The 72,089-nt window shown below is 42.6% G+C and overlaps 3 protein-coding genes and 1 pseudogene across 3 annotated transcripts; 2 read left to right on the forward strand and 2 right to left on the reverse strand.

Annotated features, from left to right (window-relative positions):
- The first annotated feature begins 10,568 nt into the window (after nt 1–10,568).
- LOC141117707 (olfactory receptor 5V1-like) lies at nt 10,569–11,584 on the forward strand. The gene has a single exon (XM_073610707.1). It carries the CDS (start codon nt 10,575–10,577, stop codon nt 11,496–11,498), a length of 924 nt encoding a protein of 307 aa, XP_073466808.1. The 5' UTR covers nt 10,569–10,574; the 3' UTR covers nt 11,499–11,584.
- A 9,903-nt stretch (nt 11,585–21,487) lies between these two features.
- LOC141117635 (olfactory receptor 5V1-like) lies at nt 21,488–22,417 on the forward strand. The gene has a single exon (XM_073610584.1). It carries the CDS (start codon nt 21,494–21,496, stop codon nt 22,415–22,417), a length of 924 nt encoding a protein of 307 aa, XP_073466685.1. The 5' UTR covers nt 21,488–21,493.
- A 15,383-nt stretch (nt 22,418–37,800) lies between these two features.
- On the reverse strand, nt 37,801–39,106 carry LOC141116621 (olfactory receptor 5V1-like; annotated as a pseudogene).
- Nucleotides 39,107–46,766: 7,660 nt separating this feature from the next.
- Nucleotides 46,767–47,699, reverse strand: LOC141116622 (olfactory receptor 5V1-like). The gene has a single exon (XM_073609014.1). It carries the CDS (start codon nt 47,697–47,699, stop codon nt 46,767–46,769), a length of 933 nt encoding a protein of 310 aa, XP_073465115.1.
- Nucleotides 47,700–72,089: the final 24,390 nt, after the last annotated feature.

Consider the following 72,089-nt stretch of genomic DNA (forward strand, 5'->3'; position numbering starts at 1 on the left):
ACTACCCAGCTTTTGGAATAAGGTGCAGGAATATTTTTGCAAAACTTAAAAACGTTCATCTGGGACATGACCCAGCAGTCTTCCTCTTCCATCTCACACCCTTATCAGCAAATTATCACTCCTGATCATATTAAAGCAACTAAAGACTGTATATCATTATATTGGAAATAGATGACTCCCCCCACCAATAAGCATCTGGCTCAGCAAAGCGAATAAAATCAAAGCTATCGAAGATGGCTACGAAGAAAGCACCAGGATGACGGCAGATTAGTGATGAAACGCGTGGGAAGAAGCGATGTGCTGACGTCACCGCACTGTTTTTACGTCCCGCTTGTACGGGCGTGTTGTACTAGTGTTTCCCAGATGGCTTTCTTATGGACTTTTTAAACATGTGCACTCTATACTTGTAAGCACAATTTTTTAAATTTAATAAAATACCTCCCGGTTTTACTGATGGCGATTCCTCTTTATCCTCTCTTTGGATTGGTATGAACCCTTACACCGAGCTGATTCCAGTGGCTGGCTGCTGATCATTGGACACATCCATAGTCTCCAGGAATACTTGGCTCATCGACTATCTGAGGTACTGGGAGGATTAAAGGCCCTGGCTGAGTATTAGCCACAAACTCAAACAGCTTGTGCAGCTGGCAAGCTTGCACTCTATGTGGTGGTGGATTCATGTTGTCTTACAAAAGGCACGGAAGATTTCATTACACTGTGTTTCTACAATCACTTTTCCACTTACTATTGGAGGATTTAAGGACTGTTGATATATTTTACAGATTTATATTCTCTTTTTATTTTTTATTTTTATTGTTGGATTCACTCCTATCGGTTTATTCATCATAAACACGAGACATTCACCATTAATACATTTTTTCCATATATGCATTTACCAATTGCTTTTTTTCCTCTTTTTGCATTTTTATTTTTGCTTTTGATGTAATATATTTTCTTTTGGATCCACTTATCAGACTGATCCATGCACTTGCACATTATTCATTTACTTATCAATTTTACGAGCGCAGCTCCTTATGTTTTGTATTTGTATTTGTGTGTATTTCACTTTGAGTTGCAGCCTGTGTGGTGTGTTTAAACAGCGCAGTTTTTTTCTTTACAAGTTAAACGGGGGGGGGGGGGGTGCTGGGGGGCCACCATGTCACTGACATGTGTTTTTTCACTTTCATGCGTAGGATGCATTAACCACATCCCGCCCGGCCTATAGCAGAATGACGACGGCGGTGGTTCAGTTATCCTGACTGGGCATCATATGACATCCAGCAGGATAACAGCCGCCACGCGCCCGTGGAGGGCACACAGCACGGTGATCGATGGTGCGGTGTGTTACCGCTAAACCGATCTCTGACAGAGGCTCTTTACCATGTGATCAGCCATGTCCAATCACGGCTGATCACGATGTAAACAGGAAGAGCCGTTGATTGGCTTTTACTCACTTACGTCTGACAGATGCGAGTAGAGGAGAGCCGATTGGCTGCTCTCCTGACAGGCGGACTCTGCGCTGATTGTTTATCAGCACAGCCTCCCCTCGGATGCCCGCCCAGGACCACCAGGATGCCGCCAGGACCACCAGGCATGGCCACCACACTGGACCACCAGGTATGCCACCCTAGACCAGGTAAATGCCAATCAGTGCCCAGGCATCTGCCAAACAGTGGCAATTAAAAATGCCTGCCAGTGCCAGTGCCACCAGTGTGCCTATCAATGCAGTCTATCAGTGCCAGCCATCAGTGCCCATCAGTGCCACCTTTCAATGCCCATAATTGCCCATCAGTGCCATCTATCAGTACCCATCAGTGCCGTCTATCAGTGCCACCCATAAGTACCCATCAGTGCAGCCTTTCAGTGCCCATCAATGCCCACCAGTGCCACCTATGAGTGCCCATCAGTGCCGCCTATCAATGCCCATCAGTGCTGCATATCAGTGTCACCCACCAGTGCCGCCTATCAGTACCCATCGTCAGTGCTTATTAGTGCCAATTCATCAGTGCCATCTCATTGGTACCACCTCATCGATGCCGCATTATCAGTTCCCATCAGTGCAGCTTATCAGTGCCCATCAGTGAAGGAGGAAACTTACTTAATTTCAAAATTTTATAACAGAAACAAAGTAAACCTTTTTTTAAAGAAAAATTTGGTCTTTTTTTTATTTGTTCAGCAAAAAATAAAAACCACAGAGGTGATCAAATACCACCAAAAAAAAGCTCTATCTGTGGGAACAAAATGATTAAAATTTAGTTTGGGTACAGTGTAGCATGACCGCGCAATTGTCATTTAAAAACTGACAGCACTGAAAGCTGAAAATTGGCCTGCGCAAGAAGGGGGTGTAAGTGCCCGGTACTGAAGTGGTTAAGGTGAAAAAAACACGAGGGTTTTCAACCCCTTTAATATTTCCCTTAATTTTGGACAAAAAGTTGGTGGAATTTTGAAAATCAACATTTTTTTATCATTTCCAAATTAATAAATGTACTTTCCTAAAGTTTTTTGTTATTACTGGGATTTTTGCCACCCACCATATTTGATGTTAAATGGGAAATATGTCAACTATAAGAGTTTATAAAGATGTAAAATAAAATTTAAACTTTTGTTCTATTTGCAAAAGTTAGCAAGTGAAAACAAAATATGCCTATTCACAGAGGAGCAGAGACCAATCAGCTGGGAAACGAAGGAAATATTCCCAAGCTGAGGGACCACAGTGTGTTCCTTATATAAGGAAGCACCTTCCATGTTTTTCGGTGCTCTGTGTCGGACGAATGCTGTCTCTTCTCCCATTCTTCCCCTCCCCACAATGATCTTCAAAGAGATGGGCGACTGCTATAGCATATGGAAGAAGACAGGAGGATAAAGATATTTAAGAGAAGCAAAATAATCAAAGTTGCTTATTAGATTTTTTTTCTTAAACTGAAACACTTCACTAAAATTGTATCCCCTGTGCAAGGTGAGGAAAAAGTAAACGTATATATTATATTGAGTTGAAATAATGTTTTCATTATTTATAATACCAATTTTTTTTTATCAGAGAGGAAGTAAGCAGTATTTTCTTCCAAGAATGACTTAATTTTAAAGATGCTTTCACCCCCCACAGCTGTTACCTTTTGTTCCACTTGACCCTCCCTTCTAGATTGTAAGCTCTAATGAGCAGGGCCCTCTGTACCCCCCTTTATTGAATTGTATTGCAACTGTGCTCTTTCCCCCCATGTTGTAAAGCACAAACTGTTGGCACTATATAAACCCTGTATAATAATAATAATAATAATAATAATAATAAAGGATAATAAAGGAGAAGGATTTGAAAAAAAAAATTCTTCCACTTTTTACTAATGAAAGTTTTTAAATAATTTGGACCATTACATCTTAGTACACATGGTGAAGTTATTTGCAAGTGAAAAATGCTTTTTTGTATATTTTTTCACATAGATGGCCTTGAAAAAGTATTCATACCCCTTGAAATTTTCCGCATTTTGTCATGTTACAACCAAAAATGTAAATGTATTTTATTGGGATTTTATGTGACAGACCAACACAAAGTGACACATAATTGTGAAGTGAAAGGAAAATGATAAATGGTTTTCAAAATGTTTTACAAATAAATATGTGAAAAGTGTGGGGGGCATTTGTATTCAGCCTCCTGAGTCAATACTTTGTAGAACCACCTTTCACTCTAATTACAGTTGCAAGTCTTTTTGGGGATGTCTCTACTATCTTTGCACACCTAGAGAGGGACATTTTTTTCCATTCTTCTTTGCAAAATAGCTCAAGCTCTGTCAGATTGGATGGAGAGCGTCTGTGGACCACAATTTTCAAGTCTCGCCACAGATTCTCAATTAGATTTAGGTCTGGGCTTTTACTGGGTCATTCTAACACATGAATATGCTTTGATCTAAACCATTCCATTGTAGCTCTGGCTGTATGTTTAGAGTCGTTGTCCTGCTAGAGGGTGAACCTTCACCCCAGTCACAAGTCTTTTGCAGAATTCTAACAGGTTTTCTTCTAAGATTTCCCTGTATTTGGCTCCATCTATCTTCCCATCAACTCTGACCAGGTCCACTGTCCCTGCTGAAGAAAAGCATCCCCACAACATGATGCTGCCACTACCATGTTTTACGGTGGGGATGGTGTGTTCAGGGTGATGTGCAGTGTTTGTTTTCCGCCACACATAGCGTTTTGCTTTTAGGCCAAAAAGTTTAATTTTTGTCTCATCTGACCAGAGCACCTTCTTCCACATGTTTGCTGTGTCCCCCACATGCGTTCTCGCAAACTGCAAATGGGATTTCTTATGTCTTTCTTTCAACAATGACTTTCTTCTTGCCACTCTTCCATAAAGGCCAGATTTGTGGAGTACATGACTAATAGTTGTCCTGTGGACAGATTCCTCTTTGTGGGCTGTGGATGTTTGCAGCTCCTCCAGAGTTACCATGGGCCTTCTGGCTGCTTCTCCGATTAATGCTCACCTTGCCCGGCCGGTCGGTTTAGGTGGACGGCCATGTCTTGGTAGGTTTGCAGTTGTGCCATACTCTTTCCATTTTCAGATGATGGATTGAACATGGCTCTGTGAGATGTTAAAAGCTTGGGATATTTTTTTATAACCTAACCCTGCTTTAAACTTCTCCACAACTTTATCCCTGACCTGTCTGGTGTGTTCCTTGGCCTTCACGATGCTGTTTGTTCTCTAAGGTTCTTTAACAAACCTCTGAGGGCTTCACAGGACAGCTGTATTTATACTGAGATTAAATTACACACAGGTGAACTCTATTTACTAATTAGGTGACTTGTGAAGGCAATTGGTTCCACTAGATTTTAGCTAGGGGTATCAGAGTAAAGGGGGCTGAGTACAATGCACACCACACTTTTTAGATATTTATTTGTAAAAACAAAATAGAAAATCATTTAGCATTTTCCTTCCACTTCACAATTATATGCCACTTTGTGTTGGTCTATCAGATAAAATACATTTACGTTTTTGGTTGCAACATAACAAAATGTGGAAAATTTCAAGGGGTATGAATACTTTTTCAAGGCACCATAGTACTAATGACCAAATTTGTTAAATAAATGATAACAGATTTCTTTTTAAAACTTGACTTTTAAATAAATTGTTATTATTAATATACAGGATTTATATAGTGCCACCAGTTTGCACAGCACTTTACAATGTTAGGGCAGACTGTACAGTTAAAATGCAATTCAATACAGGAGGAATCAGAGGGCCTTGCTTGGTAGAGCTTACAATCCAAGTTTTTAGCCAATCTGATTTTTGTCCAATTTTATATAAATGGTTTACAGTTTATACTATATCAATTAATATTTCGTGGCATTTTTTTTATTATTTATTCTTATTATTTATTTATATAAGAATATAATACGAAGAAAGCCCAGCACGAACTCTGCCCCCATTGGCTGCTCCTGCAAGCTAAAGATTATTATTAATATTTAGGATTTATATAGCACCAACAGTTTGCACAGCACTTTACAACATATAAGAAGACAGTACAGTTACAATACACGAGGGTTATGGGGGACCTGCTTTTAATGACTAACAATCTAATAGATCTTAGGAAAAGAAGAGGAGTGGGTGCATCCCTCATCTATGTCACTGAGCTGACTGCCTTAGGAGTTTTTTGTGTACCCCACAAATCTGTTACTCCCACTTAACTGAATTGATGGTGTTCCAGGCTCACACTCACTAGCTGCAATACAAAAAATAGTACATATTTGTATGTAAACATAAAGAAAATGTTCCCTTAAGTGAAGGTTAAGTTTAAGTTCAGGTGTTTGTATCAATCTAGGGACTCGACCTTTAATTTTGGGTGCCCATTTTCATTTCAGGCTCTACAGACTATGAATTTCTATGAAAGAAAGTTTTCTCTGGGAACAAAAATTCCTGGGTGCACCCTAGACAATTGATTGCTCTTAGAGGTTAGACATTGATAGTCAAGGGGGGACCTCTTACGCCACCCCTGTGGCTCCTACCTCCAGGCTCTCTCTCCGCCGCAGGCGCTGACACCGCTGCTGCTTCAGCTGTTATTGAAGCCGGTCTCCTCGTTTGGCCGCTGGCCAGTTGGCAGGGTCTCTCACACCCCCCTTCTGCCCCGTCCTCCGAGCCTGCACCGGGATCAGGTATGCTCCGTGGCTCAGCGGTTTAGCCGGATACCGCTGCTTGCTCCTAACGCCGGCTGATCGGCAGTCTTCTCGGCCTGCAGCTTAGCTGGTCAGAGCGGAGGGAGAGGAGATCTCTCACACCCTCTCACTCCCGCATCCAGTCGAGAGGTTAGACATTAAACATGTGCATTATTACTGTATAACAGTTCTTGCCTTGTCAATGCTTATTTGGTGAACAAGAGCAGCATTTTGACTTGACATTTTAAAGTTGACTTGAGTGCAATTCCACAGCTACTCACACTGTGTTGTTGCTGGAGAATTAAACCACCTGATCAATTTTATATCTCTTTAAAATGATATTGGTAATATACCATATCTACACTTGAGTTCTATGGTCTGTACACCGACTATTGGTAATTACATATTATGAAAAAATGCATTGAAAGTGTTGGAATATAGCACAGTGGCTACGTGGTTAGCTCTTCTACCTTGCAGCTCTAGGGTCATTGGCTCAAATCCCAACCAAGGCACTGCCTGCATGGAATTTGTAGGTTCTGCCTGTGTGGGTTTCCCCCAGGTGCTCCAGTTTCCTCCCACACCCCAAAAACATGCTTGTAGGTTAATAGCAGAAAAGGCTAATTTTCCAAAAGTGGGGGAGGGGGGGTTTTCCCCAGGGACGTTTAAGGTGCTATTTAAATAAACAGTATGATCACAGTTCAATAAATCTATACAATCATAATATATAAAATCAATATTTTTATTAAATCATGAATTAAAATATCTGTGCCCCAATGAAATGAGACAACATCATAAAAAAGCTTGAACATAAGTGTAAATCCACCAAAACATTCACATTGAAAGGTGTAACAGGATGAAACTACTTAAATGATTCCATGACAATCTGCCGCTCGACATGTTTCGCTCTAATACGAGCTTCTTCAGGAGTTTAAAGGCAATGATTGTAGTGGACTCTAAACAATAGGAAAATAACAGCGATCAATACATATATCATCATAAAGAGTTTTTTATCATGCTGATTATCGAGGCACAATATGCATCTAATGATGTTTGATTCAAATAGTGAAATAAAGATTGTACAGAAAAATGATAACATAAAAATAAATATATGCCAAAAAACAAATAAAAAGATTTTTTGCTTTACAAATCTTACCAGGCTATAATACACCAATCCCGCATAAGTGATTGAATTAGCTGATAAACTGCTACCAATTTTCAACTTGGGGCTCTCATGCGTAAAGGGTTTCCTTGTCTTGATGTGACCACAGGGGAATATAAAGTCTTAAAATAGTCCTTCAAATAATGCAAAATAAATTCAGAATTAGCCACAAAAAGAATGCAAAGTGCATCCAGCTACGTTCCCAAATTTATATAAAGAATCATTACCTTAGATAGAACCAATTCGATAATGGCTTGAAACCCAAAAGTCTCACAGCACATGTAGATCGTAAGGATCAGAGTATATAGGTAATATAGTGAGCTGGTCACTGGTAAGAAATATGATTGATTGTGCAGAGGGAGCAATCCCTTTTCAGCAATACTATCTAGATAAAAATACAAATACAATAGAAAAAGCCATTAGAGCTTTGTAAATGCAGCTAGACCGTCAAGAGTGACAGAGTTGCAGATATAACACTTACTTGTAGAACATTACTTCGGCATAAGGGCTCAAGGACACTCCATGCCCCCTCACTAGAGAAGTGCCAGTAACAGAGCAGTGTGCGGTATGAGAGCCGCCTTTATATATCCCCCATCGCGGCAGCGTCTGATCTCCCCGCCGGGATGCGGACGTTCATTGAGAATGCCTGCGTCACAGCACCATGGGGGAACGCGGCGACGTCATTCCGATGTCAGCGGCGTTCATAATGCTTAGTGCGCATGCTTGCACCTCTGAGAGCCTGTAAAGGATATGGGCGCCGATGGCGCCATCTTGACTATGGGAGAAAGAAAGGGCAAACCGATCATTGTTCACTTTGAACCATCGTGCCTAGCTTTAAATGCTTTACTATACATACCTTCTAAACAGGCAATCTATAGAGGGCTGTATTACAGGCTCAGTATTAGCAAATACTTCACATAAAGGACCCCCATGTGACATTACCGGACTTAATTCTCTAGGGCCTCCACCTTCAAAGCGATTGGTTGTTCACTTCCCAAGTATGGATGCCCCGGGCGTCCGTGTGGTCAGAATTGACAAGGGTGGCCCAAAATTGAAAACACCCAAATTTAAGAATTTAAGAGTAATTGTGCATATGTAATTAGCCTGTAAGATGAGTAGACGATGGTTCAAAGTGAACAATGATCGGTTTGCCCTTTCTTTCTCCCATAGTCAAGATGGCGCCATCGGCGCCCATATCCTTTACAGGCTCTCAGAGTTGTAAGCATGCGCACTAAGCATTATGAACTCTGCTGACGTCGGAATGACGTCGCCTTACTTGTAATGTTCTACAAGTAAGTGTTATATCTGCAACTCTGTCACTCTTGACGGTCTAGCTGCATTTACAAAGCTCTAATGGCTTTTTCTATTGTATTTGTATTTTTATCTAGATAGTATTGCTGAAAAGGGATTGCTCCCTCTGCACAATCAATCATATTTCTTACCAGTGACCAGCTCACTATATTACCCATATACTCTGATCCTTACGATCTACATGTGCTGTGAGACTTTTGTGTTTCAAGCCATTATCGAATTGGTTCTATCTAAGGTAATGATTCTTTATATAAATTTGGGAACGTAGCTGGATGCACTTTGCATTCTTTTTGTGGCTAATTCTGAATTTATTTTGCATTATTTGAAGGACTATTTTAAGACTTTATATTCCCCTGTGGTCACATCAAGACAAGGAAACCCTTTACGCATGAGAGCCCCCCAGTTGAAAATTGGTAGCAGTTTATAAGCTAATTCAATCACTTATGCAGGATTGGTGTATTATAGCCTGGTAAGATTTGTAAAGCAAAAAATCTTTTTATTTGTTTTTTGGCATATATTTATTTTTATGTTATCATTTTTCTGTACAATCTTTATTTCACTATTTGAATCAAACATCATTAGATGCATATTGTGCCTCGATAATCAGCATGATAAAAAACTCTTTATGATGATATATGTATTGATCGCTGTTATTTTCCTATTGTTTAGAGTCCACTACAATCATTGCCTTTAAACTCCTAAAGAAGCTCGTATTAGAGCGAAACATGTCGAGCGGCAGATTATCATGGAATCATTTAAGTAGTTTCATCCTGTTACACCTTTCAATGTGAATGTTTTGGTGGATTTACACTTATGTTCAAGCTTTTTTATGATGTTGTCTCATTTCGTTGGGGCACAGATATTTTAATTCATGATTTAATAAAAATATAGATTTTATATATTATGATTGTATAGATTTATTGAACTGTGATCATACTGTTTATTTAAATAGCACCTTAAAGCGGGGGTCCACCTATCTATTGTTTTTTTTTTTTTTGAGTTCATTCACAAACTTTTCTTCTCAGCATTACATACTCACATGTTGTGTGTAATATGTCTGCCTGTGTCAGATTTCGTCGGAAAGAATAACTTATATTATTCACTGCAGGCAGTTTCCATCTTCATTGTGGGCATTTGAAGCCCACAAGCATTTATTTCCTGGATGTGGTGAATGCTGTGCTCCCAGCATTCACTGCTCGTTCCCGCACATGCTCAGTGGCATCCTGGGAAGCCTGAGACTAGCTCCCAGGAGTCTGGGAGAGGCTAGAAACACGCCTACTCCCATGGGAGGAGAACCAGGAAGTGCAAAGAAGAATAGAAAAATAAAAGGTAATTACGGAGATTTAAATTTTTTTAAACGGCATGTCAGCATCTAGGCAAGGAAGAAAATACATACAGATATTGTTCAAAATTTGGGTGGAACACCGCTTTAAAAGTCCCTGGGGAAAACCCCCCCTCCCCCACTTTTGGCAAATTAGCCTTTTCTGCTATTTACAATTAATTATGGGATGTGGTGCTTTCTGGTAACTATCTCTGCCCTTTCTAGTTCATATGCTTGTAGGTTAATTGGCTCCTGTCTAAATTGACCCTGGTATGTGTGCATGTGAATTAGGGACCTTAAGCTCCTTGAAGGCAGGGACTGATGTGAATGTATTATATAAATCTATAAAGAGCTGCAGAAATTGACGTTATATAAGTACCTGAAAAAAATAAATACAATAAAAAGTTCGTAGGAACAATCATAACTTCCACGTAGACACGTTCCAGGAGTTGGGAATTAGGGCAGGAAGATCTCACTATTGGAGAATGTGAGACATGTAAGAAGTCAGGGGTTGACTCAGCTCACCAAGCCCCATTGTTTAATAAAGTATCACCTTTGGATAGAATGACATTTTTAAACATAAAAATACCAACACATCTTGTTAGAAATGTTAAACTTTTTTCTTCTGTCAGACCTGAACTAAATGTTATGGAAGAAGTAAACCAAACATCACCAGAAATTTTTATCCTCCTTGGTCTATCTAATGTTCCACATCTCCAGGCAATCTGTTTCATTGTGTTCCTTGTTATGTATGTAATCACGCTATCAGGAAACCTTCTACTGATTATTGTGGTGAGGATCAACCCAAAGCTTCAGACCCCCATGTACTTCTTCCTGAGTAACCTCTCCATTATTGACATCAGTTTCTCATCCACCATTGTTCCCAAAATTCTCATAAACACTGTGGTCATAGATAGAAGTATCTCCTTGTTGGGATGTGCAATGCAAATGTATTTTAGTTTGGCTTTGGGAGCAACAGAGTGTGTTATTCTAGCTGTAATGGCCTATGACAGGTTTGCTGCCATTTGTAGACCATTGCACTACTACACCATCATGAACAAGACGTTGTGTGCTGGTTTAGCAGCTGGTGCATGGAGTATGTGCTTCATGAACTCTGCAGTACATGTTGTCCTCACCTTCCAACTCCCCTACTGCAAGTCCCACCATGTCAATCACTTCTTCTGTGAGATGCCGCCTTTCTTTAGATTGTCTTGCCGGGACACTTTGCGTAATGAGATAGCCATGTACATCTCAGCAGGGATCATTGCTATGTGTTCTTTCTGGTTGACTCTGATCTCATACATCCGCATTATTTCCACCATCCTGAAGATACGTTCCACGCAAGGAAGATACAAAGCTTTCTCCACATGTGCCTCCCACTTGACGGTGGTAGCTCTCTACTATGGCACCATCATGTTTGTGTACCTGAGACCCCGTTCTGTTTATTCTGATGAAACAGACAAAACTGTGTCCATTCTCTATACAGCTGTGACACCAATGCTGAACCCCATCATCTACAGTATGAGGAACAAGGACGTCAAAAACACAGTTAAAAGAGCACACAAGAAATAGAATTCTTTAAAATGATAAATTGAGAAAACAAATGATATAATGTTCAGTATAAATATGAAATAATTTGAAAGAATGTATAGAAGGAAGGGGCTGCAACTAAATGCCACAAGCAGAAATGGTCACTCAGTTCTACTACATCCATAATCAGGGCCATATTTTGACATCATGTTGACTTAAAAACACATGACAACAGTGTGTATAAATGTTGTGTGAATTTTCATGTGATTATTTCAGCAAAAATAGCCCCGACACGGCCCCGCCCCCTCTCTCCCCTGATTGGCTAGCACTTGGAGGATGTCGGTGGGTGGAGGGGAAGGAGAAGAGTGGACACACGTCTGCTCTCCTCCCCTTCTTCTTGCGACCCAGAAAGTGACATATCTGATGTCACTTCCGGGTCAAGCGCTCGGCGTCCCCGGCTCACTTAGCCAGGAAATAATGTTTTGCAATGCGATCTGCATTGCATTACATTTAGTGGCGCACAGGGGAGACATTGGGGGTCTTTCAGACCCTGCATATCTCAATAGAACCTGTCACCTAAAAATAATCACATATGTGATGAAAAAAAAAAGTTGTTAAAAAAAATATATATTTTTTTTGCAAAAAAATTAAGTTACACGCAAGCACATAAAATCCCCCGCCCCCACATACACACACTCCCAAACGTACATGCATGCATTGGGGCGCCTACACATGAAAATGTTGATTGCGATACACATGTTACACACCAGAGTGAGAGCAGCAATTCTAACACAAGACCTCATCCGTAAAACTAAACCGATACCTATAACACCATTTCAGGGACGCACAAAAATTTAAGGTTTAGCATGTTGGGTATCTATTTACTCAGTGCAACCTTGTCTTTTATAAAGATGAACATTTGCGTAATTTATTGCGTTTGTTTGCCCTAAAATTAACGTTAGTGTGTTTTTTACTGAAATTGTGCATTTCCAAGACCTTTGCAGTAATATCATGTGACATAAAAAATTGGAACTACCACTATTTTATTCTCTAGGGTATCTGCTTTCAGAAAATATATAATATGTGTGGGTTTTGTGTAATCTTCAGGCCTAAAATTATATTTTAAACATGTGTGCAAAAAAAACGCAAAAACGACTCTGGCACCGAAAAGAGGCTCATCTAAGTATGCAGGCATCCAGGGAAAAGCTATCCACATAGACTGTCCTACACACCGCCGGCTCTCACTGATGTCAGTCTGCAATCGTGACCAGGAAGACTACCCTGCAGTAGAGCGATCTGAAAGCGATGCTTAAAGCGCTCGTGGAGGGGACGACGATGGCGGTGCGGAGGATGGTCTATGTGGACAGGTTTGGACCTGTTTTAATCATCAACCATGTGAGTTACTAAATGTTGTACCTTCATTAAATGTAAACATTTTGCTACACTTAGAGGCGCCTCTCTTCCCTTTTATACTCAGTTGTGACGGGACACTATGTATATATCGAGACATCGCTCATTTATCAAGTCAAAATTTATTTAAAAAATGTGCTTGTCTTGCAAAACGCTCTCAGACCATGTTACTCTTAATCCAAGGTTTTACTATATGTCCTTTTAAAACACCTTCTGACTCCTCTTAACATCCCCTACACCTCCATCTCCCAACATTTCTCTTGTTGAATGTAAGTTGGCTATTTATTAAAGCAAAATTATTGTGAAGCTCTTGAGTCTTTGAAATTTATCATAAGGAGAGTCACATTGATGAGATTTGTGCAAGTCAAAAACAGAACAGAACACAGGGGAAATAAATAAAAAAGTTACATCTGAATGCTAATGGCTTCACTCACCCTGTTATCTGTTTAAATATCTCCAAATAACCGGAAAAAAACTGAGCAGATCACAATAAAGGGGGTATCCGAATGTGATCTTCATCTCTAAATATTGGTCACTGACCGTTTGCTGAACATCTACAGAAATTAAATATATACAAAACCACTATAGATGATCTTTTTTTGTTTAAATCAGGGTTTACGAAAGGCTAATTTAAGATGAAAGGGGGATGCAAAATGTAGCGAAATGTGAACTTGGACATCAGGTACATTACAAGTGCAACATATGTTAACATTGAGAGCAAAGGGGTGAAATTCCAAGGATGACTATATTTCTCAGGGTGCATGACAGATCTCAAATGAGTATATATTTTGGATTAAGGGAGATGATTCATCAAGAATATGTGTAGAGACACCAATGTTAAGGGGCTTGGGTGCTTGAGTTAAAAAAAATATTAAATGTACTAAACAAAGGCATAATGACATGAAGGAGAGAAAGCACAAAAGAAGAGCGAGGAGAGCAGACAAATAATGTTTTTAGTAAACAGTGGGTAATGTGGGGTTAAGGAGGAGGGATGTAGGGGTTGTGAGGAAGGTTGGTATAAAGGACCTCTTTGCCACCACTAATCAAAGCTATCGAAGATGGCTATGAAGAAAGTACCAGGACGACAGAAGATTAGCGACGAAGCGCGTCAGAAGGAGCGATGTGCTGACGTCACCGCACTGTTTTTTACGCCCCTCACGGGCGTGTTGTACTAGTGTTTGCTGGCTGGCTTTCTTATGGAAGTTTTAAACATGTGCATTCTATACTTGTAAGCACAAATTTTTTAATTTAATAAAATGCCACCCGGTTTTACCGATGGCGATTCCTCTTTATCTTTGGATTGGTATGAACACTTACAACATGCTGATTCCAATGGCTGGCTTCTGATCATTGGACACATCCATAGTCTCCAGGAATACTTGGCTCATTGGCTATCAGAGGTGCTGGGAGGATTAAAGGCCCTGGCTGGGTATTAGGCACAAGCTCAAACAGATTGTGCAGCTGGTAAGCTTGCACTTCTATGTGGTGGTGGATTCACGTCGTCTTACAAACATCACAGAAGATTTCATTACACTGTGTTTCTACAATCACTTATCCACTTACTATTGGAGGATTTAAGGACTGTTTATATATTTTACAGATTTTTATTCTCTTTTTTTTTTTTTATTCTTATTTTTATATTCACTCCCATCGGTTTATTCATCATAAACATGGGACACTCACCATAAATACATTTTTTCCATATATGCATTTACCAATTCCTTTTTTTCCTCTTTTTGTATTTTTATTTTTGATGTAATATATATTCTTTTGGATCCACTTATCAGACTGATCCATTCACTTGCACATTGTTCTTTTACTTATCAATTTTACGAGCGCAGCTCCTTATGTTTTGTATTTGTATTTGTGTGTATTTCACTTTGAGTTGCAGCCTGTGTGGTGTGTTTAAACAGCACAGTTTTTTTTTTTACAAGTAAAACGGGGGAGGGGGGCAGTCACTTCCAGGTGTTTTTTCACCTTAATGCATAGGATGCATTAACCACATCCCGCCGGCCTACAGCAGAATGACGGCCGGGCGGTGGTTCAGTAATCCTGACTGGGCGTCATATGACATCCACTAGGATAACAGCCACCGCGCGCCCGCGGGGGGGAGCAAATCACGGTGATCGGTGGTGTGGTGTGTCACCGATAAACCAATCTCTGATGGAGGCTCTTTACCACGTGATCAGCCATGTCCAATCACGGCTGATCACAATGTAAACATGAAGAGCCATTGATTGGCTTTTCCTCACTTACGTCTGACAGATGCGAGTAGAGGAGAGCCATTTGGCTGCTCTCCTGACAGGCGGAGTCTGTGCTGATTGTTTATTAGCACAGCCTCCCCTCTGGATGCCCGCCCAGGACCACCAGGATGCCGCCAGGACCACCAGGCATGGCCACCACACTGGACCACCAGGTATGCCACCCTAGACCAGGTAAATGCCAATCAGTGCCCAGGCATCTGCCAATCAGTGGCAATTAAAAATGCTTAGAATGCGGAGAAGGTGTGTAAAAAGAGGCCTATAACACACTCGCTCAGCGCCAGATCAATCCTACGGTTCTATATGCAGTATAAAATAAATAAACACTTAAGAATATTAGATCCCACAATTCTATGTGCAGCAATAAATAAATAAATATTCAAAAGTATCAAGCAGCTGTTTAAAAAGGAAGAAATGGCATAAATGAGTAGTAAAAAAGTCCAGCAATCAAACACTGAATCATAAAATACTAAAAACAGCGCTAAAATAAAAGCCACAAAAATTGTCACAGTAAGTTGCCAGAACAAAAATAAGAGTCTCTATGTAGAAGGTAATGATGAAGACAGTTCAAGGTTTTTATAGGTGTAAAATCACTGATGTCCAAGCGTGCGCCTTTCACCAGAAAGAAAGCATGTTCCACCATGTGATGCACACTCCCCCAGGGGGTCAAACTCACCAGAAGCCACTATTAAAAGAGCATTGAATGGGTATTCAGCATTCACCACACCACAGACACCACACTATCTTCAGGGAAACACACATCCCATCCTGGACGGCTAGACATGGTGACAGCGCCCTCTGGGCTTGCTTATTTTCTTTTCTCAATATATTACAATGTACGTAGTTAGGATTAAGGGGAACACTGCTGTATAGGGGATTTTTACATGAATAAACAGGATTACGCTATGTCAATGTTACTCTTGTGTTTTATGATATATATGGAGCCCCTTTACCAGTGAATCCTGCTGATGATGAGGACTGACTATTGAAGTGGATGGTGAATACCCATTCAATGCTCTTTTAATAGTGGCTTCTGGTGAGTTTGACCCCCTGGGGGAGTGTGCATCACGTGGTGGAACATGCTTTCTTTCTGGTGAAAGGTGCATGTTTGGACATCAGTGATTTTACACCTATAAAAACCTTGAACTGTCTTCATCATTACCTTCTACATAGAGACTCTTATTTTTCTTCTGGCCACTTACTGTAACAATTTTTGTGGCTTTTATTTTAGCGCTCTTTTTAGTATTTTATGATTCAGTGTTTGATTGCTGGACTTTTTTACTACTCATTTATGCAATTAAAAATGCCTGCCAGTGCCAGTGCCACTAGTGTGCCTATCAATGCAGTCTATCAGTGCCAGCCATCAGTGCCAATCAGTGCCACCTTTCAATGCCCACAATTGCCCATCAGTGCCATCTATCACTGCCCATCAGTGCCACCCATAAGTACCCATCAGTGCAGCCTTTCAGTGCCCATCAGTGTCGCCTATCAGTGCCCATCAGTGCCCACCACAGCCACCTATGAGTACCCATCAGTGCCGCCTATCAATGCCCATCAGTGCTGCATATCAGTGTCACCCACCAGTGCCGCCTATCAGCACCCATCGTCAGTGCCCATTAGTGCCAATTCATCAGTGCCATCTCATTGGTACCACCTCATCGATGCCGTCTTATCAGTTCCCATCAGTGAAGGAGGAAACTTACTTAATTTCAAAATTTTATAACAGAAACAAAGAAAACCTTTTTTTTTTTTTTCAAAATTTTCTGTCTTTTTTTATTCATTTAGCAAAAATTAAAAACCACAGAGGTGATCAAATACCACCAAAAAAAGCTCTATTTGTGGGAACAAAATGATAAAAATTTAGTTTGGGTACAGTGTAGCATGACCGCGCAATTGTCATTTAAAAAGTGACAGCGCTGAAAGCTGAAAATTGGCCTGGGCAAGAAGGGGGTGTAAGTGCCTGGTATTGAAGTGGTTAAGGTGAAAAAAACACGAGGGTTTTCACCCCCTTTAATAATTTTGGACAAAAAGTAGGTGGAATTTTGAAAATCAACATTTTTTATGATTTCCAAATTAATAAATGTACTTTCCTAAAGTTTTTTGTTATTACTGGGATTTATGCCACCCACCATATTTGATGTTAAATGGGAAATATGTCAACTATAAGAGTTTATAAAGATGTAAAATAAAATTTAAACTTTTGTTCTATTTGCAAAAGTTAGCAAGTGAAAACAAAATATGCCTATTCACAGAGGAGCAGAGACCAATCAGCTGGGAAACGAAGGAAATATTCCCAAGCTGAGGGACCACAGTGTGTTCCTTATATAAGGAAGCACCTTCCATGTTTTTCGGTGCTCTGTGTCGGACGAATGCTGTCTCTTCTCCCATTCTTCCCCTCCCCACAATGATCTTCAAAGAGATGGGCGACTGCTATAGCATATGGAAACAGACAGGAGGATAAAGATATTTAAGAGAAGCAAAATAATCAAAGTTGCTTATTAGATTTTTTTTCTTAAACTGAAACACTTCACTAAAATTGTATCCCCTGTGCAAGGTGAGAAAAAAGTAAACGTATATATTTATATATCGATTTGAAATAATGTTTTCATTATTTATAATACCAAATTGTTTTTTATCAGAGAGGAAGTAAGTAGTATTTTCTTCCAAGAATGACTTAATTTTAAAGATGCTTTCAACCCCCACAGCTGTTACCTTTTGTTCCACTTGACCCTCCCTTTTATATTGTAAGCTCTAATGAGCAAGGCCCTCTGATCCCTCCTGTATTGAATTGTATTGTAACTGTACTGTTTCCCCACATGCTGTAAAGCGCTGCGCAAACTGTTGGCACTATATAAACCCTGTATAATAATAATAATAAAGGAGAAGGATTTGAAAAAAACAATCTTCCACTTTTTACAAATGAAAGTGTTTAGATAATTTGGACCATTACATCTTAGTACACATGGTGAAGTTATTTGCAAGTGAAAAATGCTTTTTTGTATATTTTTTTCACATAGATGGCCTTGAAAAAGTATTCATACCCCTTGAAATTTTCCACATTTTGTCGTGTTACAACCAAAAATGTAAATGTATTTTATTGGGATTTTATGTGACAGACCAACACAAAGTGGTACATAATTGTGAAGTGAAAGGAAAATGATAAATGGTTTTCAAAATGTTTTACAAATAAATATGCGAAAAGTGTGGGGTACATTTGTATTCAGCCCCCCTGAGTCAATACTTTGTAGAACCACCTTTCACTGCAATTGCAGCTGCAAGTCTTTTTGGGGATGTCTCTACCAGCTTTGCACATCTAGAGAGGGACATTTTTGCCCATTCTTCTTTGCAAAACAGCTCAAGCTCTGTCAGATTGGATGGAGAGCGTCTGTGAACAGCAATTTTCAAGTCTTGCCACAGATTCTCAATTGGATTTGGGTCTCGGCTTTGACTGGGTCATTCTAACACATGAATATGCTTTGATCTAAACCATTCTATTGTAGCTCTGGCTGTATGTTTAGGGTTGTTGTCCTGCTGCAAGGTGAACCTCCGCCCCAGTCTCAAGTCTTTTGCAGACTCTAACAGGTTTTCTTCTAAGATTGCCCTGTATTTGGCTCCATCCATCTTCCCATCAACTCTGACCAGCTTCCCTGTCCCTGCTGAAGAAAAGCATCCCCACAACATGATGCTGCCACCACCATGTTTCACAGTGGGGGTGGTGTGTTCAGGGTGATGTGCAGTGTTAGTTTTCTGCCACACAAAGCATTTTGCTTTTAGGCCAAAACGTTTAATTTTGCTCTCATCTGACCAGAGCACCTTCTTCCACATGTTTGCTGTGTCCCCTACATGCGTTCTCGCAAACTGCAAATGGGACTTCTTATGTCTTTCTTTCAAAAATGTCTTTCTTCTTGCCACTCTTCCATAAAGGCCAGATTTGCGGAGTACACTACTAATAGTTGTCCCGTGGACAGATTCCTCCTTGTGGGCTGTGGATGTTTGCAGCTTCTCCAGAGTTACCATGGGCCTTCTGGCTGCTTCTCTGATTAATGCTCTCCTTGCCGGTCAGTTTAGGTGGACGGCCATGTCTTGGTAGGTTTGCAGTTGTGCCATACTCTTTCCATTTTCGGATGGTGGATTGAACAGAGGTCCATGAGATGTTTAAAGCTTGGGATTTTTTTTATAACCTAGCCCTGCTTTAAACTTCTCCACAACTTTATCCCTGACCTGTCTGGTGTGTTCCTTGGCCTTCACGATGCTGTTTGTTCACTAAGGTTCTTTAACAAACCTCTGAGGGCTTCACAGAACAGCTGTATTTACACTGAGATTAAATTACACACAGGTGGACTCTATTTACTAATTAGGTGACTTGTGAAGGCAATTGGTTCCACTAGATTTTAGCTAGGGGTATCAGAGAAAAAGGGGGCTGAATACAAATGCACACCATACTTTTTAGATATTTATTTGTAAAAAAAAAATTGAAAATAATTTATCATTTTCCTTCCACTTCAAAATTATATGCCACTTTGTGTTGGTCTATCAGATAAAATCCCAATAAAATACATTTACGTTTTTGGTTGTAACATAACAAAATGTGGAAAATTTCAAGGGGTATGAATACTTTTTCAAGGCACTGTTAGTACTAATGACCAAATTTGTTAAATAAATGATAACAGATTTCTTTTTAAAACTTGACTTTTAAATAAATTATTATTATTAATTTACAGGATTTATATAGTGCCAACAGTTTTCACAGCACTTTACAATGTTAGGGCAGACAATACAGTTACAATGCAATTCAATACAGGAGGGCCCTGCTCGGTAGAGCTTACAATCTAAGTTTTTAGCCAATCTGATTTTAATCCAATTTTATTTAAATGGTTTACAGTTTATACTATATCAATTAATATTTCATGGCATTTTTTTTATTATTTATTCTTATTATTTATTTATATAAGAATAAAATACGAAGAAAGCTGAGCACTAACTCTGCTCCCATTGGCTGCTCCTGCAAGCTGAAGATTATTATTAATATTTAGGATTTATATAGCACCAACAGTTTGCACAGCACTTTACAACATATAAGAAGACAGTACAGTTACAATACACGAGGGTTATGGGGGACCTGCTTTTAATGACTAACAATCTAATAGATCTTAGGAAAAGAAGAGGAGTGGGTGCATCCCTCATCTATGTCACTGAGCTGACTGCCTTAGGAGTTTTTTGTGTACCCCACAAATCTCTTACTCCCACTTAACTGAATTGATGGTGTTCCAGGCTCACACTCACTAACTGCAATACAAAAAATAGTACATATTTGTATGTAAACATAAAGAAAATGTTCTCTTAAGTGAAGGTTAAGGTTTAAGTTCAGGTGTTTGTATCAATCTAGGGACTCGACCTTTAATTTTGGGCACCCATATTCATTTCGGGCCCTAAAGACTATAACTTTTGTATGATAGATAGTTTTCTCTGGCAACAGCAAAAATTCCTGGATGCACCCTAGACAATTGATTGCTCTGAGAGGTTAGACATTAAACATGTGCGTTATTACTGTATAACAGTTCTTGCCTTGTCATTGCTTACTCGGTGAACAAGAGCAGCATTTTGACTTGACATTTTAGAGTTGACTTGAGTGCAATTTCACTGCTACTCAGACTGTGTTGTTGCTGGAGAATTAAACCACCTGATCAATTTTATATCTCTTTAAAACTCTATTGGTAATATACCGTATCTACACTTGAGTTCTATGGTCTGTACACCGACTATTGGTAATTACATATTATGAAAAAATGCATTGAAAGTGTTGGAATATAGCACAGTGGCTAAGTGGTTAGCTCTTCCACCTAGCAGCTCTAGGGTCATTGGCTCAAATCCCAACCAAGGAACTGCCTGCATGTAGTTTGCCTGTTCTGCCTGTGTGGGTTTCCCCCAGGTGCTCCAGTTTCCTCCCACACCCCAAAAACATGCTTGTAGGTTAACTGGCTCCTGTCTAAATTGACCCTAGTATGTATGCATGTGAATTAGGGACCTTAAGCTCCTTGAGGGCAGGGACTGATGTGAATGTATTATATCAATCTATAAAGGGCTGCAGAAATTGACGTTATATAAGTACCTGAAATAAATAAATACAATAAAAAGTTGGTAGGAATAATCATAACTTCCACGTAGACAGGTTCCAGGAGTCGGGAATTATGGCAGGAAGATCTCACTATTGGAGAATGTGAGACATGTAAGAAGTCAGGGGTTGGCTCAGCTCACCAAGCCCCATTGTTTAATAAAGTATCACCTTTGGATATATTGACAATTTAAAAATACCAATACATCTTGTTAGAAGAACTTTTTTCTTCTGTCAGACCTGAACTAAATGTTATGGAAGAAGTAAACCAAACATCACCAGAAATTTTTATCCTCCTTGGTCTATCTAATGTTCCACATCTCCAGGCAATCTGTTTCATTGTGTTCCTTGTTATGTATGTAATCACGCTGTCAGGAAACCTTCTACTGATTATTGTGGTGAGGATCAACCCAAAGCTTCAGACCCCCATGTACTTCTTCCTGAGTAACCTCTCCATTATTGACATCAGTTTCTCATCCACCATTGTTCCCAAAATTCTCATAAACACTGTGGTCATAGATAGAAGTATCTCCTTGTTGGGATGTGCAATGCAAATGTATTTTCATTTGGCTTTGGGAGCAACAGAGTGTGTTATTCTAGCTGTAATGGCCTATGACAGGTTTGCTGCCATTTGTAGACCATTGCACTACTACACCATCATGAACAAGACATTCTGTGCTGGTTTAGCAGCTGGTGCATGGAGTATGTGCTTCATGAACTCTGCAGTACATGTCGTCCTCACCTTCCAACTCCCCTACTGCAAGTCCCACCATGTCAATCACTTCTTCTGTGAGATGCCGCCTTTCTTTAGATTGTCTTGCCGAGACACTTTGCGTAATGAGATAGCCATGTACATCTCAGCAGGGATCATTGCTATGATTTCTTTCTGGTTGACTCTGATCTCATACATCCGCATTATTTCCACCATCCTGAAGATACGTTCCACGCAAGGAAGACACAAAGCTTTCTCCACATGTGCCTCCCACTTGACGGTGGTAGCTCTCTACTATGGCACCATCATGTTTGTGTACCTGAGACCCCGTTCTGTTTATTCTGCTGAAACAGACAAAACTGTGTCCATTCTCTATACAGCTGTGACACCAATGCTGAACCCCATCATCTACAGTATGAGGAACAAGGACGTCAAAAACACAGTTAAAAGAGCACACAAGAAATAGAATTCCCTAAAATGATAAATTGAGAAAATAAATGATATAATGTTCAGTATAAATATGAAATAATTTGAAAGAATGTATAGAAGGAAGGGGCTGCAACTTAATGCCACAAGCAGAAATGGTCACTCAGTTATACTACATCCATAATCAGGGCCATATTTTGACATCATGTTGACTTAAAAACACATGACAACAGTGTGTATAAATGTGTGAATTTTCATGTGATTATTTCAGCAAAAATAGCCCCGACACGGCCCCTCTCTCCCCTGATTGTCTAGCTGACTTGGTGGGTGTCGGTGGGTGGAGGGGAAGTAGAAGAGTGGACACACGTCTGCTCTCCTCCCCTTCTTCTCGTGACCCGGAAAGTGACATATCTGATGTCACTTCCGGGTCAAGCACTCGGTGTCCCCGGCTTGCTTAGCCAGGAAATAATGTTTTGCAATGCGATCTGCATTGCATTACATTTAGTGGAGAAACAGGGGAGACATTGGGGGTCTTTTAGACCCTGCATATCTCAATAAAGAGAACCTGTCACATAAAAATCATCACATATGTGATGAAAAAAAAAAGCTGTTAAAAATTTTTTTTTTTTATTTTGCAAAAAAATTAAGTTACACCCAAGCACATAAAATCCCCCCCCCCAAAAAAAATTGAGGCCCCCCACCTCTACATACACACACTCCCAAACGTACATGCTTGCATTGGGGCGCCTACACATGAAAATGTCGATTGCGATACACATGTTACATATCGCCACGCACACCAGAGTGAGAGTAGTCATTCTAACACAAGACCTCATCCGTAACACTAAACCGATACCTATAGCGCCATTTCACGGACGCACAAAAATATAAGGTTTGGCATGTTGGGTATCTATTTACTCAGTGCAACCTTGTCTTTTATAAAGACGAACATTTGCATAATTTATTGCGTTCGTTTGCCCTAAAATTCACGTTAGTGTGTTTTTTACTGAAATTGTGCGTTTCCTAGACCTTTGCAGTAATATCACGTGACATAAAAAATTGGAACTACCACTATTTTATTCTCTAGGGTATCTGCTTTCAGAAAATATATAATATGTGTGGGTTTTGTGTAATCTTCAGGCCTAAAATTATATTTTAAACATGTGTGCAAAAAAAACGCAAAAACTGCTCTGGCACCGAAAAGAGGCTTATCTAAGTATGCAGGCATCCAGGGCAAAGCTATCCACATAGACTGTCCTACACACTGCTGGCTCTCACTGCTGTCAGTCTGCAATCGTGACCAGGAAGACTACCCTGCAGTAGAGTGATCTGAAAGCGATGCTTAAAGCGCTCGTGGAGGGGACAACGACGATGGCGGTGCGGAGGATGGTCTATGTGGACAGGTTTGGACCTGTTTTAATCATCAACCATGTGAGTTGCTAAATGTTGTACCTTCATTAAATGTAAACATTTTGCTACACTTAGAGGCGCCTCTCTTCCCTTTTATACTCAGTTGGGACGGGACACTATGTATATATCAAGACATTGCTCGTTTATCAAGTCAAAATTTATTTAAAAAATGTGCTTGTCTTGCAAAACGCTCTCTAGCCAAGTTACTCTTAATCCAAGGTTTTACTATATGTCCTTTTAAAACACCTTCTGACTCGTAACATCCCCTACACCTCCATCTCCCAACAATTCTCTTGTTGAATGTAAGTTGGCTATTTATTAAAGCAAAATTATTGTGAAGCTCTTGAGTCTTTGAAATTTATCATAAGGAGAGTCACATTGATGAGATTTGTGCAAGTCAAAAACAGAACAGAACACAGGGGAAATAAATAAAAAAGTTACATCTGAATGCTAATGGCTTCACTCACCCTGTTATCTGTTTGAATATCTTACCCTTTGCTAAACATCTACAGAAATGAAATATATACTAAACCACTATAGATGATATTTTTTTGTTTAAATCAGGGTTTACGAAAGGCTAATTTAAGATGAAAAGGGGATGCAAAATGTAGCGAAATGTGAACTTGGACATCAGGTACATTAAAAGTGCAACATATGTTAACATTGAGAACAAAGGGGTGCAATTCCAAGGATGACTATATCTCTCAGGGTGCATGACAGATCTCAAATGAGTATATATTTTGGATTAAGGGAGATGATTTATCAAGAATGTGTGTAGAGACACCAATGTTAAGGGGCTTGGGTGCTTGAGTTAAAAAAATATTAAATGTACTAAATAAAGGCATAATGACATGAAGAAGAGAAAGCACAAAAGAAGAGTGAGGAGAGCAGACAAATAATGTTTTTAGTAAACAGTGGGTAATGTGGGGTTAAGGAGGAGGGATATAGGGGTTGTGAGGAAGGTTGGTATAAAGGACCTCTTTGCCACCACTACCATGGTAAAAACACTTTAGATTATCTCGTAAGAGCAACTAATATTCTCTATTCCTCCTCATCTTCTGAACTAACCTAACATCTCCCATCTCAGCTACTTACTTACCAGTCTCCAGTAATCTCTGTGGGACTAATTGGCCATTCTTTTTTTTTTTTTTTCCAAAAAAAGTTTTTATTGAGCAAATATATTGTCATAACAATATAAGTAAAATAATCATTACATTCTTGTAGGGCATCATACATTACATTACAGCCATTTTGTTCTTTTCTTGATTTGAGTTCCGATACTAATACTTTTTCTGTTTGAGTATACAGCCCATATTATCAATTAAACTGTTATAACTGTTGATCAAACTATTAAAACTGTGTATATTATGAAAATCCCTTGCGTCTTGCTTATCATTATAATTCAGTGTGAGTGTCCTGAGAGTTAAAACCTAAAGAGAATAGATACTAACGAAACTATAAAATAATAAAAAGAGGGGGGAAATATAAATTAAAAAGGAAAAAGGAAGCGGGGGGGAGAAAGAGGGGTGGGAGGTGGATGAGGGGGAGGTAGGGAATTTTTAGAGTATTTGCTTCTGTTATATATAAATAATTTTTATGTTAGACAAACAGATTCAAGAGTGGTTTACATTAGTTCCTATAGGGGAGTTTGAATTAAGTGTGTCTGGGCAACACACTCATCTTGTGTAGTCAGCCATTTTGCATCTTAGCAAAAGAGTCCGAGTACTTGAAGGTGAACCAAGATTTCCATAGCTTGTGGAATTTATCAGTCCTTTCTGAGGCCATTGCCACAGTCTCCTCCATCTTGTAAAGTGAGTCCACCTCAGATAGCCATTCCATTATTGTGGGTGAATGTGTTGATTTCCAGTGTCTTGGAATAATTGTTTTCGCTGTGTTTAGCATGTGGCGAACAACCGTTTTTTTTGTACCTACTCAGTGAGTAGTTAGATATATGTAGCAAACAGCATCCAGGTGTGAAGTTCAGTTCAGTTTCTGTTATGGCGAGGATCTGTGTGCATACCTCATCCCAGAAACCACGCAGAAGTGGGCAATCCCACCAGATTGCAGCACGGTGCCCATGTCAGTGACACATCTCCAACAGACATCTGTTGTATCTGGGTACCACGCATGCAATCTGGTTGGGGTAAAGTACCAATTCGTCAGAACTTTATAGGAAGTTTCTTGGGTGCTAGTGCTGATGGAGCACTTTTGTGCAAGGATACATGTGTTAACCCATTGTTCGTCCGTGAAGGTCTTTTTAAGGGCTGTTTCCCATTCTTCCTTATCGCCTACCTGGTTGTCTACTCTTATTGGTTTGTAGCCAGTTGTACATCAGAGAAGTTGCTTTACTCACTGGTTCTCCTGTGATTCCAAGTTGCTTAAACCAAGTCTGCTCTCTCAGAAATTGTTGTCTATTGGCAGTGCAGTAAACATAATCAAGTAATTGCCTGTACTACCAGTGGGTAAAGTGTCTCACCTGCAGTTCTGTCTTTAGCTTATCAAAAGTCTTAAGTCTGCCATCGTCCATGCAGTGGGTGACAGTTGTGGGAGTCTTATCTTCTCCATGTGGGTAGGACACTGTAGTATGGCCTGATGCAAACTTTGTGTTATGGATCAGTGGGGGTCAGAGGACCTGGAGTGGAGGCAATGTTATATTGTTGTGACACTATGTGGAAGATTTCTAGTGTTGGTCTGATTGTAGGGTGTAATGCTAAGTTGGCAGGGCATGCTTCTTTGGTGACCCATGGTAAGAATCTCAGTGGGATTTTTTCTTGGGCATTCCCCAGACTTTGTTGGTTTCTATGCCCACCCAGTCTTTGGAAGAAGCATGGCAGTTCCAATCCAGTATTCGTATCAAATGAGTCGCATAGTAATAATGCTTGAAATGTGATAGATTAATACCCCCCTCAGCTTTTGGGGTAGCCAGGGTTAGCATGCTAATGCGTGATTTCTTCCTGGCCCAAATGAAGTCTCTCAATGTCGTGTTCAGTAGGGATAATCAGCCATTCTTAAGATGCTCACGGTTGGCTGGCATGGGCATTGGTGGTCAGACAACATAGAGCAATGAGTTTCTGTGCACAGTCTCTTCACCATGCCATTGCTAACCCTGAAGTTTCTGTTACTCTACAGCAGCTGTTCTCAAATAGAGTTCCATGGAACATGAAGGATCTTCTAGAGCAGGGTTCTCCAAGCTTTTTAAACAAAGGGCCGGTTTACTGCCCATCAGACATTAGGAGGGCGCACTTTGGCTAGTTTTAGTAGAAAATGGCCCAGTTTCAGTGGGAGTAACAACGTTTCAGGCTTGGTGGTCAGTGGGCATAAAAAAAATATATAGTACCTGTGGTGAGTAGGAGGAGGAATAGTGCTCCATCGTTATTAGTGGGAGGAATGGTGCCTCATCACTGGTGTCAATGGAAGGAATGAACCCCATCATCGGTGTCTGTGGGAGGAATAGTGCCTCGTATCAGTGTGAAGAACAGTGCCCCAATGGCCACATATGATTGGTATTGAAAATGAACTTGACATAAAGAGCAGGAAAATGTTGTAAAATGATTCGATCTGGGTGTCAGATTATTTAGGCATGCCAAATATATTATTTTTTAAGTTATTCCTGCAGCTACATCTTACTAATCCCACTAACATTTCTGATTTGGGAGGTAGCAATGTGACTCTGATGTAACCACCAGTGGCAGCTGGTGCTCAAAATTTTTGGGGGTGCGCAAACAAACTGAAAAATTCAGAAGAAAACCCCCATCAATTGCAGCCCAACTGTGCTCATCAAATGCAGCTACTGTCCCCATCAATTGAAGCCACTGTGCCATCAAACGCAGCCACTGTGCCATCAAATGCAGCCACTGTGCCCATCAATTTCAGTCACTGTGCCCATAAAATGCAGCCACTGTGCCCATCAATTGCCGCCACTGTGCCCATCAAACGCAACCACTGTACCCATCAAATGCTGCCACTGTGCCATCAAACGCTGCCACTGTGCCCATCAAACGCTGCCACTGTGCCCATCAAATGCTGCAACTGGGCCATCAAATGCTGCTACTGTGCCCACCAAATGCATTCACTGTGCCATCAAATGCTGCCACTGTGCCCATCAAATTCTGCCACTGTGCCCACCAAATGCATCATCTGTGCCCATCAAATGCTGCCACTGTGCCCATCTAATGCTGCCACTGTGCCCATTGAATACTGCCACTGTGCCATCAAATGCTGCCACTGTGCCATTGAATGCCGCCACTGTGCCCCCCCCCGAGCGGTGTCCTTCATGCGCCTCTTCCCGTCCTCTCCTCCTGATAGGCGTCCTGTCGTTTCAGTGTTAGGAGAGTGAATATTCTAACACGCCTGGGTGAACTGTGAGCGCCCAGCATGGTGCTCGCAGGTCACCTTTTTTGACGTCGATTAGAGCCTATGGCTCTAATCAGGTGCTTCAAAAACACCCCCGGCACTGTAATTCAGGTGTCCGGCGCCCGAAATGGGGCAGGGCGCCTGAAAAGGGGATGCTTTGCATGAATCTATCCATTGGTCATAGAGGGGCTGACTGGAGAGAGGGGGCGGCGCCCGTGCACCCTTATGGACCACCACTGGTAACCACTAACTTGACGAGCAGATGAAAGCAAGCAATATTTGCAATTTAGAACATTGCTTGTAATTATCAGTCCATTTCTGGCTACTTAGGACATACTTGCCAACAGTCCAGATTTTCCCGGGACAATCCCAATTTTTGGACCCTCGTCCCGATCTGAGACCATCCCGATTAAAATCCTGGGATTTTTCTTTTGTCTCTGGAAATCGGTTTTTGGCACCGCAGCTGCTTCTGGCTCCAAAAATATGGCCGCCGCCGTGAGATCTATTTCCGGCTAGCAGGTTCCTTCCTCTTGTGTTCAATGGAGAGGGGAGGGGCCTCCGATCCATGCAGCCAATCGGCTTCTCTTTTTAGTGTACAAGTAGACAATTCTCTCTGAAGTCGGTTAGCTACACGTATGGGAGGCCCCTCTCCACTGAACACAGGGAAAACAAGACCTGCTAGCTGCATGGAGCTGCCACCAACCCTCCGCCCTGTGGCCTGCTGCCGGTCTGTGAGAGACAGAGCCAAGGAGGTCTACTGCACTGGGGACACCTGATGTAAGAAGGCACTCCACTGGGGACACCTGATGTAAGGAGGCACTCCACTGGGGACAACTGATGTAAGGAGGCACTCCACTGGGGACAACTGATGTAAGGAGGCACTTCCCATGTGCTATTAACTTTTAGCACATGGGAAGAAGAGTAAGTAATGAATTAGAATATCTAAAGCCCAAAAGACTCACCCATAAACCTAGGCTGTAATCCCAAAGGCCTCTGTACAAAGGTCTCTCTTCCACCTGGTCACAGACTATGCTGGCTGGATACCCACAGGATTTTAGTTCCATTAATATTAAGGTTATAGTAGTATCTTAATGCTGGTATTTCTAGACATTAGAAGGTTCATTTGGTTCTTCTCTCAGCTAGTCTTATGCCAGCTCAGTTTTAGGAGAACAGCCACAGTTGCTTCCTCAAGGCCAGACTCTCTTTAGCCTCCAGCAGACAACATCTTCAGGAATACCTCCCAAGATGCCTGCTTCTTACAACCCCTAGCCCCTAAGGCATGGGGAAAATACAGATCCTTACTGCAGCATTCTCAAAGTGCAGAAGCCCCGGAGGAAAGAGACAATAGGAAGTGTCCCAAATATTTAGTGCTTCTCCAGCACACATCACCAGTCTCTAACCCAAACCTGCTGATTGAAGTCATTAAACATTTATAGCAAAGGTTACCACCTCTCACATACAGCTTACTAGAGCTTGTACAACAGCATCTGACTGAGAAAGTAATATTGTGTTTACAGGGCAATCCTGAAGAGATAGAGGCAGGCAGACTACAGCCCACTGCATTCTACAGTTCACAAGAAAAACACCAGAAGGGTATTTGATGAAATACAAAATTCCTACATTTAAAAGTTAGATTACGAGAAGGTGACCAGATGTCCCCGATTTCCGGGGACAGTCCCCGGATTGAGAACACTTTCACCGGAGACTGTTTGTCCTCGGATCTGTCCCCGGATTGGAGGGGCGGCAGGGGGCCCAAGACCCGGCATCTCCCATGGCACCTCTGCCTGTCAGTTTAGTATGCAGCGAATAGGAGGTGGGAGGTGGCGATCGCCAGCTTTATGGTGACCGTGGGCTCTCCCTGGGGCTAGTAGTTCTCTTCCTGAGTCTATACAGTGGAGAGGGGAGGGGCCCCTGACCCGGGCAGCTATTAGTTTCACTCTTCAGTGTACAAGTGAGTCGCTCTGCACACTCCCTCTGTACACTTTTGCTGATAGATGCCCGGGTCAGAGGCCGCTCCCCTCTCCACTGTATAGACTCAGGAAGAGAACTACAAGCCCCAGGGAGATCCCACGGACACCACAGAGCTGCCAATCGCCTCTACCCCACTGCATAGTGAACTGCAACAGAAATGATCTGAGGTGCAGGGGTAGATGTTGACCACAGACTATCATCATTGATTGGTGAGTGACCATGGGGTGAAAGTGTGGGGGGAAGGGGGGTACAGAGATGTGCTGGGGGTTGGGGGTGGTGTGGGTACAGAGCACAGATGTGTTAGGTCCCTTTCACAATGGCGGACTGATCTGGTCCCCCTGTCAGTTTTTCAGGCAGACCCGATCAGACCATCCATTGCCACTTATGGAGCGGTAGATGTCAGCAGATCTGTGTCCGCTGACACCCGTCACCATCCGATCTGGTCCACTAAAAACAGACAGATGGGAGATCCATTCCCCATCCTTCTGGCGGATCGGATTGGATGGTCCATTTCCATCCAAAAGCCCCATAGAGAGCAGCATGCTGTGTCCATGTCCACTCTGCATCAGCGGACCGGACACAGACATGTCATCCATTTGCTGATGCAGAGAGATCCCCCACTGAGCAAACGGATTCCGCTGTGTCAACTTTAATTTGATTCGCCGGGTGCCTGCCATCACACAAGTCCACCTCCTGGTTTCCTCCTTTGACAGGCAGCACATTTGTCCAATGCCGGGGCATGTCTATCATAGGTAAGAGCCGTCCAGGAGGCGAGAGAATTGTTTGGTTTGGCAAATCAAAATTAAGTTGGCACAGCGGGAGACACCAGCCTGACACCCCCTCCCCCCAGTGTGTGGCACCCGGGGCGGACCAGCCCCCCACCCCCCACTGCCTCAGCACCCGCCCAGGATCTGTGTGATGACCTGGCCATTTTCAGCAGAACACTGGCTCTTTTCCCTATTGATCCCCTGCACACATGAGGCTGCATTCCTGGGCACTGGTGATGCTGCATTGCTGGGCACAGGTGAGGCTGCATTCCTGGGTACAAGTGAAGCTGCATTCCTGGGCACGGGTGAGACTGCATTCATGGGCACAGGTGAGGCTGCATTCCTGGGCACTGGTGAGGCTGCATTCCTGGGCACTGGTGAGGCTGCATTGCTGGGCACTGGTGAGGCTGCATTCCTGGGCACTGGTGAGGCTGCATTGCTGGGCACTGGTGAGGCTGCATTCCTGGGCACTGGTGAGGCTGCATTGCTGGGCACTGGTGAGGCTGCATTGCTGGGCACTGGTGAGGCTGCATTGCTGGGCACTGGTGAGGCTGCTTTCCTGGGTACAGGTGAGGCTGCATTCCTGAGCACAGGTGAGGCTGCATTCCTGAGCACTGTTGAGGTTGCGTTCCTGGGAACTGGTGAGGCTGCATTGCTGGGCACTGGTGAGGCTGCATTGCTGGGCACTGGTGAGGCTGCATTGCTTCTCACTGGTGAGGCTGCATTGCTGGGCACTGGTGAGGCTGCAGAGATGGGCACTGATGAGGCTGCATAGATGGGCACTGGTGAGGCTGCATTGCTGGGCACTGGTGAGGCTGCAGAGATGGGCACTGATGAGGCTGCATAGATGGGCACTGGTCAGGCTGCATAAATGGGCACAGCGGAGCCCTGCATTCTTTATGTAATGCACTCCTAAACTCTGCACTCTGTTTTTTCTCTGTCTTATCTTCATAACATTTGGCAGTCATATCTCAAAAAATTCTAAGCAGTATCTTTTTTTAAAATCTTTATTTATGGACGAAATGTGAGAAATAACGTATATATGATACAATCATTCCATAAACACATAGCACATACACTGCATATATCATTTGAGGAAAATATGCTTATAAAATAGTTTACCATTTGCCAATAAAAAAAAAAAAAATGTCCCCGGATTTCATTTAAAAAATCTGGTCACCTTAGATTACAGTCCATAAACATAGTAAATAATAACACATTGAGCTGAACCTGTATGCCAACCACTACCCCTTGATAACTTTACTTTTACATTGAAACACCATTTTCTTAAATCTACAAACATAAAGTAGAAAACATTTCAAACTTCATACTAAGACCCAACATATCAGTGTGTCACATTTCCAAGGCCCCAGCTGTCAGTTTGATCTAGTTCCCTACCCTAAAGAGAGATGATATATCCAGTAAAACGTATGTCATATCCAAAATCCTAGAGAACTAAATATCAATTATAAGTAAAAAAGAGAAAGGGCAGGCGGGACTTTTTAAAGGTACCACAATGTATAATAAACAATCAATTTGAAAAAATATACATTTTATTTAAACGATTCTTTAAAATCACAATGAACTTTTACAAGAGTCACGTAAGTAAATATGCACTGGAAAAAGATTGTTTCTTGCTCCAACTGGACTGCTGTTTTTGGTTGATTGCCTTGGTTATTCAGTGACCTGTTTTTGCAGGTAGGAGAGGGGGACCTGTATAGAGTTTCTGGGAAATTTAATACCATCTGGTTCCCCTTGGACTCTGAATCTCCTCTTTTCTCTTCTCTTTGTTTCCCTCCTTTCTCCATCCTTTTTCTTAACCCCAGTTCACCCCTTTTTTCTTCACTGAATCCTAGGTCAATCACCTTTAATGGGTTGTAAGCTTGGAATATACTCAAATATATATATATATATATATATATATATATATATATATATATTTTTTTTTTTTTTTTCTTCTTCTTGTTATCTCTTAGGACAACTTCAGGCTGTTTTTCCTAAATAGTTTTACCCCATTGAGTGAACCTTGGTGCGTCTCTGGGTGCTGTGGGCTAAACAAGGGGTGGAATTTCCTATTTCCAGTTCCTTTATATTTTTTGGTCCGCGTAAAAGATCATACCTCCCTGTTGGGACGGCAGACCCTATTAGTTCTATTTTTGTCAGGAATTGAGGTAAATGTTTTTTCCTTAATTACAACTATACTCTATAGGATTACTCAACATTATCAAATTCTACGTGAATATGATCTAATTTATATTAGATCCTTCCAGTTCTCTTAAAACCTCGACTTTCGTCCATGTATCTATTAAATAGTGTTTTATGAATACAAGCATTCGGTAGGCATCCCTTTTCAGTTTATCATTATTTTTGTACAAAATGTACTCTATAAAATGTATGATTTTTTTTCTTTTTTTTTTTTTTTTGAGTTTTCAAAAGAACTTTATTGTAAATAAAAAAGTAACATTAGGGCAAAAATACACAGACACAGGGGTGAGGGAGGGATACAAATAATAGGGATGACAGAATATAGACTCTTGCCCAAAACGATCGAGCTTGATCAATCAGTATAATGAAGGATAAGGTATACAAAATACAGAATGGAAAAATGCGTAACTGGAGTACACCGTAGACCACGGGGGGTCACACGAGGTCTGCCCCTGCCCCCTGACACCCCAACTGGGAGCAATCTGTGCCATTGTACAATAGGCCAACCCCGTGTAGGCACTCAGAGGCCAACCCCCAACCCCACTGGGTAAAAACACAAGTTACTTAAAATTGATTAGGAGTAAATATTAGAAGTGCTAATAGGAAAACATAGGAGGGCAAGGTGTCCTATTAGTAGGACTTTAGCATATAAAACGCCCAGTAAATAAAGGGGCGTATATAGAAGGATAAGTTGGAGGAATGTTACTATCCCATTCAAAGTTCCCCATTAGATAGGTCCAATGGGGTGTATGAGGAAGACGAAGGACAAGAGGGGAAAGGAAAGACCAGTTAAGAGAGAAAGGTAGAGACAGACAGAAAGGAGGAAGAGGTTATGGTAATGGTTAGATGCTGAAGGGGAAATGAAAATCAAAATGGGTAGTAAAGCCGTAATTTATAAAGAGGTGCAGATGTGTTGGGCCCAGGGTTCCCAAATGCATTTAAAGGATTCGGATTCATCAAGAATAATGCTGGAGGTTTTCTCCTGAATCATAATCCAAGTGATTTTTTGCTTGGCTAAATGAAAGGATACTGAGGGGGACTTCCAGGCCCGCCCTATCATTATTTTAGCGCCAAGGAGCATAAAGTGTATCAGCCTCTGTTTGTATTTCGTGATATTCTTGTTCAGAAGGGCAATTGTTGGGTCCTGGCTAAGGACTGCCCCAATGACTGTACGAATTAGGTTAAAAACTTTGTTCCAAAAGCTCCTGATCTTGGGGCACTGCCAAAGGATATGGAGGTGGGAGCCCAGGAGATCGCATCCTCTGAAACAAAGGGGCGATGATTGAGGGAAAAATTTTATTAGTCTAGTCGGGACCAGGTACCAGCGGGTTACGACCTTGAGGTTCGCTTCGACGAGGGATACATTGAGGATTACTTTAAAGGCTTTTGCTACTTGAAAGTTCCAAGTGATGTATGATTTTTTTCTTACTCTCTCTCTATATATATAAAGGTATGTCTTATTGACATGGCATGTGATTTTATCTATGGCAATTTTTAAGCATATTCATTTACATCTGTTGTTTTCTTTATAGTATATATTACTTCGTGCGACACTTCCAAAAACTCCTGAAGAAGCTCTTCTGAGCGAAACACGTAGAGTAAGAAGTGGTTGTTAAATGTCCAAAGAAATATTACGTGACTCTTGTAAAGGTTCATTGCGATTTTAAAGAATTGTTTAAATAAAATTTATATTTTATCAAATTGATTGTTTATTCTACATTGTGGTACATTTAAAAAGTCCCGCCTGCCCTTTCTCTTTTCACTTATAATTGATATTTAGTTCTCTAGGATTTTGGATATGACATACATTTTACTGGATATATCATCTCTCTTTAGGGTAGGGAACTAGATCAAACTGACAGCTGGGGCCTTGGAAAGGTGACACACTGATATGTTGGGTCTCAGTATGAACTCAGTAGGGACTTTTTTTATTGGAAAATGGTAAACTATTTTATAAGCATATTTTCCTCAAATGATATATTCAGTGTATGTGCTATGTGTTTATGGAATGATTGTATCATATATACGTTATATCTCACATTTCGTCCATAAATAAAGATTTAAAAAAAAAAAGATACTGCTTAGAATTTTTTGAGATATGACTGCCAAAAGTTATGAAGATAAGACAGAGAAAAAACAGAGTGCAGAGTTCAGGAGTGCATTACATAAAGAATGCAGGGCTCAGCTGTGCCCATTTATGCAGTCTGACCAGTGCCCATCTATGCAGCCTCACCAGTGCCCATCTATGCAGCCCCACTAGTGAGAAGCAATGCAGCCTCACCAGTGCCCAGAAATGCAGCCTCACCAGTGCCCAGGAAGGCAACCTCACCAGTGCTTTGGAAGTCAGTCTCACCTGTGCTCAGGAATTTAGCCTCACCTGTGCCCAATAATGCAGCCTCACCAGTGCCCAGTAATGCAGCCTCACCTTTGCCCACCAATGCAGCCTCACCAGTGCCCAGGAATGCAGACTCACCAGTGCCCAGGAATGCAGACTCACCAGTGCCCAGGAATGCAGACTCACCAGTGCCCAGGAATGCAGCTTCTCCTGTACCCAGGAATGCAGCCTCACCTTTGCCAAGCAATGCAGCCTCATCAATGCCCAGGAATGCAGCCTCACCAGTGCCCAGCAATGCAGCATCACCTGTGCCCAGGAATGCAGCCTCATGCGCAGGGGATCAAAGAGGAGAAAACAGCCAGTGTTCTGCTGAAAATGGCCAGATCATCACACAGATCCTAGGCGAGTGCTGAGGCAGTGGGGGGGGGGGGGGGGCTTCCCCGGGTGCCACACACTGGGGGTAGGGAGTGTCAGGCTGGCGTTTCCCACTGTGCCAACTTAATTTTGATTCACCGGACCATCAAACAAGTCTCGCCTCCTGGACGGCTCCTACCTATGATAGACAGCACACATGCCCCGGCATTGGACAAGTATTCTGTCTGTCAAAGGAGAAAACCAGGAGGTGGGACTTGTGTGATGGCAAGCACCCGGCGAATCAAATTAAAGTTGACACAGCAGAATCCGTTTGCTCAGTGGGGGATCTCTCTGCATCAGCAAATGGATGACATGTCTGCGTCCGGTCCGCTGATGCAGAACGGACATGGACACAGCATGCTGCTCTCTATGGGGCTTTTGGATGGAAACGGACCATCCAATCTGATCCACCAGACGGATGGGGAATGGATCTCCCATCTGTTTGTTTTTAGTGGACCGGATTGGATGGTGACGGGTGTCAGCGGACACAGATCTGCTGACATCTACCGCTCCATAGGTAGCAATGGATGGTCTGATCGGGTCTGCCTGAAAAACTGACAGGGGGACCTGATCAGTCCGCCAGTGTGAAAGGGGCCTAACACATCTGTGCTCTGTACCCACTCCACCCCCAACCCCCAGCACATCTCTGTACCCCCCTTCCCCCCAACACTTTCACCCCATGGTCATTCACCAATCAATGTTGATGACAGTCTGTGGTCAGCATCTCGCTCTGCACCTCAGATCACTTCTGTTGCAGTTCACTATGCAGTGGGGGGGAGGTGGGAGGAGGCGATTGGCAGCTCTGTGGTGTCCACGAGATCTCCCTGGGGCTTGTAGTTCTCTTCTTGAGTCTATACGGTGGAGAGGGGAGGGTTTCTGACCCGGGCATCTATCAGCAAGAGTGTACAAGCAGAGCGACTCACTTGTACACTAAAGAGTGAAACTGAAAGCTGCCCGGGTCAGAGACCCCTCCCCTCTCCACTGTATAGACTCAGGAAGAGAACTACTATCCCCAGGGAGATCCCATGGCCACTATAGAGCTGCCGATCACCACATCCCATTGGCTGCATACTAAACTGACAGGCAGAGGTGCAGGGGGAGATGCCGGGTCTTGGGTCCGCGGCCACCCCTCCAATCCGGGGACAGACGGTCTCCGGGGAAAGTGTTCTCAATCCGGGGACTGTCCCCGGAAATTGGGGACATCTGGTCACCCTACTTTAATCTAACTTTTAAATGTAGGGATTTTGTATTTCATCAAATACCCTTCTGGTGTCTTTCTTGTGAACTGTAGAATGCAGTGGGCTGTAGTCTGCCTGTCTCTATCTCTTCAGGATTGCCCTGTAAGCACAATATCACTTTCTCAGTCAGATGCTGTTGAACAAGCTCTAGTTAGCTGTATGTGAGAGGTGGTAAACCTTTGCTATAAATGTTTAATGACAGTCAGGTTTGGGTTAGAGGCTAGTGATGTGTGCTGGGGAAGCGCTAAATATTTGGGACACTTCCTGTTGTCTCTTTCCTCTGGGGCTTCTGCGCTTTGAGAATGCTGCAGTAAGGATCTGTCTCTTCCCCATGCCTTAGGGGCTAGGGGTTGTAAGAAGCAGGCATCTTGGGAGGTATTCCTGAAGATGTTGTCTGCTGCAGGCTAAAGAGAGTCTGGCCTGGAGGAAGCAACTGTGGCTGTTCTCCTAAAATTGAGCTGGCATAAGACTAGCTGAAAGAGAAGAACCAAATGAACCTTCTTATGTCTAGAAATACCATCATTATGATACTACGATAACCTTAATAGTCACGGAACCAAAATCCTGTGGGTATCCAGCCAGCATAGTCTGTGATCAGGTGGTAGAGAGACCTATATAGAGAGGCCTTAGAAGAGGATTACAACCTAGTTTTATACTCTTCTTCCCATGTGCTAAAAGTTAATAAACTAGTTTACAATTCTTTCTAACCAAAGTAATGGTGCCCATCTGTTTAAAACATGCTGATGAAAGAACCACACCTGAGATTATTTATTTTAGAGAATTTTTGCATTATGTATTTAACAGTGTTTATGACATCTTTATTCCTTATACTGTATACTGTGGGGTTTAGCATCGGTGTCACTGCTGTGTAAAGAATGGAAACAGGTTTGTCTATTTCAAGAGAGTGATTCGAGTGTGGTGTCAGATACATAGACATGATGGTCCCATAGTAGAGTGTCACTACTGTCAGGTGGGAACCACATGTGGAGAAAGTTTTGAGTCTTCCTTGGGAGGAACTGATCTAGATGTTGGAAATGATGTAGACATACGAGATTAGAGTGCTCTCTGGAATGCTCTACCCCAATCTGTCTGATTTTCTCCTACTTTATCCACTTTCAGACGATCCTTGAAAACTCATCTCTTCAGAGAAGCCTATCTGGCCACCACCTAACAACTGTACATTATCTTCTCAATCAGCACATCGCCCACAGTTATTACCTCTTGTATATCTTGACCTTCCCTCTTAGATTGTAATCTCTAAGGAGCAAAGGCCCTCTGATTCCTATTGTATTAAAGCGTATTGTATTTGTACTGTCTACCCTCAAGTTGTAAAGCACTATGTAAACTGTTGGCGCTATAGAAATTCTGTATAATAATAATAATAATAAAAATAGAGTCAAGAAGAAGGAGCTCATAGCAACGGCCCCTGCTGCAATGTACATGGCTATGGTGTTGAACAAAGTATCTCCTCAGGCCATTTGAAGGAAAGGTGGTATCTCACAGAAGAAATAGTTGACATGGTAGGAGTTGCAGTAGGGGAGTTGGAAGGTCAGGACAACTTGGATGGCAGAGTTAAGGGAGCTAATACTCCATGCACCAGCTGTTAAACTGACATACAACATTTTGTTCATGATGGTCTTGTAGTGCAGTGGTCTACAGATGGCAGCCAACCGGTCGCACGCCATGATGGAAGGAATTAGACATTCTGTTGATCCTAAAGTTAAATGAAAGAACATCTGCACTGCAAATCCCAACAAGGAGATACTTCTGTCCTTGACCAAAGTGTTTATGAGAATCTTTGGAACAGTGGTGGATGGGAAACAGATGTCAATAATGGAGAGGTTAATCAAGAAAAAGTACATGGGGGTATGTAGCCTTGGGTTGATCCTCACCACAATTATCAGTAGCAAGTTTACTGACAATGTGATTTTGTACGTCACAAGGAACACAATGAAAAAGATTGCCTGGCGATACAGGACATTGGATAATCCAAGGAGGATGAACCTTTCTGGAAATGTTTGGTTGGCTTCTTACATAACATTCTCAAAGAAAAACAATGAAGTGAATAATTCAAATAAAATGTATTTGTATTTTTATTTCCTTTAAATGACCAGACCATGCAAAAGTGAAATTTTGGTTGGAGCCTGATGGCTTGGATCAGCCCTTGACATTTGTGACTTCGGATACTTCAATGGTGAGATCTCCTTCCATAATGTCTGACATTGTTTCTGTCGCTCTAGAAGTTTTTGGTTACCCTGACACACACACACACAAACACACACACACAAACACACACTCATTTGTGAGTTGCATCTACTATTGTTACATTGTTCATATTGGTGATGGTGATAGGTGATGGTGGCAGGGGGTGATGGTGACAGGTGATGGGGCCAGGAGGTGATGGTTGTGGCAGCGGGTGATGGTGGCAGGGGGTAATGGTTGTGGCAGAGGGTAGATGGTGGCACTGGCAGGGGGTGATGGTTGTGGCAGGGGGGTGATAATGGCAGGGGGGGTGATTTGATTTGGTAATTTGACACAGTGTAATCAATAAACAGATAATTGCACAGAGGGCACTATGATAGATGAATGGTCAATGACCCACTAACTGGAACTCAAAAGGCTTTCGCATGGTAAATTAAATTACAACAGGTGCAACTAGAGTCTGTGTAACGGCATAAACTACCCCAGAAGGTAAACAGGTCTGTGTGCATGTGGTATGCATGTAACCCCTATAATGGGTGAGTGTATGTCTCTCTATTGTGTGGGGTACCCCTAAACTGGTTTGAAATTAACTGACGCTTGTATTCAAAGTTGGCCGGCTTTCAGTGGGGCCCTTCTTTAGGTGGTGCATGTGAACTACCCCTTTACAGGTGTGGGTAGATAACAGTAGACAGACTGCTAAGTAGAGCAGTCTTTATTTGGGCTAACAATGTGTGGCGGGCATTTAGGACATGTAGCTTAGTTCACCACTTGCTGGCAGGTGACTAGCCTGGTCCCAATGGCTTGGTGATCAACGGGCTGCAGAAGCCTGGTCCTGGATCCTCACACAGGCCACAGTCTCTCAACTCCAATCCTGAAGATGCAGCGACTCTCTTTCTCAAACTTAGTCTCTAAAGGCAGCTCTGGCATTCTTTTCCTGTTCCAATGACAACTGAATTTTTTTTTATTTCCCGCACATTTTGTCCCAGTGACAAAGGCCACCAGGAGAAAGAGAGAGGGCAAATTCACCCAACTAGGACAACAGACAGCAAAAAAACCTAACAGGGTTGAAAATTCTTTTCCTCCTCTGTCCAAAAATATTTGGCTTTGGATAAACCAGCCTTTCTCAACCTTTTCAACACAGGGGAACCCTTGAAATAACTTTCCGGTCCCAGGAAACCCCTACAAAAAATGACTTTAACTACAACTCATGGTATGTTAGTGAGATGATCAGTGGGAATAGTGGTCCATATGCTTATGGTCACTGGGAAGAATTACCCCTATACAGATAGCAATGGTGTCAGTGGGAACTTCTCTGAGATGCAGAATTTGCTCATTGCTCAAGGAACCCCTAGCAACTTCTGGAGGAACCCTAGGGATCCATGGAACCCCGGTTGAGAAACACTGGGATAAACCATGAAGTGGATGTAAACCCTATAAATGAACTTGTTTTATTTGAAGCATTTTGTTATATTTGTAGAATAAATCTAAGAAAATGTAATAATAAAATTATTAAAATAGGAGGCACGGGAAGTTACCAGTTAGCTTTGTTCTCAGTTCTCTCTGTGGACTACAGGGTGTTGGAATTCATATCAAAAGTATACGGTAGGGCTGAGGTCATGGCTTTGTGCAGGCCACTCGAGTTACTCCTTTGCTTATTTTCCAACTGAATGACATCAGGTCTTTTGTAATTATTCAGCAAAGTATTTTTAAGTCTACATTTTTTATTATACAGTATAGCTTTAGGTTATAAAATTTATACGGGACACTTCCAATTTGACTCCAAATAGGGTGGGGTGGGTTTATGCCTCGTTTCCACATTTTGTAAAATAGTAATTACTAATAATAATACAAATACTACTATTAGTAGAAGTATTAACATTTTTTAAGGTATTGTTTTTTTTCTATATATAATAATTATATATAGAAAAAAGCAGCGCTATTCCAGCAACCCCCTTCTAATCCATACCCCCCACAAATCTATATTGATGTGCAATGACAAATTATAAAGTGCTAGTGCAAAAAATTAGCAAATATTGCATAAAAAGAATTGTGCAAACATAACACATATATCATATATATAAAGTGCTGAAAATGCAATGTAATGTGCCAAACAATTTATATTATCACCTGTTGTCTCTGGCTGGTGCTGCCGAGCCATGAGTATGAACAAGGCGTGCATGGTAACATCAACGTTAACGTTCTCACAGAGCGGAAGGACATATGCACATACCATGCCATCTTTATAGAGGGTGTTTGCCCTAATTGCCCATACGCTTATGCAAATTAGGTAAATGTATTCATAAACATATATACACCATAACAAATTTATATAAAATTTTTTTTTACCAACATTAGCAGGCTAAAACCACAAAATTCACCAAACATACATAAAATCTGTTTGCAAACCGATATGTAGCCTATCTAGTCCTTAAAGGAGACACTCCTAATTAATCAAAAGAACTTCAAGCTGAAACACAATAGGGGCACCAGCCTGTTGACCTTCTATGGGATAGATAAGATTAACCGCTTCAGCCCCGGAAGATTTTACTCCCTTCCTGACCAGAGTGTTTTTTGCAATTCGGCACTGCGTTGCTTTAACTGACAATTGCGCGGTCGTGCAACGTGTCTTCCAAACAAAATTGACGTCCTTCTTTCCCCACAAATAGAGCTTTCTTTTGGTGGTATTTGATCGCCTCTTCGATTTTTATTTTTTGTGCTATAAACAAAATAAGAGCGACAATTTTGAAAAAAACGCATTATTTTTTACATTTTGCTATAATAAATATCCCCAAAAATATATAAAAAACATTTTTTTTTCCTCAGTTTAGGCCGATCGTATTCTTCTACATATTTTTGGTTAAAAAAAAATTGCAATAAGTGTTTATTGATTGGTTTGCGCAAAAGTTATAGCGTTTACAAAATAGGGGATAGTTTTATGGCATTTTTATTAATATTTTTTTTTTTTACTAGTAATGGCGGCGATCAGCGATTTTTATTGTGACTGCGACATTATGGCGGACATGTCGGACATTTTTGACACATTTTTGGGACCATTGTCATTTATACAGCAATCAGTGCTATAAAAATGCACTGATTCCTGTGTAAATGACACTGGCAGTGAAGGGGTTAACCACTAGGGGGCGGGAAGGGGTTAAGTATGTCCTAGGGGAGTGCTTACTAACTGTAGGGGGATGGGCTAGCAGTGTCACTACACTGATCACTGCTACCGATTACAGGGAGCTGTGATCGAGTGACACTTGTCACTAGGCAAAATGGGGAGATGCTGTTTACATCAGCATCTCCCCGTTCGTCCTCTCCGTGAGGCGATCGCGGGTATCCCTGCGGCGATCGAGTCCGCGGGACCCTCGACCCGACTCACGGAGCTCCCGGCCGGCGCACGCACGTAATGGCATGGAGGGAAATTCAAATGGACATACCTGTAAGTCCATTTGCCCAGCCGTGCAATTCTGCTGACGTACATCGGCGTGCGCCGGTCGGGAAGGGGTTAATAGACATTGGAGAGGCATAGACATGCTCAAGAGGTGTCAAAAAGGGAGACCCAATGGGTTTATGAGATAGACACTTTACATACCAATGGGTTGAACATACTGTAGATATTGATTTGAATTACTTTTTGACCAATTTTTGAGAAATGCATTTGATTATTTTCATTATTTTTTCATTTTTATTTTCATCTTTATCTTTGTTCACATTTATTGAGTCTTTAAGAGTAGGTGCACACTCGTACAGCGTTTGTGTTTACTGGCATTTGTTGGCTCAAATTTGGTGTTTGGGTGGCTTAGAGTTGTTCTTTAGATTAATTAGGGGTGTTTCCTTTAACCACTTCAATACCAGGCACTTAAACCCCCTTCCTGCCCAGACCAATTTTCAGCTTTCAGCGCTGTCACTTTCTAAATGACAGTTGCGCGATCATGCTACACTGTACCCAAACTAAATTTTTATCATTTTGTTCCCACAAATAGAGCTTTTTTTGGTGATATTTGATCACCTCTGCTGTTTTTATTTTTTACTAAGTGAATAAAAAAACCCAGAAAATTTTGAAAAAAAAGGTTTCTGTTATAAAACTTTGTAAATAAGTAAGTTTCTTCCTTCACTGATGGGCACTGATAAACTGCACTGATGGGAACTGATAAGGCGGCATCAATGAGGTGGCACCAATGAGATGGCACTGATGAGGTGGCACTGATGGGCACTGACGATGGGCACTGATGGGCAGCACTGGTAGGTGGCACTGATAGGCAGCACTGATGGGCATTGATAGGCGGTACTGATGGGCACTCATAGGTGGCACTGATGGGCACTGATAGGCGACACTGATGGGCACTGAAAGGCTGCACTGATGGGTACTTATGGGTGGCACTGGTGGGCACTGATAGACGGCACTGATGGGCACTGATGGCTGGCACTGATAGACTGCACTGATAGGCATCACTGGTGGCACTGGCACTGGCAGACATTTTTAATTGCCACTGATTGGCAGCTGCCTGGGCACTGATTGGCATTTACCTGGTGGTCTAGGGTGGCATACCTGGTGGTCCAGTGTGGTGGCCATCCCCGAGGGGAGGCTGCACTAATAAACAATCAGCACAAACCCCCCCGTCAGGAGAGCAACCGATCGGCACTCCTCTACACACGTCTGTCAGACGCGAGTGAGGAAAAGCCGATCAACGGCTCTTCCTGTTTACATCGTGATTGGACACAGCTGTTTACGTGGTAAAGAGCCTTCATCAGAGGCTCTTTACCGAGATCGGTTTAGCGGTGTGTCAGACTGACACACCGCACCACCGATCGCCGTGATGCACGCCCCCACCAGCGCGCGGCAGCTGTTATCTTGCTGGACGTCATATGATGCCCAATCAGGATAACTGAACCACCGCCCAGCCGTCATTCTGCTATAGGCCGGGCGGGAAGTGGTTAAGGACTAGATAGGATACATATCGGTTTGCAAACAGGAGGTTTTATATATTATTGGCAAATTTTGCCTTTAATCTGTTAATCTGTTGTGGTTTTAGCCTGCTAATATTGGTAAATGTTTTTTTATATTAATTTTTATGGTGTATATATGTTTATGAATACATTTGCCTCATTTGTATAAGCGTATGGGCAATAAGGGCAAACGCCCTCTATAAGGACGGCACTGTATATATATATATTATGTATATTATGCGGTATGTACAGTTGTCCTCATAAGTTTACATACCCTGGAAGAATTTATGATTTCTCTGCCATTTTCAAAGAATATGAATGATAACACAAAAACTTTTCTTTCACTCGTGGTTAGTGTTTGGCTGAAGCCATTTATTATCAATCAACTGTGTTTACTCTTTTTAAATCATAATTACAACAAAAACTACGCAAATTACCCTGATCAAAAGTTTACATAGCCCAGTTCTTAATACCGTGTATAGCCCCCTTTAACATCAATAACAGCTTGAAGTCTTTTGTGGTATTTGTGGATGAGGCTCTTTATCTTCTCAGATGGTAAAGCTGCCCATTCCTCCCGGCAAAAAGCCTCCAGTTCCTGGAAATTCTGTCTTGCATGTCTTGAACGAACTGCACATTTGAAATCTCCCCAGAGTGGCTCAATGATATTGAGGTCAGGAGACTAAGATGGCCACTCCAGAACCTTCACTTTATTCTGCTGTAGCCAATGACAGGTTGACTTGGCTTTGTGTTTTGGATCATTGCCATGTTGGGATGTCCAAGTATGTCCCATGCGCAGCTTTCTGGCTGATGAATGCAAATGTTCCTCCAGTATTTTTTGATAACATACTGCATTCATCTTGCTATCAATTTTGACCAAATTTCCTGTGCCTTTGTAGCTCTCACATCTCCAAAACATCAGTGATCCACCTCCTTGTTTCACAATAGGAATGATGTACCTTTCGTCATAGGCCTTGTTGACTCCTCTCCAAATGTAGTGTTTATGGTTGTGGCCAAAAAGCTCAATTTTGGTCTCATCACTCCAAATGACTTTGTGCCAGAAGGTTTGAGGCTTGTCTCTGTGCTGTTTGGTGTATTGTAAGTGGGATACTTTGTGGCATTTGTGTAGCAATGGCTTTGTTCTGGTGACTCGACCATGCAGCCCATCTTTCTTCAAGTGCCTCCTTATTGTGCATCTTGAAACAGCCACACCACATGTTTTCAGAGAGTCCTGTATTTCACCTAAAGTTATTTGTGTGTTTTTCTTTGCATCCCGAACAATTTTTCTAGCAGTTGTGGCTGAAATTTTAGTTGGTCTACCTGACCGTGGTTTGGTTTCAACAGAACCCCTCATTTTCCATTTCTTGATTACAGTTTGAACACTGCTGATTGGCATTCTCAATTCCTTGGATATCTTTTTTTTTATCCCTTTCCTGTTTTATACAGTTTACCTTTTGACAATTCTTTTGCTTTCCCCATGACTCAGAATCCAGAAAGGTCAGTGCAGCACTGGATGAAAGATGCAAGGGTCTGTCAGGAGTCCAGAAACACATTGACCTTTTATACACACACACTAATTACAAGAAAACAGATCACAGGTGAGGATGGTTACCTTTAATAACCATTTAAACCCCTTTGTGTCAACTTGTGTGCATGTTATTAGGCCAGGGTATGTAAACTTTTGATCAGGTACATTTGGGTAGTTTCTGTTGTCATTAAGATTTAACAAGAGTAAACACAGTTGATTGATAATAAATGGCTTCAGCCAAACACTAACCATGAGTGAAAGAAAAGTTTTTGTGTCGTCATTCATATTCTCTGAAAAATGGCCAAGAAATCATAAATGCTGCCAGGGTATGTAAATTTATGAGCACAACTGTACATTATGTATAATATGTGTATTATGTATGTTTAAAGTTGATTTTATATAACATTGTGAATAGAGTTGGTGTAACGTTTTTTTTATATCAAGTATATAATTTGTATAGTGCCTCTAAAGTCCAATGGGAAATATATATGTCTATTTTGTATCTGAGAAGGGATGTTGGCAATTTGAAAGATTGAGCTACCGACTTTTCTCTTTACCTTTAATAGTTAAATACATTGTAGGTACATAAACAAAATGGTGTCTGTGTGGAAGCAGTAGTCTCATTGGAGAGGTGCAATGCATCTCCTACTGAGTCAGACTTATAGCTCTGCCATCATCAATTCAGATGATTTGAGAACTCTGGTTGTGACTCCGGGAGCATGGCAGACCTTTGGAGTATGTTGGAGCTCTACAAAGAGATCACTGCTTCTCCAACATATTTTTTAGGATCTGGGAATTAGGAAATTATACATATAAAGTGTTATGTGTATGTATATGAGGCACAAGACAGACTCTTTACATGTTTTTTTACCATAAAAATTGTTCAAAATGCAATGCAATATTATGACCTACAATCTATGCTTACCAGACGTACACTCTCCCTTCTGTACCTTTTGTAGGCTCTTGCATATGTACAGTACTTTAGACATTATAAAATTTGGTTTCACAAATTACATTTTGTTTTAGAGAAATGTATTTTTTTGTTCTCTTTTAACAGTGTTTTTGACATCCTTATTTCTTATACTATAGATGATGGGGTTCAACATAGGTGTAACTGCTGTATAGAGAATAGACACAATTTTGTTTGTTTCGGGAGAGTAAGTAGAGCGCGGTTTCAGATACATACACATGATGGTCCCATAATAAAGAGCCACTACTGTTAGGTGGGAAGCACATATGGAAAATGCTTTGTTTCTTCCTTGTGAGGAGCGGATCCTCAAGATGGTGGAGATGATATGGACATATGAGATCAGGGTCAAGCAGAAAGAACACATAGCGATAATTCCTGCTGAGATGTACATGGCTATCTCATTAAGCAAAGTGTCTTGGCAGGACATTCGAAGGAAAGGTGGTATCTCACAGAAAAAGTGGTTGACATGGTGGGACTTGCAGTACTGAAGCTGGAAGGTGAGGACAACATGTATGGCAGAGTTCATGAAGGAAAAACTCCATGACCCTACAACTAAACTAACACATAACATCTTGTTCATGATGGTGTTGTAATGCAATGGTCTACAGATGGCAGCATACCTGTCATACGCCATGACGGCTAAAATGAAGCACTCTGTTGATCCTAATGCCAAATGAAAGAACATTTGCACTGCACATGCCAGCAAGGAGATACTTCTATCCTTGGCCAGAGTGTTAATGAGAATTTTGGGAGTGATGGTTGATGAGAAACCAATATCGATAATGGAGAGGTTGCTTAGAAAAAAATACATTGGGGTCTGTAGCTTTGGGTTGATCCTTACCACGGTGACCAGTAGAAGGTTTCCTGACAATGTGATTACGTACATGATGAAGAACAAGAAGAAGCAGAGTGCCTGAAGATATGGGACATTAGATAGTCCTAGAAGGATGAACCTTCTGCTGGATGTTTGGTTGACTTCTTCCATAATATTCTGACAAACTGAAGAAAATAATGTATTGTTTGAGATAAAATCTATATGCATTTTTATTTCCTTTCAAAGGCCAGGACCCCCCCAAAGGGATTATTATATTCTTGAATACTCCAGCAGTAAGATCCCCTGAATTAATTCTCTCATGTATTCCATCTCCTAATCTTACATTCTTCATAATAAAAAAAAAACTGAAAAATGCAACGGGATAGTGGGAGCCCCCTGTAAAGGCCACAGGTTGTGTGAGGACCTTGGAAATTCAAATGAAAAAAATCTCTCAGATAAAGTCTATAATACATTTAAAAAAAAATCATGTGGTTTAATCCTCAATAGCTACCAAACACTGAAAAATATGCTTTTATGCCGTGTACACACGAGCGGATTTTCCGTCTGAAAAAACTTGGATGGTTTTTCTGACGGAATTCCGCTCAAGCCTGCCTTGCATACACACGGTCACACAAAAGTTCTCTGAACTTTCGACCATCAATAACACGGTGACGTACAACACTACGACGAGCCGAGAAAATGAAGTTCAATGCTTCCAAGCATGCGTCGAATTGTTTCCGAGCATGCATAGGAATTTTGCGCGTCGGAATTTGTACAGACGATCGCATTTTCAGATAGGAACTTTTTACAACCGAAAAATTAGAAACCTGCTCTCAATCTTTTGCTGGCGGGAATTCCGCCAGCAAAAGTCCGATGGAGCATACACATGGTCGCATTTTCCGACCAAAAGCTCTCATCAGCCTTTTGCTGGCCGAATTTCCGATCGTGTGTACGCAGCATTAGACTTCCAAATCCCATATACATAGCAAAGCAATTCCTTACAAATTGGTCCATTGTGCTCCAATATGAGAAGACCAGTGGATGTGCATATTTCTGAGCATAAAATTACTGTCAGATGTGTGTTAGCATGCAAGTGTGAACATATTAGCGTGCATGCTAAGCAGCATGCTCGTAGATACACGTGCATGCTTGCCAATTGTGTTGCAAAGGGACATGGACAGATTGCTGAGTGGTCTATAGATATTTCTGGATTTACCTGTGACCTGAACTTATACATTTGTCTTCCTGTGTAGACCCGGCTTGCCTCTGCCCCACCTCTGGCTTCCCCCTGGACCAGGTCCCTTGTGGTGTGGTTCTGCAATCACTTCTAAGCAAAGTCCATTCAAGTCCTCCATCCTGTCACCTCCAAAGTCTCTGGAGCAGTTGTACAGTCCATGGGCAGCCCCTCTGGAACACTCCTGTGGAGAAGTAACCGCACTCTCTAATGTCTCCAACTATTTAGCTACAATCTGTCTCCCTTCTGGACACTTCCCCTCCAGGGAATGGTTGGGACATGATAAATATTCTGGAACCCAATAAATATTCAGGCTGGTTGATTTGAATGTCCGGTCCTAAGTTCTGGAAGCTTCTTCCAAAGGCAGTAGGGAAGCAATCTAATTCCAAACCTGTGAGACCCTGAACAGGCCAGACCAAACAATCATTGCTCCCTTGATTACAGAAAAAGCCAAAGCTAAATTTGCCTAGCCACCTACGCTAGGAAGGTGCTACACAACAATTACTGTGGAATGGGCATTACTGCAGTGATGTGCTGGTTTTATCTGATTCCTACAACAGGCCAGATCAGAGTTCTAAGACATGGATGGTCCTGTATATAATAATAATATTATGAATAGGTGAAAAGAAGGGTAAAGTCCCATACACATGGACCAAATGCCAGGTGACATTGGCTGGTTTAATAAAAAAACGGCTGACATTCGGCCCGGGTGTATGGCAGCCAGTCTGACAGAAGCCGGATGTTTGGCTGGCTTCTGCCAGATGAGCATGCTGGAAAGCCAGCAGCAACCGACTCCCAATCAGCCAATGGCTGAGAGCACTGACCGGAGTGTTCTGGCGGGGGGGCAATCCCCCTGTCAGAACACAACAGTTCAATGGGGGAGATTGCTGTACTAACGTCGGATCGTTAGTACTAGGCATGTGCAATTCGTTTCGTTCTGAATTAGTTTTTTAACGAATTTCGACAAATTTGTTAATTCGGGAATATCTGAATTAACGAAAACCCGTTTAACGAATGTTTTCCTGAATATTCGTAAATTCGATAAAATTGGACATTCGTAAATTCAGGCATTCGTACATTCGCAATTTACGAATGTACATTCGTACATTCGTACATCAGTTAATAAGTGAATTCGTAAATTTGTAAATTTGAAAATTCGGAAATCTGAAATAATAGTTAACCAATAATAACTTAACTATTAGTAATTACTAGTAACTTTTAAATTATAGGTATTGTAATTTCCTTTCAAATTTGGCTGTTAGTGAACGTAACACATACAAATTTATCCGAAGTTATGAATGATCCGAAAAAACAGAATGGAACGTAATGAATTAATAATAATAAATAACAATAATAACAACGTTTTATTATTATTATTATTTATTATTAATTTGTTCCGTTCCATTTGTTTAGATGCAGCATTAGTTTTGGATAATTCGTAACTTCGGATAAATTCGTATTTGTTACGTTCACTGACAGTCAAATTTGAAAGGAAATTACAATACCTATAATTTAATATTTAGTTACTATTTCAGATTTTTGAATTTTCGTGTTTTTGGATTTTCAAACTTCGAATTTACAAATTTCCGAATTTTCTAATTTACAAATGTACGATTTTACGAATTTACAAATGTACAAATGTAAAAATGTACGAATGTACGAATGAACGAATGTACGAATGAACGAATGAACGCATTTACGAATTTACAAATGAACGAATTTATGAATCGCGATCATAACGAATGACCCGAAAAACGAAAAAAAATAATAAACTAATGAAACGAAAATGAACGAATTTTTTGGCTGTGCACATAAACTATCAAAAATGTCTTGATGAAACACTACACAGTAAAGGTACCCCATGTTTGAGGCGAGCGACCCTGTCCACGGTGCCTAGCTTAGCCCAGAAGAACCCATCCTGAGGTAGATCTCTCTGTGTCATCCTACATTTTGGCGCTCAACGTAAGCACACCAAGAGACCCTCTACCCCTGCTCACATGTAAAAGTGAAAACACAGTAGAAGGTTAAAAGGACACATGGAGAGTCGTAGCAGAGATCGTTTACATTAGCTCAGATGGGAGTTGCATACCTGGCAGTAATTGTGGATTTTGGTTTCCTTCCTTCTTCTGTTCCAAGTCATTGGGTCTAAGAGGCAGGAAAAATAAGCAACTTCCTCTCTTCTTGACTGATTGCATTCCTGTGTATTGGTTAAACTATCAAAAATGTCTTGATGAAACACTACACAGTAAAGGTACCCCATGTGCGGGGCGAGCGACCCTGTCCACGGTGCCTAGCTTAGCCCAGAAGAACCCATCCAGAGGTAGATCTCTCTGTGTCATCCTAAATTTTGGTGCTCATCGTAAGCACACCAAGAGACCCTCTACCCCTGCTCATATGTGAAAGTGAAAACACAGTAGAAGGTTAAAAGGACACATGGAGAGTCGTAGCAGAGATCGTTTACATTAGCTTAGATGGGAGTTGCATATCTGGCAGTAATTGTGGACTTTGGTTTCCTGCCTTCTTCTGTTCCAAGTCCGACGGAAAACGTGTGATAGGACCTTGTTGTCGGAAATTCCAATCGTGTGTGGGCTCCATCACACATTTTCCATCGGATTTTCCGACACACAAAGTTTGAGAGCAGGCTATAAAATTCTCAGATAAAAAAAAAATCCGTTGTCGGAAATTCCGATCGTGTGTACACAAATCCGACGCACAAAGTGCCACGCATGCTCAGAATTAGGGATGAGCCGAACACCCCCCTGTTCGGTTCGCACCAGAACATGCGAACAGGAAAAAAGTTCGTTCGAACATGCGAACACCGTTAAAGTCTATGGGACACGAACATGAATAATCAAAAGTGCTAATTTTCAAGGCTTATATGCAAGTTATTGTCATAAAAAGTGTTTGGGGACCTGGGTCCTGCCCCAGGGGACATGGATCAATGCAAAAAAAAAGTTTTAAAAACGGCCGTTTTTTCAGGAGCAGTGATTTTAATAATGCTTAAAGTCAAACAATAAAAGTGTAATATCCCTTTAAATTTCGTACCTGGGGGGTGTCTATAGTGTGCCTGTAAAGGGGCGCATGTTTCCTGTGTTTAGAACAGTCTGACAGCAAAATGACATTTTGAAGGAAAAAACTCATTTAAAACTACCCGCGGCTATTGCATTGCCGACAATACACATAGAAGTTCATTGATAAAAACGGCATGGGAATTCCCCAAAGGGGAACCCCGAACCAAAATTAAAAAAAAAAAATGACGTGGGGGTCCCCCTAAATTCCATACCAGGCCCTTCAGGTCTGGTATGGATATTAAGGGGAACCCCAGCCAAAATTAAAAAAAAAAAATGACGTGGGGTTCCCCCTAAATTCCATACCAGACCCTTCAGGTCTGGTATGGATTTTAAGGGGAACCCCGCGCCAAAAAAAAACAAAAAAACGGCGTGGGGTCCCCCCAAAAATCCATACCAGACCCTTATCCGAGCACGCAACCTGGCAGGCCGCAGGAAAAGAGGGGGGGACGAGAGTGCGGCCCCCCCTCCCTCCTGAACCGTACCAGGCCACATGCCCTCAACATTGGGAGGGTGCTTTGGGGTAGCCCCCCAAAACACCTTGTCCCCATGTTGATGAGGACAAGGGCCTCATCCCCACAACCCTGGCCGGTGGTTGTGGGGGTCTGCGGGCGGGGGGCTTATCGGAATCTGGAAGCCCCCTTTAACAAGGTGACCCCCAGATCCCGGCCTCCCCCCTGTGTGAAATGGTAAGGGGGTACATAAGTACCCCTACCATTTCACGAAAAAAGTGTCAAAAATGTTAAAAATGACAAGAGACAGTTTTTGACAATTCCTTTATTTAAATGCTTCTTCTTTCTTCTATCTTCCTTCATCTTCTGGTTCTTCTGGCTCTTCTGGTTCTTCTGGTTCTTCCTCCGGCGTTCTCGTCCAGCATCTCCTCCGCGGCGTCTTCTGTCTTCTTCTCCTCGGGCCGCTCCGCACCCATGGCATGGGGGGGAGGCTCCCGCTCTTCTCTTCTTCTCTTCTTCTTTTCTTCTTTTCTTCTTTTCTTCTCTTCTTCTCTTCTTCTTCATTTTCTTCTCCGGGCCACTCCGCAATCCATGCTGGCATGGAGGGAGGCTCCCGCTGTGTGACGGCGCTCCTCGTCTGACAGTTCTTAAATAACGGGGGGGCGGGGCCACCCGGTGACCCCGCCCCCCTCTGACGCACGGTGACTTGACGGGACTTCCCTGTGACGTCACGGGGAATGCCACAGGGAAGTCCCGTCAAGTCACCGTGCGTCAGAGGGGGGCGGGGTCACCGGGTGGCCCCGCCCCCCCGTTATTTAAGAACTGTCAGACGAGGAGCGCCGTCACACAGCGGGAGCCTCCCTCCATGCCAGCATGGATTGCGGAGTGGCCCGGAGAAGAAAATGAAGAAGAAGAGAAGAAGAGAAGAAAAGAAGAAAAGAAGAAAAGAAGAAGAGAAGAAGAGAAGAGCGGGAGCCTCCCCCCCATGCCATGGGTGCGGAGCGGCCCGAGGAGAAGAAGACAGAAGACGCCGCGGAGGAGATGCTGGACGAGAACGCCGGAGGAAGAACCAGAAGAACCAGAAGAGCCAGAAGAACCAGAAGATGAAGGAAGATAGAAGAAAGAAGAAGCATTTAAATAAAGGAATTGTCAAAAACTGTCTCTTGTCATTTTTAACATTTTTGACACTTTCTTCGTGAAATGGTAGGGGTACTTATGTACCCCCTTACCATTTCACACAGGGGGGGGCCGGGATCTGGGGGTCACCTTGTTAAAGGGGGCTTCCAGATTCCGATAAGCCCCCCGCCCGCAGACCCCCACAACCACCGGCCAGGGTTGTGGGGATGAGGCCCTTGTCCTCATCAACATGGGGACAAGGTGTTTTGGGGGGCTACCCCAAAGCACCCTCCCAATGTTGAGGGCATGTGGCCTGGTACGGTTCAGGAGGGAGGGGGGGCCGCACTCTTGTCCCCCCCTCTTTTCCTGCTGCCTGCCAGGTTGCGTGCTCGGATAAGGGTCTGGTATGGATTTTTGGGGGGACCCCACGCCGTTTTTTTTTTTTTTTTTGGCGCGGGGTTCCCCTTAAAATCCATACCAGACCTGAAGGGTCTGGTATGGAATTTAGGGGGAACCCCACGTCATTTTTTTTTTTAAATTTTGGCCGGGGTTCCCCTTAATATCCATACCAGACCTGAAGGGCCTGGTATTGAATTTAGGGGGACCCCCACGTCATTTTTTTTTTTAAATTTTGGTTCGGGGTTCCCCTTTGGGGAATTCCCATGCCGTTTTTATCAATGAACTTCTATGTGTATTGTCGGCAATGCAATAGCCGCGGGTAGTTTTAAATGAGTTTTTTCCTTCAAAATGTCATTTTGCTGTCAGACTGTTCTAAACACAGGAAACATGCGCCCCTTTACAGGCACACTATAGACACCCCCCAGGTACGAAATTTAAAGGGATATTACACTTTTATTGATTGACTTTAAGTATTATTAAAATCACTGCTCCTGAAAAAACGGCCGTTTTTAAAACTTTTTTTTGCATTGATCCATGTCCCCTGGGGCAGGACCCAGGTCCCCAAACACTTTTTATGACAATAACTTGCATATTAGCCTTTAAAATTAGCACTTTTGATTTCTCCCATAGACTTTTAAAGGGTGTTCCGCAGCATTCGAATTTGCCGCGAACACCCCAAATTGTTCGCTGTTCGGTGAACTTGCGAACAGCCAATGTTCGAGTCGAACATGAGTTCGACTCGAACTCGAAGCTCATCCCTACTCAGAATAAATAAAGAGATGAAAGCTATTGGCTACTGCCCCGTTTATAGTCCCGACGTACGTGTTTTACGTCACCGCATTCAGAATGATCGGATTTTCCGACAACTTTGTGTGATCGTGTGTATGCAAGACAAGTTTGAGCCAACATCCGTCGGAAAAAATCCTAGGATTTTGTTGTCGGAATGTCCGATCAATGTCCGACCGTGTGTACGGGGCATTAGAATGAAAAATCAGCAACTTCCTCTCTTCTTGACTAATTGCATCCTGTGTATTTGTTAAACTATCAAAAAATTACAGAATCTGCAAGAAGGACTTGTTTATGTTTGACCCTTACAGAGGACCTGTACTGTGGAAACTGCCCAAAAAAAGATAGTCAGAGGGCAAAGGACTAGTTACTGGTATAACTCTGTGGTCCTCCTGCATCAGATCTTTGCCCCACTACTGGTTTAACATGCTTTGCCCTGTGGAGGCAGTCATCATGGTGGAGGAGAAGGTTCTCTGCTTCCCACATCAGAACTGCCCCCCCCCCCCAATGCATACTTCCCAACTTTTTGAGATTGGAATGAGGGACACCTATCAGCAAAAGTATGCAGGCATAGGAAACACGCCTGGCCACGCCCCCTTAAAGGAGAATTGTACAAAAAAACAAGATTGGTTAAACACACAAAATGCTTTTTTTAACCACTAATATTCCTTTATATTGGCTTTTGGAATTTACAAATGCAACAATTTAGAAATCAGATGAAAGGTTTAGCACTGGAAATTAGCGCATTGTATATACATCTATATAGATTAGACCAAAATGATGGACAAATGAACAGGAATGAGGAACAGAGGGACAGTCGAAATGAAGGACAGTTGGGAGCTATGCCCCAATGACTGGTGGGATAATGATGAAGAATCAGCAGGAGGGGTGCAAGAAGCACAGATTCACAGAATAGATGAAATAAGTAAGAAAAAGAACCCCTCACACGACCGGTTTAGCCTTCGGAATAAACTCCGAAGGTTTCTCCGACGGAACTCCAACGGAATTCCATTCAAGCGGTCTCGCCTACACACGGTCAATCCAAAGTCCAACCAAAGTCTTACTGTCCAGAACGCGGTGACGTACAGCGGGACTAGAAAAAGGAAGTTCAATAGCCAGTAGCCAATAGCTTCCGTCTCGTACTTCAGAGCATGCGTCGTTTTTGGTCCGTCGGAACAGCATACAGACGAGTGGTTTTCCCAATCGGAATTGGTTCTATATTTAGAGCATGTTCTATTTCTAGGTCCATCAGGATTTTCGAAAACAGAAGTCCGATGAGGCCTACACACGACCGGAATAGACGACGAAAAGCTTCCGTCTGACTTTTTCTGTCGAACATTCCGCTCGTGTGTACAAGGAATTAGGAGTGAGACTATAAGGGCACTAATGAAAAACTAAAAATATAATGTAATGTCAGTAAAAAGTTATACATTTATTGATACAAAATGGTAAAAGACATCATGGAATCAAAGTCCCCGAATATATGTAGTTTACAGCAATATATATATATATATATATATATATATATATATATATTTAATTTCTTTAAATTATGTCAAGGTGTCAGAGGTGTCGGGAGGCTTGCAGGGTCAGGGCAACCTATGGGAACAGTCACCCTCCAGCGGCCCTCATGGGAGTGGCACTACATTTTTTAAAGCATTCTTACTTTACAGCATTTCTTCACACCTGCATATAACTTTTGCACAGTATTGTACAACTATTAGGCTCAAGGTAGAAGTGCTCTCCAATTTCAGAGGAGGATTTTGTGACAAAAGCAAATATTTTCAGAGGGCTTTAGTCACAATTAACATTTATAGGTGTTCCCATTCAGGTCCACCCTAAACCCTTTAATTACCCTGACAGTCCTGTCCTCTTTCCTTGTGAGATATCGCAATCTTCACAATACAATAATATGGGGTATGATCTGGTAGCATGGTATACCTGCAACAGCCCTGAAGGTAGGACATGACCTTATCATGGATGAGAGGTCATAGTCACAATCACAAGTTGCTGTGCGAGATGTGAGCTAATTTTTTCTCTGGAAGCCCAGATACTGGATCTGGAGAACCAAGTAGCAACACTGAGAAGCATTAGCTACCTGGAAAGGAGTTTGGACATTACCCAGCAGGTGCTGGCAGGGGCCAGCCTAGAGGAGGTTGGAGAGATGGAAGCACAGGAACCAGAGGTAGGTAGCCTGGTGACAGAAAGGAGGAGGGGTAGAGGGAAGAGCGCTAGGGAGGCCAGTCCTGAGTTGGTACACCCCCAACAAATATGCCAAGTTTCATGATGATGGGGATATAAGCTTAGGGTTGGCAGAGCTGGAGCAGGTGCTCTCCCATAGCTGCCAGGGGAGTGATGGCTCCAGTAAAGAGGGGAGCGATGATGCAGGTAAGGCCAGACATGTGCTGGTTGTGTGAGACTCAATTATTAGGAGGACAGAGAGGGCACTCTGTCAGAAAGACCCGGGGTGCCGAACAGCGTGTTGTTTACCGGGCGCTCAGGTTCGGCACATCACAGATCGGCTGGACAGATTATTGGGAAGGGCTGGGGAGGACCCAGTGGTCATGATACACGTTGGTACCAATGACCAAGTGATAGGAAGGTGGAGAATCCTAAAAAACGATTTCAGGGACTTAGGGAATAGATTGAGAAAAAGGACCTCCAAGGTAGTTTTCTCTGAAATATTTCCTGTACCTTGAGCCACACCAGAGAGGCAGCAGGAGCTCAGGGAACTAAACAAGTGGCTAGGGAACTGGTGCAGTAAAGAGGGATTTGGGTTCCTGGAGAACTGGGCTGACTTCTCAGTTGGTTACTGGCTCTTTAGTAGGGATGGGCTGCACCTTAATGAGGATGGTACAGTTCTATTGCGAAGTAAGATGGCCACAAAGCTAGAGGGGCTTTTAAACTAGGTGTTGGGGGGGGACCAGGGAAAATGATAACTGACAGGGAGCAGGTGACAGAGGGTGATAGGAGAGTCAGCAGTAGTTATAGCAGTGAAAATACAAACATAACAACCAATCACGGGGTAAGTGAGTGGGCAATTCAATTTCAAAAACAAAGCCAGGAGAAACAAAGGACGAAGAGGAGTATACACAAATGCCAGGAGTCTAGCTAACAAAATAGTGGATCTGGAGCTGCTATTACAGGAGGCGAATTTAGACTTTGTGGGAATAACCGAAACTTGGTTTGGCAGCTCACACGAAAGGCTGGCCAATATACAGGGGTATTCCTTGTATCGAAAGGATAGGGAAGGTAGAAGAGGGGGAGGGGTGTGTATATATGTAAAAAGTGATGTAAGGGTGGTAGAGAGGAGCGACATTATGTATGGGACTAGGGGGAGGTGGAATCAGTATGGGTAGAACTTCAAAGAGAGGAGGTGAGTGGGAAATTAATAGTGGGGGTAGGCTATAGGCCACCTAACATGAAGGAGGAGGAGGAGCTGGAACTGCTATCTCAGAAATGGCAGAGAAACAGGGTAATGTAATCATAATGAGGGGCTTCAATTATCCCGATATCGAATGTGCAGAGGGAACAGCTCAATCACTAAAGGCCCGTCATTTCATGAATTTTTTACAGGACAACTTCATGTCCCAAATGTTGGATTCCCAAACTAGAAAGAATGCCCTGTTAGATCTATTAATTACGAATGATTCAAGTCTGATCTCACATGTGGAGATACGCGATAACTTGGGATCTAGCGATCATAGGATGATCGCGTTTACCATAAATCACAGGAAAAGGAGGCATATGGGTAGTACAAAAACTCTAAATTTCAAACGAGCCAATTTTCCTGAGCTATGGTCATTGCCACATGACATTAATTGGGACCAAATTCTGCAATCATTGAACACAGAAGAGAAATGGGAATGCTTTAGGAGCATATTAAACAAAGGTATCAAACAATGCGTTCCACTGGGCAATACAGTAAATATAGTGGAGTGAAAATTAAACCTGGGTGGTTAAACCGTAATGTGAGTAGCGATATCATGGAGAAAAGTATGGCCTTTAAAAAATATAAAGGGAATGGGTAACCACCAGCATTCCTGCACTACAAGGAATGCAATAAGAAATGTAAAATCGCAATCAGGGTGTCTAAAAAAGATTACTAGAGACACATAGCGGAATAAAGTAAAAAGACAAAATCAGAGCACATTCTTCACTGTTAGGGCAATAAGGATGTGGAACCCTCTTCCGCAATTTGTGGTGGATGCAGGGAGTATGGATATCTTTAAAATACTCTTAGATATACATCCTAAAGGACAGAACATACAGGGATATGGGAAATCATTATAGACACTGATACACATGCACCTACACAGGTTGAACTGGATGGACTATTGTCTTTTTTCAGCCTTACCGACTAATAGTACAGCAGCTCCGACCAGAGCTGACAGTTTCCTTTTCATTCAACCAAACTTATAGTGTGTACCAGGCTTAAGATTTGTTACATGACATATGCTGCAAAATAATTTCAATAGTATGCGTAACTGCACACCATGGAAAATGCTTTATCTTTTCTTTACCGTAGAAAAAAAAAAAAATGATTATCACCCAATCGCTGGACAATTTTTGCACTGAAATTGTCTTGGACCAAGAAGTACATCACTGAAATATCAGTGATTAAATGCCAAACTCAACACACTCAATTAAATTCACCAATTTACCAAGAGTTTTTTTTTTTTTAATATGAGTAAGCTAAAATTTTATGTTCATACCTCATTTAAATCATGTTTTCCTTGTAGCGATGTTACACCAAATTTTTAAAAAATCCCAAATATTTGTTTTAAATGTACATTTTTGTACCAGAATCAAAATCTGAGTTTTATGGTAAACAGGACAAGTAGTAGCATAAAAATTCTACTTTTCATTGTGTTAATGTTTAGGACACATGTCCAATGGTTTCTGAGATCTTATAGCTTGTTAGCTCACTATATTTTCTCCATTTATATCCCTATTCCCTTGATATTACACTGACATGTTTAAATCTGGAATTGTGTTTTTGTTCCTATTTTTGATTATAAAATACAAAAAAGAAAAATTAAATCATTCTTGGATAAAAATAACCCAAAAAAGAAGCCTCGCCATACCTCCCCATTAAAAAAAACATATATTTAGTCCTTTGAAAAAACAATATGTAACAGCTACTGTGTACAATATCAATACTTTTTTCCTCACCTTAAATACTCATAGTCCACTGTAAATGTTACCATTTTAGACTACATTTCCTTCGTGAAAAAAAAAAATTTCAATTGATGAAACTGAATTTTTTTCCTTTTGAAATTTTAAAACCCTTGGCATTCCCAAAAATGTTCACCAAATTCCTTTGAACTCAATGAGAAGTTGAAAGAACTGGGAAGACAGACTGTATTCTGTGTGCACAGAGCAGCAAAGAAACAAGGAATGAGCTTCCTTATATAACTGACACTGTATAGTCCCTCAGCTTGGTAGCAAAATGTTTTTTGCTCAATGTCCCAGCTGAACGCCCTCTGGTCTTTTGTGAACATCCCTCATCTGTCTCATCTAATGTGGTGGTTATTCAATATTATACACCCTTATGGAATTTTACATTAATAAAGTGTTTGGGCTCCAATCAAAAACGTTTGATATGCTATGTTGGGTATTATTAAATATATAACTGGTTGAAATGGTGTGTTTAAATCTGCTAGGACTTCTGATCTGAATTGTATCTACATTCAAATGATCACCTTGTTAACAGTTTTTCCAGAATGAATAAAAGCAGAGTATGGTAGAGCTGTAGAAAGGACCTTTCCTGGAGAAATTGCTGCTTAGATCTAAATTTAGCCAAAATATAAAATAAAAAAATCAGCACAAGGGCCACGACTTACTATTAATCTGATGTGTCCCTTGTGTTCTTCATAACTCAATTCTTTTAGCCACTGCCGCATCAGAAGATTATGGCACTTGCTGTGTGTGTGGAATCATATAATGAAGATTTCAAGAATCCAGCAGCACAAGGGACACATTGGATTATTATTATTATTATTATACAGGATTTATATAGCGCCAACAGTTTACGCAGCGCTTTACAATATAAAAAGGAGACAATACAGTTACAATACAATAAAATACCAGAGGATTAAGAGGGCCCTGCTCAGAAGAGCATACAATCTAATTGGGTGGGGCAGGTGGTACAAAAGGTTGTAACTGTGGGGAATGAGCTGATGGAAGTGGTAGAAGATTAGTTGGAGACGTGATAGGCTTTCCTGAAGAGATGAGTTTTCAGGATCGCCTGAAGGTAGCAAGAGTAGGGGAAAGACGTACAGGTAGAGGTAGCGAGTTCCAGAGGATGGGAGAGGCTCTGGAGAAATCCTGGAGACGAGCATGGGAGGAGAAGACGAGAAAGTTTGAGAGTAGGAGGTCTTGAGAAGAGCGGAGAAGATGGTTTGGGTGATATTTGGAGACAAGATTGTTGATGTAGCTCAGGGCAGAGTTGTGAATGGCTTTGTATGTTGTGGTTAGTATTTTGAATTTAATTCACTGAGTGATTGGGAGCCAGTGTAGGGATTGGAGGAGAGGGTTGGCAGACACTGAGCGGTTGGTAAGGTGGATAAGTCTGGCAGCAGCATTCATGATAGACTGAAGAGGGGATAGCCTATGGAGGGACAGGCCAATGAGAAGGGAGTTGAAATAGTCAAGGCGAGAGATAACAAGGGAGTGAATGAGTGTGTCAGAGAACTCACAGCGCTAGCTCCCGTCTCCATGCAGCAGCGTCTAACGGCCATGCGCGGTGTCCCCGACAGATACGAGCGAGTTCCGGATCGGACGTGCACAACCGCGCATCCGTACGAACGTATGCACGCACCCGCACAGCCATACGTGCGGGTGTACGTTCTCACGCACGCACGTTCACGTCCACCAATCCTGGCGCTCGGCGCCATATATAAACAAGGTTCGTGCCTGACACTAGTGCTGGATCGTCTTCAGCTAGTTCCTGATTTCCTGACGTTCGTGTGACCTGTTACTTGCTCCTGATTACCTGGCTTCCTGACCACTCTCTCGGATCTCCCTTGTCTGCTACCTACCTTACGGATTATACTGACCCTGGCTTGGACTATCTTCTACGGCTCTGCCTCCTGACTTTGTACCTCGCTGCCTGCCCGTTGCCGACCTCTGCCTGACCTTGACCACGAACTGTCTTTTGTTTTGGATACCTCGCTGCCAGCCCGTTGCCGACCTTTGCCTGACCTGACGTTGCAGTTGCCCCTGAACCTACGCCTGCCCGGCTTCTACTAACAGTTCTGGTGACCTATCTTTCATCTAGCCTCCGGAGGATTCCGAATCTCCAAGTTCCAGTTCTCCAGCCGCAGGCACCTGCACCCTTCTGTGCCCCGGCACTCCCTGTCCCTACTACCAGGGGTGTCAGGACCAGGACCGTGCGAGAGGCCTCCCTCTACATTCAGACTCTGCTGAAGGTACGTGACAGTACGATCCAGCCAAGATGGAGTCTGAAAGGGGGACCTCACCTCTAGACACTCTGTGCCAACAGATTTCGGCCCTTACCCAGGCAGTCCAGGGCCTACAAGATGGCTACCGGCAACTTGAGCAAAGAGTGGAGTCATTGTCTCCAAATCCTTCAACTCACCAGGCAGCTACAGCCGCTCGGTCTCCCGGTCCAGTGGCCGCAGCAGCAGCACCTGCAATAATGGTGCCACCCCTAGAGCCTCGAGTCCCCACTCCAGAGAGGTTTTTCGGAGATCGCAGCAAGTTCCGTGCCTTTAAAAATGCCTGCCAGCTATACTTCCTGCTACAGCCCCGTACCTTCTCTTTGGAGAGCACCAAGGTGGGGTTCATCATTTCACTACTCCAGGGGGAACCTCAAACCTGGGCTCACCGCTTATTGGAGCAAGCCAGTCCACTATTAGATACTATGGACTCTTTCATGAATGAAATGGCCAAAATGTATGACGACCCTCAACGAGCCACCACTGCAGAGGCCAGTCTTCATGCTCTCCAGCAGGGACGTAGGCCAGTAGAAGATTACGTAACTGACTTTAGGCGATGGAGTTCCGATACTCAGTGGAACGCCGCCGCCCTCCGCTATCAGTTCCGCATGGGACTCTCTGAGGCACTGAAAGATGAGTTGGCCCGAGTTGGACTTCCAGACTCTTTGGAAGACCTGATCCAATTGTCCATCCAGATAGACCGTCGCCTAAGGGAACGGAGATCTGAAAGAACCAGTCAGATGCGACCCACCTGGATGCTACCCAAAGTTCCTAGCAACCCTACTATGTCCACCTCCCATGTACCTGCTGCCACCTCCGAAGCTCCGGAACCAATGCAGATAGGGTTGCTCCGCTCACCACTGTCACTTGAAGAGAAACAGCGTCGACGTCAGAACAACCTCTGCCTCTATTGTGGGGAGGCCGGCCACTACGCAAATATGTGCCCAAATAAAGCTCGTAAGTTTAACTATCTACCTCATGAACCTAGAACACTAACTGTAACAAGATCTGCTCACATTGCTGTCCCTGTTTCCTTACAGCTTCCAGAAGGAACACTCCGGGTCCGGGCCATAATTGACTCTGGCGCCTGCAGCTGCTTCATAGACCGTGCCTTTGCCCTACAACATGACATCCCATTAACACCCAAGCAACAGCAACTTTCCATACGACTTGCAGATGGGTCAAACATTAAATCCGGGCCTATTACGCATGAAACCCAACCACTGCCCGCCAGCATATTACCCAACCATCAGGAACTATTGTGCCTGGACGTCATCTCATCCCCATTGTTTCCAATTATTCTGGGAATGCCGTGGCTACAAGCCCATAATCCCCAAATCAACTGGGTTACGGGCGAAGTAGTGTTCCAGTCCAGCTATTGCCTCCAGAACTGCCTCAAGGTCTTCCACCATGTAACCCCAGTCCTCGGCTGTTTAAAATCTACGTCAGAGTCCCAAGAACTGGTTCCATCTGTCTACCATAGTTTCCTGGATGTGTTTGATAAGCATAAAGCAGATACTCTTCCTCCCCACCGGGTTTATGACTGCCCAATTGAACTGTTACCAGGGGCAGAAATCCCGTTTGGAAGAATCTTTCCCCTGTCGGAACCCGAACTCCTGGTCCTTAAGGAGTACATTAATGAAAACCTCAAAAAAGGTTTCATCAGACATTCCTCTTCTCCAGCTGGCGCTGGAATATTTTTCGTAGAGAAGAAAGATCATTCCCTCCGCCCGTGTGTGGACTACAGAGACCTAAATAAAATAACAGTTAAGAACCGCTATCCTCTTCCCTTGATCCCAGAACTGTTTCAGAGACTTCGCTCGGCCCGGATATTCACAAAATTGGATTTGCGAGGTGCCTATAATTTGGTTCGAATCCGTGAGGGTGATGAGTGGAAGACAGCTTTCCGGACACGCTTCGGCCACTTCGAGTACCTAGTTATGCCATTCGGACTCTGCAATGCACCAGCCACCTTCCAACATTTTGTGAATAACATTTTTAGAGATTTCCTGGACTCATTCGTAATTGTCTACCTGGACGATATCCTGATATTCTCAGACTCCTTAGAAACACACCGTGACCATGTGAGGCAAGTTCTTCTGAGATTGAGACAAAACGGACTCTTTGCCAAAGCCGAGAAATGTGAGTTTGAGCGCCAGACCATTCACTTTCTCGGCCTGGTAATATCAACTCGGGGTGTAGCAATGGATCCTCAGAAAGTCTCAGCCATCATGTCCTGGCCACCCCCAACCGATAAGAAAGGGGTGCAACGTTTTATTGGATTCTCTAACTTTTATAGAAAATTTATTAAAAATTTCTCCAGTATTATAGCACCCATCACACATCTTACAAGGAAGCAAAGCCGTTTTCAGTGGACCACAGCAGCCCAAGCTGCATTCGACAAATTAAAGGAGCTATTTACCTCTGCTCCGGTGTTGAAACACCCTGATCCTGCCCTACCTTATACCCTGGAAGTGGATGCATCAGAGAATGCTGTGGGGGCCATCCTGTCCCAGCGCCAAGGGCCAAAATCTTTAATGCACCCTGTGGCTTTCTTCTCCAAGAAATTAGGTGCCTCCGAGAGAAATTATGACGTTGGGGACCGAGAGCTCTTGGCGATAAAAGCAGCCTTGGAAGAATGGCGGTATCTCCTAGAGGGGGCAGCACATCCCATCTTGATCTTCACTGATCATAAAAATCTCGAGTATCTCAGGACTGCCAAACGCCTCAGACCCAGACAAGCAAGATGGGCCCTCTTCTTTTCCCGTTTCAATTTCCACCTTACCTATCGGCCAGGATCTAAAAACATCAAACCCGACGCGCTATCCCGCATGTTCACGGAAACTGTGGATCCTTCCCCACCAGATACGATCCTGCAAGCTGGAAATTTCTTATTGACCCAATCCAGTGTGATATCACAGATCCGTCAGGCATCTTTAGGGACAACGATACCCCCAGGAACTAACCTCCAAGAAAAAGATGGGCTCTTCTGGCAAGGGAGTAAGATTTTTGTTCCCCAAGGTCTACGTACCACCATTCTACAGGTCTGTCATGATTATCCCTTAGCGGGCCATTTTGGGGGTCACAAGACCATGGACTTAATTCAAAGGCATTTTTGGTGGCCCAACCTTGCAAAGGACTGTAGAATTTATGTAAACTCTTGCTTGACCTGCCTCAGGAATAAAAGTAACAAGAACAAAGCCTGGGGACTACTGAGACCACTGCCCATCCCCGAAAGACCTTGGGATAAAATCGCAATGGACTTCATTGTCGAGCTTCCTCCTTCTGATGGATTCTCATCTGTCTTTGTGGTCGTTGACCGTTTTTCCAGGATGGCACATTTTATCCCTATGAAAGGGACTCCGTCGGCAACCGAGACTGCCAGAGTGTTTATTAAAGAGATTGTTAGACTCCACGGAATTCCCAGTGACATTGTTTCTGACCGTGGAGTACAATTCACATCTAAATTTTGGAAGTCATTGTGTGAGACACTAGGCATCAAACTGAACTTTTCTTCAGCATATCACCCCCAGACCAACGGGCAAACTGAACGCACCAACCAAACATTGGAACAGTACCTACGTTGTTTTTCTTCTTTTTCTCAGGAAGATTGGGCCTCATTGCTACCCTTGGCGGAATTTGCATTCAACAATGCTACGCACTCTACCACAAACCAGTCACCCTTCTTCTCCAACTACGGGTTTCACCCTTCCTTTTTGCCAGCGCTCATACCAGACTCTCCTGTACCTGCTGTCCAGGACAGACTCAATTTCTTTGCTGCAAACAATAAGTTGCTTAAAGAAACTATCTCTAAGGCACAGGAAGATAATAAAAAATTCTTCGACAAGAAAAAGAGGGGAGAGTTGGAGCTAAAGGTTGGTGATCGTGTGTGGCTGGCTACTAAGAATCTGAAGTTGGCATGCCCTTCTAAAAAACTGGGACCTAGATACTTAGGGCCCTTCCCAGTCAAGAAGAAGATTAATTCAGTCGCCTATGAACTCGAACTTCCCAATTCATTCAGGATCCACCCTGTTTTCCATGTTTCACTACTCAAGGTCGATGTACCAAATTCCTTTCCAGATCGGGAGGTAGGACCCCCTGAAGCTATAATTGTGAATGGGGAAGAAGAATTCGAAGTTGAAGCCATTTTGGACCATAGGAAACGGCAAGGGCAAAACCAGTATTTAATCAAATGGAGAGGCTTTGGCCCAGAAGAGAATTCCTGGGAACCTGAAACAAATCTCCATGCTCAAAGACTCATACGGGCCTTTCACCGCTCCCGCTCAGAGGGTTCGGTGTCTAGAGGCATCCAGAGGCTGCCCGTAAGGAGGGGGCAATGTCAGAGAACTCACAGCGCTAGCTCCCGTCTCCATGCAGCAGCGTCTAACGGCCATGCGCGGTGTCCCCGACAGATACGAGCGAGTTCCGGATCGGACGTGCACAACCGCGCATCCGTACGAACGTATGCACGCACCCGCACAGCCATACGTGCGGGTGTACGTTCTCACGCACGCACGTTCACGTCCACCAATCCTGGCGCTCGGCGCCATATATAAACAAGGTTCGTGCCTGACACTAGTGCTGGATCGTCTTCAGCTAGTTCCTGATTTCCTGACGTTCGTGTGACCTGTTACTTGCTCCTGATTACCTGGCTTCCTGACCACTCTCTCGGATCTCCCTTGTCTGCTACCTACCTTACGGATTATACTGACCCTGGCTTGGACTATCTTCTACGGCTCTGCCTCCTGACTTTGTACCTCGCTGCCTGCCCGTTGCCGACCTCTGCCTGACCTTGACCACGAACTGTCTTTTGTTTTGGATACCTCGCTGCCAGCCCGTTGCCGACCTTTGCCTGACCTGACGTTGCAGTTGCCCCTGAACCTACGCCTGCCCGGCTTCTACTAACAGTTCTGGTGACCTATCTTTCATCTAGCCTCCGGAGGATTCCGAATCTCCAAGTTCCAGTTCTCCAGCCGCAGGCACCTGCACCCTTCTGTGCCCCGGCACTCCCTGTCCCTACTACCAGGGGTGTCAGGACCAGGACCGTGCGAGAGGCCTCCCTCTACATTCAGACTCTGCTGAAGGTACGTGACAGAGTGGCTTGGTGGTTTCATTTGTTAAAAAGGGGGCGAATTTTAGAGATGTTACAGAGGTGAATTCTACAAACTTTTGACAACGACTGGACCTGGGGCTGAAATGACAAGTCAGAGTCTAGGATTACACCTAGTACCCTGGCATGAGGGGAGGGACTGATAGTTGCGTTGTTGATTTTGATGGAAAAGTCATGGAGGGGGGCACGGGTGGGGGGGGTTATTAATAGTTCAGTTTTAGAGAGATTTAGTTTAAGGAAGTGTTGCAACATCCATGCTGATATGTCAGTTAGTAAGTTAGTAATGTGAGAGGAGACTGAAGGAGTGAGGTGAGGAGTAGACAGATAGATTTGGGTGTCATCGGCGTATAAGTGGTATTGGAAGCTGTGGACGGTTATCAAGTGACCAAGGGAGGAGGTGTAGATAGAGAAGAGAAGGGGTCCAAGAACAGAGCCTTGGGGGACCCCCACAGAAAGGGGCAATGAAGAGGAGGAGACAGAGTTGTAGGTGACACTGAAGGAGCGCTGTGATAGATAGGCAGAGAACCAGGATAGAGCAGAATCTCGGAGGCCAAGGGAATGTAGTTTATTGAGAAGGAGTGGGGGGTCAACAGTATCAAAGGCCGCAGAGAGGTCAAGTAGTAGGAGTATGGAGTATTGGCTGTTGGTTTTAGCAGTTAGTTAGCAGTTAGTAAATCGTTAGTGATAGTAAGTCATGTATATATAGAGATTGTATGGGCTATGGGGGTACCTCATCCATGGAAAATTCTTTAGAAAAAAATGGACAGACCGAGCGGACTTTACCGGTATCAGTGAAGGACTGTCAAACATAATAGTACTAAATATCTTTATTACAAAATTAAAATATTTTTTTTTACACATTCAGAATAAAATCAAAATTGAGTGGCTCTAAACAATTTTACCACTTGGTTAGTTATACAATAGATCCCTGTTACTATTGGGTCAAAAAGTCGATGCGTTTCACTTTCGTGCTTCCTCAGGACCTTATTCCCCTGACATTAGACAGAGATCCTATTCAAGAAAAAGAAGAGAACATATTTTGATTGGATGAAAAATGCAGCATATCAGATTGTACAGGCTATCTCTATGAATATATACATAGAGCGGTAGAACATGCGTAGAGGGCCACTTTCATGTAAAGAAGAGCCCTCAAAAAATAACGTGCCAATGCCAAAAGCAACCCAATGGCCAATGTCCTTAAAAATTTAAATAAATATGCAAAAACAGTAAAAAGGACTGGATAGTCCTATTCTGGAAAATAATAATAAGCATGGGGTTGGTAAGCTGCCATAGTGAATGTAATGGGTGCTAGGCTATACAACAGCTGCAGCAATATAGTACTTGCTAGTAGTGGGGTCCCAAACAAGAGGGAAAAATCAAATAAACAAGAGCTCACATTATATACTTAGAGATTAAATATCTGTTTTTCTCAGCATGATCCCTATGGAATCTGAACAAAACATACAGTCAATACTCCATGTACTAGGTCCATATTGCCAGAGTTCACAAAAACCAAAAACAAAGGGATGTGCTTCAGTGGTAATAAAGATGTTCATCAATAGTGGTATTAAATCCGGAACATTGATGTCTCCTTTATGGCGATTGAAATCTAAATATAATATAAAATAATATATAATCCTCAACCATCACATAAGTTCAAATGTGACGGAATTCTAATATAGAGGATAACAACAATCTGCACACTGACTTACCAACTGACTTTTATTCAAAGCTCTATAAAGGGTTGGATTCATTGTATAACAGACACCTCTCATCTGGTCCCACTCCAATTTCTCAGCCAGAAAATCTACAAAGTATATATATAAGTGCACCCAAGAAGCTGTTGTCAACTTCTCAGCGACAATATTTAAAACTATCATATATACTCTAGTATAGGCCAACCTGAATATAAGCCGAGGCACCTAATTTTACCACAAAAAACTTGGAAAACATATTGACTCGAGTATAAGCTTAGGGTGGGAAAATGCAGCAGCTGCTGGGTAAACAATGTCCATCTGCAGCCTCACTGTGCCCATTTGCAGCCTCACTGTGCTCATTGCAGCCTCACTGTGCCCATCTGCAGCCTCACTGTACTCATTTGCAGCCTTACTGTGCCCATTTGCAGCCTCATTGTGCCCATCTGCAGCCGTACCTTTGATTACTAAAACAGCGGGTGTCTCCCACTGTGTTATGCAGTCTGTTCGGCAGCCGTCCATTGTAACAAATCCTCGCCCTTGTCTGTGATAGAGGAACACTGATACAGTTTCCAAGCATTGTATCAGTGTTCCTCTATCACAGACGAGGAGTAGGCAGGGCTTTGTTACAGTTGGCGGCCACCGAACAGACAGCATAACACAGCGGGAGACACACCGCTGTTTTCGTAATCAAAGGTACGGCTGCTGTACGGCTCACTCGAATATAAGCCGAGAGGGAGTTTTTCAGCCTAAAAAGTGGGCTGAGAAACTTGGCTTATACTCGCGTATATACGGTACCATACTAATGTAACCAGATGTCAATAGCGCGCACCTCCACAGACTTCCACTAGGCAACACAGCAACGTCCACTATTGCTTACATGCACAGGCGGATCTAATAAAGGCTGATTTTGGCGCCAAAACGGCGTCTTGATTGTCATAGATATCATCTGTAATCATGGGAGGGTATTCTCTATCTTCAGGGTGTCCTGCATACTGGCGTCCTATATCAAACAGTGGCTGCATATGGTCAGCGCATGCGCCGAACATCAACCTCTGTCTGTGTTAAACCGAAAGTGCGCGCATGCGCAGTAGAGCCGGCGCGAATCTCTTAATTACAAGTAGCCACAGGGAACAGACCTCCTTAGACAAAGCCACATTACCTCTACCTGATAATCTTACATGCACAGTCAGAAATCAAATAGCCAAAGCCGCCCCACATTCATAATGAACTAAATAAAACATAATAGATAAATTCCAAACCTGGTTACAAATAATATTAAAGTGTTTGCATGGGATTCCCCACACTCCAACCACCACCTTGGACAAGCAGGGGGCCAAAAGCTATAGCCATCCTGCTCCCAGATTATAACCATGTATAGAGTCCCAATTGCATAGAGACAAACATTGATTCAGATTGCATGTGAAGACACTATGCCTATGGCATGTCATTATTATACGCATCTCAAATGAAATTCCAATAAGACAGGGAATTAGTTATTCCACCTTATGCAAATTAATCAGATTAGAGAATGCTGCACTAAAATCCATCCAAATACGATTTTTACATTGTGACTACTTACGGTATGTTCCACAATAAAGTGTTGTAGCTCATGATTCAGTCTATTGGTTTAAAAACAGGACACATTAAAACGCATGTTGGTATACAGGTTAGATATCACTGCTTCCATATGTAACATATGTATAGGGTTTTTAAGACACATGGGGTTCAAGACCAATAAATTCATGCAGTTTACCTAACCCAGGAATGGTTTGTAACTGAAGGCCTCGTTGAGGCCTGGCGGGCAGGTGGCGTTTAATTTAAAAATCCATTTTGCCTCCCGTTGTAATAATTTCTTATTTAAATTTCCACCTCTTGGGTCTTCAAGAACCCTCTCTAATGCCCCTTACACACGATTGGATTTTCTGACAAATGTTCGATGTGAGCTTGTTGGCGGAAACATTTGTTGTTTGAATTTCCGCCAACAAATGTTGGCTAGCATGCTCTCAAATTTTCCGCCAACAAATGTTTGTTGTCGGACTTTCCGTTCGTGTGTATACAAGTCCATCGGACAAAAGTCCACGCATGCTCGGAATCAAGTACGAGCCGGAAGCGCTCGGTCTTGTAAAACTAGCGTTTGTAATGGAGATATTACGTACGTCTTGTATGTCACTACGTTCGTAATTGTTGGCCAACATTTGTGTGACCGTGTGTATGCATGTCAAGTTGGAGCCAACATCCTTCGAACAAAAATCCACGGTTGTGTTGTCGGAAAGACCAATCGTGTGTATGAGGCATAAGCCTGTGAACTGAACCATTGATGTGTTGTGCTTATGTTGAAGAGCTACATGTCTAGTCACGACATACCTTGCAGTGTCTACTTTCCAAAATGGGTCATTTGGTGGTGATTGTACTGTTGACATTTTAGATTTCAGATATATATATATAGTGTCTTGGAAAAGTATTCATACCCCTTGAAATTTTCCATATTTTGTCCTGTTACATCCAAAAACGTAAATGTTTTTTATTTGTATTATATGTGATAGACCAACACAAAGTGGCACATAATTGCGAGGTGGAAGGAAAGTGATAATAAATATATGTGACAAATAAATATGTGAAAAGTGTGGGGTACATTTGTATTCAGCCTCCCTGAGTCAATACTTTGTAGAACCTCCTTTCACTGCAATTACAGCTGCAAGTCTTTTTGGGGATGTCTCTACCAGCTTTGCACATCTAAAGAGTGACATTTTTAGCCCATTCTTCTTTACAAAATAGCTCAAGCTCTGTCTGATTGGATGGAGAGCGTCTGAACAGCACTTTTCAAGTCTTGCCACGGATTCTCAATTGGATTTAGGTCTGGAATTTGACTGGGCCATTCTAACACATGAATATGCTTTAAATGAAACCATTCCATTGTAGCTCTGGCTGTATGTTTAGGGTCATTATCCTGCTGGAAGGTGAACCTCCGCCCCAGTCTCAAGTCTTTTGCAGACTCTAACAGGTTTTCTTCTAAGATTTGTCCAAGATGAAGCTACACCAATAGACCGAGCGAAACGCATTGATGTCACTACGCTGTCTAGTCCTGCGACGTAGCTTGAGTGTGAGATGCCGAGACTAAGGAGATGTCGGAGATGCCGGTCTGACTGAGCAATCAGCTGTGAAGACCCACGGCAAGGCACGAGGATGGGAATCGTCTTTCTTTTTCACAAACACTGGCCAAGGACAAGCAATTGGTG

This window comes from Aquarana catesbeiana, linkage group LG13 (genome assembly GCF_042186555.1).
Source record: "Aquarana catesbeiana isolate 2022-GZ linkage group LG13, ASM4218655v1, whole genome shotgun sequence".
Taxonomy (NCBI): Eukaryota; Metazoa; Chordata; class Amphibia; order Anura; family Ranidae; genus Aquarana; species Aquarana catesbeiana.

What these genes read in the sequence shown, in the direction of transcription:
- LOC141116622 (XM_073609014.1), bottom strand. Translation starts at nt 47,699, where the DNA reads ATGGAAGAAGTCAACCAAACATCCAGCAGAAGGTTCATCCTTCTAGGA.
- LOC141117635 (XM_073610584.1), top strand. Translation starts at nt 21,494, where the DNA reads ATGGAAGAAGTAAACCAAACATCACCAGAAATTTTTATCCTCCTTGGT.
- LOC141117707 (XM_073610707.1), top strand. Translation starts at nt 10,575, where the DNA reads ATGGAAGAAGTAAACCAAACATCACCAGAAATTTTTATCCTCCTTGGT.